Below are 72,089 nucleotides of genomic sequence, written 5' to 3' on the forward strand. Positions count from 1 at the left end.
ATGGATAAGAAATATCTTGCAATAAGTTCAGACATAATTTGATTCTTTATGTTTTATGAGGACTAGACCTTGTGCCTAGACATATTTATAGCAAAACCAGAAATATTTCTCTCTGCAAATGTATTTGCATGAATACATAATAATGTATTTGTTCTCTTGACCTTCCAACACATATAAGGAAGCTCAAATTTACTCTATTCTGGCCTTATACCATAAGACAGAAAATAGAGCTAGAACTATTTTTTACTATCTTTTGATTTACTAAATCATAAACTCAGTAACAAGAAACATTTAAATGTCATCAAAATTATGAAAATGGTATAGTAAGAACATGCATATATACACATTCATGCATGAATGCACACACACACATTGTTAGTTTCCTAGAAATATTACCTTTCAGGGTTAATTTAATAAGGAGCTTTTGAACACAACTAGAATTAAAATACAGAGAATAACACATCCAATTCTTGGAGATACTTTTATTTTGTCTCACCTTAAATTGCAGATTTTTTGACCTTAAATTGCAGATTTTTTGTATTGTTCTGGTTACAGACCCTGATTATGGATTCTTTTAAAAAATGTATCTGTAGCAAATGTGCTATTTCCAGTTTTCAGTTTTTGTCTTGAAGCTTTAAAGTTGTAAGTTATTTTTTAGCAACAAAAAAATTGTGCATGTCTTATCAACCTGATTATCACTAGACAAGAAAAGTGTGCTTCATAGTGCTTTTCATTCTCTCTTTGATACTGTTCTTTTGAAAGACTTGTTGTAGTATTTGTTATTATTTAAATAGTGTACTTATTTTGAAAGAAAGAATAAACACATATCTTGACCCAAACTTTCAGCATATTCCATACCAAGAGTTAGACACTCTGGAAACATACAGTTTGAAGTTTCTTCTCAAATCCTCTATATACTAACTGTGTTACCTTGAGAAAGTAATTTAAGCCCTTTCTGATTCTGTTTAGAAGATAAAAATGTATATTTAAAAAGGCTTTTGAGACTCTTAAAACATAAATATTTTAGCTTTTCACTGTAGAATGTAAAATGTACAACACAATTGATGTAACTACTATTATACTTACTGTAGATTTGATTAAAAAATAACCCTGATCTTTTATTTGACAGATGTCTTTGGAAAAGACTAAAGCTTTGGATTTCATGTTTATATCATGTACTATTTAAATGTGCGTCCCCATAGGTTCTCTGGTGATTAGATTTTTAAACTTACAGATCAGTACAGTAGAAAATTATAACACTGAACTAAGAGTCCATTTCTGAATTAAGTGTTTAGGAGTAAAAGATGAATAAAACTGGATGCTGATACTTGAGGAGCCTTTTAGGACTCAGTAGTGAAGGCATTCATTTTATCTCTTTGTACTGTGGAAAAAGAAAAAATGTGATGATTATCACTCGAATTATGTTTACATTTTGACAAATGGCATCTAAAATTGTTCTTTATTTGTTAAAGTGTTAGGAAATGAAAAATATTCTCTCTTTTTCCTCTTCAATACTCTATCATATGTGCAGGCAGTGAACGTCAGGGAAACAAGGTACCCACCAACATTCTATTATAAGTTCCCCAAGTATTTCTATGATTTTATTGCTTTTTCACGTGACTTGACATTTTCATGTGAGTAAAATATAGTCCCACATTCAAGCTGTTCTCAGTCATGTCTATAAAGAAAAAGTCATTCAATAAACATAAAAAAATGTAAAGGAAATTACTAGAAGTCAATCTACTGCTGATATATATTTGAGTATTCATTTTTCCTTTGATTAAATCTACATGTAATCTTGCTTCTCTGGAATATGGTACTGTTGTTTTGCCAAAATATGCAGTTAGAGAGCAGTCACAGTAACAATGGGTGCTGTCTTAGAAGAATAAATTTTCCAAGGAATCAAAATCTTCACTGAAGTGTATGCTAACAGATCAGAACGTAAAGGTATTTGGTTGCAACCATGTTCTTGGTAAAATAAATCCAAAACCTCATAGCACAATATAAACTGTAGAAGCTTTGGGGGATTGTTCTAATCCCAGAGATCCATGCTATGAGCATGAAATTTTTTTGTGGTTCTTTCTGAGATAAGGAAGGGCATAGTATACTTATTGCTTTGGTTTTAAATACCTCTTATGTCCCAAGAATCCCAGGACAGCATAGGAGCTAAACATGCAAGCAAATTCTTCACCTTTCTGTTCCTTTCCTTCCCCATTTTTGATGTTAGTTAAAAATATCTTTTTCATAAGATCAAACACTTTAATTTTATATATAAATATGCATGCATACATATCTATGCTTATTATACAGCAAGTGTTAGCTGGGTTTATCAACAGTACTTTCTCCCTTTTGTGGGTTACCTGAAAATTCTACCTGGATTTATGATCATTTAAAGCTAGTTTTGATCATTGAATAGTTAGGAATTGAGTATTCACATTGCGATTAAATTACAGTAAATATTCTAAGAAAGTAAGAGAAAAGGAAATAACAAGGTACATGGACAGTACTCATGTATTGTGAAACTCTGGTGTAGAGTTATTTCAGAAAGCAAAGTACAGTGAGATTCTACATATTTTAGAAATAGTTCTGAAATGATAGCTTTATCTCCATTTTCTTATTTTTCCTTTAAATGTTATCACTTAACTTTAGGAAAGTTACATCATTGCATGCTGTTGTTCATTCTTTAAAAATCCATAGCTAGATACTACTTGTAAAAGACCATAAAAATTTTTGTTGTTATATTCACACAAGTGGATTTCTTTACTGCTTCTGAACCTATATAAAAACATCTTTCTTTTAAAATGCAGTATAAGAAGCCTAAATATTAGGAGTTTTGTACTATATGAAAGGCTGTATATTTTCTTTTCCTTAAGTTTTGGAAATTGGATTATTTTTGCTTCATTTGCCAATTTCAGTTTCCTATACTCTCCATAATTCATTAATTTTATCCATTGATTAATGCTTCATTTGAAAATGCTGACAAGAATTTGATGTATTAATATATTTTGCCTATCATCAGTATATTGAACATAGTTCATCTTTCTACTTGCTATTTCATGGTGAAATTGTTGTATATTTCAATATGGGTGTGCAGAACCATCTCTTTTCATTTCAAAGCATATACAAAAGATTTATTTTAAAAAATCTGCACAGAAATCTTACCAGATAAATCAATAAGTTATGTGACTCATCCTTAAAATTGTATTTCTACAATAAGAACAACTTTGGCATTCAAATTATTTTTTAAGATATTCCATGAAATTCAGTGAGACTATACCTATTGTAACTGTCAGCTTGACAAAATTTGGAAGTACCTTGGAGAGAGATCTCTGGGCATGTCTGAAAGGGATAGCTTTGGTTGCATTAATTGAAACTGCAAGACATACCCATTGTTGGTGGCATCATTTTTGGCAGGGTCCTGTACTGTATAAGATAGAGTAATAGAACTGAACAGCAATATGAATTCACTCTATTCACTCTTACTTATTCTAATTGTGGATGCAATGTGATTTGTTCAAACTCCTTCTGATTTGACTTACCAACATGGTGAGCTGTGCCTTGAAATCTAAGCTAAAAATCAACCATTTCACCCTTAAGTTGCTTTGGTCAGAGTGTTTTATGATAGGAGCTAAAAAGAGAATCTAAGCCAGGACCCCATTATAATTATAGTTTACAGCTGTACTTAAACTAATTCTCATCTCACTTTTTAGAAGGAAAATATGATAGCACGAAGTTTCATAGAAAAAATATTACCTCTCCTCTGGCTTTCTTGAACAAAGTATATACCTGGTATGCTGAAAAAAAATTAAAACTGTCTTTTGCCTATATTTAGAAAGATACATCTGACATATATTAAAATCCCACCAAAAAGCAAGTAATAATGTTAATATTTTCTCAATTCTATGTTGGTAGTACCATTCCCAATATACAGAACTTACTTACTGCGCATTTGAATTTTTATGTATTGGAAATGAGGAAGTGTGTCAGAGTTACTTTCCCATGGGAGATTTGCTCTCAGCTCATTTGAGCAGTGACCTGTTTAACCTGCCAGAAAGTGTTAGTATTTCTGTAGAATCTTTAAAATAGAGATCCAGAGTGAAAAGACAGCATCTGAGAATTAGACCTTTTACTCCACAGCAAATGGAAAATATGAGGGAGTCCATTTTCTTTCATAGAAAAGGGTTTTCACAACTTTTGCCCTTTATCAGATCTTAATAGGCAAACTTTATCTGTGAAATTACTTTTTTCAGTAAAAATTGTTCTATGCAAATTAGGCATCTCGAATCCTAGAATTCTGGCTGGCAGCAGATTAAAAGTCTGTGAACATCTCAAGCCAAGTATAAAATACTTCTCTTCAGATATGGGGACTGATTTGAGTTCTTGAGTGAATAAAGTAGTGACTATAGGAACGGTTGGTTTGAGTACATTTGTAAATTGAATTTTTATATTTGGCTCCATAAATAGATTTTTAAACAGCATTCTGATTTTTATTTTTTTGATTTTCAAGACAGGATTTTTCAATAACTATGGAGCGAGTTCTGGAATTAGCTCTGTAGACCAGGCTGGCTTCGAGCTTATTGAGATTCACATATCTCTGCCTCCTGAGTGCTGGAATTAAATGTGTGTGAAACCACTGCCTGGCTTGATATTTTTAATAAAAAGAAGAAAAGGGGACTATGAGTGGGATAATGAATAATTGTTCTTTTGATACGCCTTTTAATTATTTTATCATTTTTACTTCCACAATAGTGTAATAGATCAACAGAGCATGATATCATCAGGAACAAGTATGGTACATTTATGACAGCAATACAAACTTTCATTCAAAATGCATTCCCTTGCTTAATAATACTATTTCTGTGGTCTTTGTAACTTCATCTGGAGAAGCCAGACTGTGTAACCATTTTTACTCTTTGAGAGCCTTTCACCCAGCTCCCAAATAAATACATTGAGACTTATTCTTACTGATGAATGCCAAGCCTTAGCTTGGCTTGTTTCTAGCCAGTTTTTCTAACTTAAACTATCATATATCTCTTTAACTATTTATGCCTCTGGAATTTTCTTAACCGTTCTTTGTCCTATATATCCCTCTTTCTTTCTTCCTCCATGGCTGGCTGTGTAGCAAGGTGGCAGGACCCTGGTATCCTTCTTTCCTTCTACTTTTCTCACTCCTCCTCTCTCTATTCTCAAGCTTAGAGTTCTAATCCTATTTATTCCCTCTACCTGGAAGTCCTGCCTATCCCTTTCATTTTTAGTTAGTGACTGATCACCATTTTATTAAACAAATCAGGTATTTTAGACAGGCAAAGTTACACATCTTTACAGAGCTAAAAAAGGTAACATAAAATATTGAAGCGCATATTTTCATAATGAAACAAATATTCCACAGCATAAATGAATGCAACACACCATAAATATTCTACAACATTTCACCTTTTCTGTCTAAGTAAAATTGAAATGTTCTAACTGTATACAACAAGACAGTTATCATGAAATACATTTACAATATTCAGTTCATCTTTATTTTGCAAATTCAGAGAAAATACTGCATTATCTATCTTATCTTAGTGATCTCAAATGTTTATAGCTAATTTTATTTCTATCCTAACTAAGGAAAACTATAAGACTAAATATTTAGTTTTTAACTCTATCAAAAACCCCAGAAGGATGCAATATTACCTAACAACACAGATATCTGGCTGTCTGTACAGTCACTCAAAGTTCCTCTGCGAAGTTGGACCTAGAATTTCTGTTATCTTTTTAGTGAAGCAGGAAATTTGAAGGACTCTCTTCCCTTGTATTGGTAAAGTCCAGCAGTTGCTTTTCTTTGTGTCCTGCAGAATATCTGGCAGATTCTTCTGTGAAGCAGGAATCTCAAAGGATTGTCTTGCCTTGTCTAGGCAAATTTCAATAGTTTTTTTTCCTGTATATAACTTGTCCAGACTGTATAGCATAGTGTTAGCTATCAAGGCAAAAGTAGTTTCTTGCCCAAATTCCCAGTCTTCCTACATTGAAAGCAAAATTGTTTCAACACCCATCATCCTTTTATGAAGTAAATTGGTAGTGCCAGGAGCAGACATGTGTTTTTGTCATGAAAAATCTTGGGTTATTAAACATCTTAAATGCCATATTCTTAGGTTTTGAAATGTTTGAGGATCATCTATCTGTCTAAAACATACCATTTTAACTTTGAAAATATGTCTAATGTGACCATTAGTGTCATTAGTATAGACTAACTAGAAACCTTATATCTTAATTATCACATTTTTAAATTGACTGCATAGGCACTAAATCTCAAACTAGTGTGGAAAAATACATCCACTGTAACAAAAATAACTTTAAATTTGTATCAATATACCAAAATCCATACCAATGAAAAATATCTGAGATAAATTGTCTGCTAAGCTATGCAGCTAGGACCTTCAACATGGCTTTGGTGCCTGACTCCTCCCACTTTTTCTATCCAAGAAAGCCAAGCCTAAATCCTGTAGGCACAGTTTGAAGTAGGTGCCAAGAGCTGCCTTAAATTGGCCAGATCAGGTCTGACAGTGTTCTACACTGTGATAGGTGTTTGTTTACTTAGTTTTTAATTTTTATCTAGGAAGAAAAATACTGTTTAAGTGCTCTGTTGTATGGTAGATTTTTTAAAGAAACAATCAATCTATCTATCTATCTATCTATCTATCTATCTCTAATATATATGTATATATATATATTCAGCTTTCTCAGGGTCTACATGGAAATACAGGTCAACACTGGAATGCACAATTGTATTATGATTTTTTTTAACTCTTAGGGAGTCTACTATCCAGCTGCTAAATATATACATGGAAACTTTTTCTTACTTATGAATGCCTGGCCTTAGCTTGGCTTCTTTCTAGCCAGCTTTTCCAACATAAATTATCCCATTTCTCTTTAACTATGTTTTACCACTGGGTAATTGGGGAGGGGTCAAGATAGGGTTTCTCTGTAGCTTTGGAGCCTGTCCTGGAACTAGCTCTTGTAGACCAGGCTGGCTTCGAACTTGCAGAGATCCACCTGCCTCTGCCTTCCCAGTACTGGGATTAAAGGCGTGTGCCACCACCAGCCAGCCCTTGCCTCTGGGTTTTTATCTTTCTTTATTTTCTATATATTGCTTCCCTTCTTACACCATGGCTGGCTGTGTGACAGTGTGGCAGGACCCTGACATTCTCCTCTTTTTTTCCTTTCCTCAGTCCTCCTTCTCCTTCCTTGAGCATAGATTTATTCTTTTTTTTATTCTCTCTGCCTGGCATCCACATCAGTCCTTCTCCTGCTTAGCTATTGCCTGTTCAGGTCTTTATTAGATCAACCAAATGTCTTAGACAGGTTTTACAAAAGGTTTTTAAAAAAGTAACACAGTTTTACAGAGTTAAATGCAACATAAAATGAAGCAACATATCTTTGCATTATTAAACAAATAACCCACAGCATAAACCAATGTAACACATTAAATATTCTACAACAAGAGTGTCTTTTGTCATTCTCCATCTCTTCTTGGTTAGTTAATATTCTTTTCTCAAATGTCTCAACTTAAAGGATACTCTTTCCAGGACCTCCCCCACTATGCTTCTGTGTCTTTCTATGATTTTCATATAATCTTTAAATTGCCAAATATATCATATATCACCTCATATTGTAATTACCTTGTTCATGTTCCTGGTAATGGCAATTTGTCTCTACTATAAAAATAATACCTGACATTTATGAAATATATGTTATGGGCAAGGCACTAATTGTACAAACTTTGAATATTTTGTAATATTTATACCTTATAGCAATGGTAACTCATAAATCCATTTCACAGATGACTCAACTGAGGCCAATAGATGTTTAAATATGCATACTAAAGCTAAATAACTGTTGATAAATAGAAAAATTGAATCTGCCTCTGGAGTACAGGCTATTTGCCATTATTTTATACTGCCTCTTTTATGTTATGTTTGTGTGTTCTTGCTTCACTTGCATTTATAGAGACTTAAACAGTGCTAGTAAATAAAAGGTACACAATAACATATTTGTAGAATGAACTGATGAATTTATTTTTATTAAGAAAATCATAAAATACTATGAATATCCTCTGATTCTATTGCAAACTAACAGGAAAAAACTGGCATTGATTGAAAACTTCATGAACTAAAATTGTATTCATCTAATTATTGGATTATGACACCAGTACATGTACCAGCCCAATTAAATCTACAAAGGAATACTATCTACTAGAAATATTTTTTATGTTTTGTTTTTCTAATTTAAAAAAGAACAATTTCAGGCAGTGGAGACAACACACATACAGCACAGTGTTTAGACAGAGCAAGTCTAGATCAGATGTCTTAGCATTAGTAAGAGAATACAGAACTAGAAGACTAATTGAGAGCGTTCCAGATGATGTTTTCTTTGAGGGATGATGAGGTGAATTCCCTTGAAATTAGAGTATAAAAAAAACACAAAAGCAAATAATTACATAAGTTCTAAACTACCATTTTCTAACAGTTTTCAAATTCATCTGACAAAAGTCTATTTTTAGGTAGACTTAGTCAATGGCAACACACATATACACACATTTGTACATATGCACATACATTTGTGTAAAATGAATATATTATGCTTGTGAAGATATAGTCTCAGAATACATCATAGTTAAATATTGAGCTTGGCATTTCTTTAAGGCTTGAAAAAACTGATTGATACATGAATACTAGTTATGCTAGTTCTGCATGACTAATTTTGAATTCTAATAAGACGTTGTATTGCATGGAATCTTGTGCAGTCTGCGGGTGCCCCAGAGAGACAAGATTATGAAGCAGACTATGTCATTGGATGGCATCTAAAAGAAAGATCAGAAATATCAGGAGATTTCTTCACGTAGAAATTGCCTTTAAACAAAGATATCAGTAATTTTGTTATATTAACATGATTTAATTTATGATCTTACCAGCTATTGCTCTGAAATCATTATGCATGCTAACAAAAATATAGGAATGATCAGATAGGGTAAGTTCCAACTTCTGTGACAGTATTTTAATTTTAGGAAAGCAGCAGAGTTATCCAAGGTATATATGCTTTATAAAAGATTGTGCTCAATTACTCCTAAAACTTAGACAGAGGTAACTAATTATAGAAAGAAAGAATAGAATAAATTCTTTCATAAGGAAGTATTGTTTAAAGGTTTGTGATCATGTTTCCCTGTTTTTGTTAGATATTCTAACTCAACAACATTGTTATATTTTGAAATCACTCTTATAAAAATCAATACAGATGATTCATGATGTTGAGTCATAAGTCAAGGCATAACAATGTCTGCTTTTCTTCTGGACCCTATTTAAATAAAAAGATGTAGGTATTCAATTATCAATGGTGTAACTTGATACAATTACTATTAAGCTAACTTTTGTAAACTGCAGAGTGCAGATACATCAAAAGTAAAACATATATGCATATGTGGGATCAGTCAGTGATTTGCGAATTTGTTTCAAAAATTTCCAAATCCATTCTTCAATGATACCTGAAAAACTGTCATTAAAAAACGGGATTTTATTCTACTGCATGGACTGACTTTGTGGGAGCCTGGTTTGTTTGGATGCTCACCTTTAAAGACCTGTATGGAGGAGGGCAGACTTTGGTTGTCCCATGGGGCAGGGAACCCTGACTGCTCTTAAGACTAGAGAGGGAGAGGGAGGTGGGGAGGGGGAGGGAAAAGGGAGGGGGGGAAGAGGTGGAAATTTTTAATAAATAAATTAATTAATTTTAAAAAAAGAAAAAAATGTCACTCAAGTGACCAACGCTATTCTCATTGTTTTACTTTCATTATTTTAATGAGTTTGAGTAACTAAACATGCAGTTGTTTCCTTTCTATATATTAATGAAAACTATGTCAGATACTCAGTATGGATTTAGGTACTTTTAAAATTGTTAAAAGCAGATAAACTAATGAGTATGAGTGGTATGTAAAAGACAAATTAATTCTTGCTTAGTTCTATCTATCTCATGTACTTTGGGAGTTTATACTTGCTAATAATATAGTATAAAACTGAAAATTACATAATTTCCTTCTGCAGCTTTATGATTCTCTTGGGTGTATGACTAAACCTTACTTTTAGCTTTATGTATGACTCGGAATTTGTATACATAGCAGATACATATGTTTAATTTGCTAACACTAATGGTAAATATTAATATCAACAATAACTACAATGTAAACCATAGAATAATACTTTCTTTTCCATTATATCACAAATTGAAAGCTAAAATAAGAATTATACTTAATCCATAAGCACTTTAACCCAATCCCTGGCAAACTGAAATTTCACATCAGGGCTACCAGTGATGTTTAGATGCCAGTCAGGTTAACTACCAGTAAGTCAATGTGCAGAATGTCAAAACAACCCATTTAATATTGCCAAGGAAACAGGAGAAACAGCCATTTAAAAGCTTCTAAAATATTCTGCTATATCCCTTTATAACACTTCAATAGTGTTTGGTTGTTATGGTACTTTCAATTCTGCCACAAATGGACATAATATGTATGTGAAAAGGAATGTGTTCTGATACATAGAAGAAAACATAACAATAATCATATTTGAATACAGATAACCAGAAATCCACTAGGTAGAATTCACCAAAGGAGTGGAAAATATTTTATTTTATTCTACAGGACGACATCCTGGTGTCTTATTGACAACTTTTAGATGTATAAATATGGAAAGAAGTTTTTTAATTTAGTGTAAACTGACTGAACAGCTTTGTGGATAATGAAAACTTACATGTTAAATGAAAGACAGTCTCAGTGGAAAACTTCAGAGAATATAATAGGTCTGCGCTAACTAGGACAATTCTAAAAGAAAAGATAAATCAATAAATCAGTTAGACATTGTCACTTTATAAACAACGTACAAGAGAGAGAAATTTACCTGACTTTTAAGTGCAAAATTTATATTAGCTAATTTTTTAGAAAAATCAAAGATGTAATAAAATTATTATGCCTGGACAACCTTGATAAGTAAATTGGTGATTTAATTGGTAGTTAGATTGTTAATTAAAACACACAAATTAGGAGGTTTTCATAAACCAATATTTGACACTGGTTCTTTCATAATTTATTATATAATTATTAGATCTGAAGAGTCAGAGTTGTCTTAAATTGGTCTTATAACCTATCATGAACATAAGTCTCAGATGATATTAATTCTAGTGTACAAGTGATGTTTACTTGGTTATGTTCCAGCTTTAATGTGGTACTCAACTTCTTAGGGTAAATAACAACTAGATGGAAAAAATAGATTCAGTAATTCAAAACATCCAGATAAAAGCAGAACAAAACTTATTGAATTAAAAGAATATATTACAAAATGAAAACAAGGTAAAATTCCACTATGACTAGCAGATTAAATTTTCTTTATCTCTGGGATGTTTATTTTGATTAGATCCCAAATATATATAAGAACCATAATTGATATTGATTTGCTTTTATAATAGTACATACAGTAACTAGTTAATTTTAAGTATATGAGCTGATTGTGCAAAGCAAATGATCTTAAAATAGAGTAGTATTATAAACATTAACATAGCACATTGTCTTTCTAGGGCTCATTTTGTTGAGTAGAATCCTATGACTACTTCTTTCTTCAAACAAAAGAAATTAATGGCTTATAGAGAAAATGAAATGGAAAGTACATAAGGGAAGAGGAATAATTATTCCTCAGTTATGGTGGTATCTGTCTTCTCCAAGAAGACTTCCTTCTCATATCATACCAGATGGACACCTTGTATCAACTGGAAGTTTCCCCAATTCCTACAACAATAATAAAATCAGGTTAAAGAAGAGGCCAGTAAGGTATGTGGGAGGAACAAGAAAGAAGGCAGAGGGTATGTGGGTTATTTTTTACTTTTAAAAAAGATCATTAAAATATTGATATGTTAAAAAGAACATCATCTATAGTTTTGAGATTCATTCACTACTATAATACATATTATCATTCCTTTTAAAGCTTTGAAAATGTGTTAGGTAGTTTTATGTGAAGTTAATGTAAGTTGGGGTTAACTGAAAGGAGGGAATCTCAATTGAAAAAAATGTGCCCATAAGTTCAGGCTGTAGAGAATTTTCTAAATCACTGATTGATAGAGGATAACCTAGTTAATTGTCAGTGGTACCATCCTTGGACTGATAGTTCTGGGTTCAACAACAACAACAACAACAACAAAAAACAGGCTGATCAAGTTGTGGGGGTGCAAACCAGTAAGCAGCTTCTGCCTCCAGATTCCAACCCTGTTGTGGTTCCTGTCCTGACTTTCTTCTATAATGAATGGTGATTTGGAAGTATAAGCCAAATATACCCTTTCATCCCCAATGTGCTTTTGGTCATAGTGTTTCATCACAATAATAGTAACACTAAGACAGAAAACAGTATTTGTTAATACTTTGTTATAATTCAATGATGTCTTTTAATAAGAATAGTAAGCAATTCCTTTTTACTGTATACTTGCTTTATATAGTTTAACCAAAACAAAATGAAATCCTAATCGTATACCCAAAGTTTTTTTTGAAGCAGTGCTGGATCTCCAAGGATAAAAATAATCTTGTGTCCTTATTATTAACTCAGAAACAAATCAACCACCAATAATGAAACGGAATTAGAAAATTAAAGTTGGCTGGAAATGATTTTCAATTTTTCTTGAGAAATCTCAGGGAAGCATTCTCTTTTCTCTCCCATCTTTGTCCTCTTCAGTTCTTTCTCCATTCTGGAGATAATGAGATTTTTCTTAAATATCCATCTTACCAAGTAGATAAAACATACCCTGACCATCATGGACATGCATGAATTCCTTAGAAGTTTCTGTCTCCAGCCTCAGAGCCTTCCCCAAAATGCTCTTTTTATCTGAATTCCTCCATGCTTGATATTAGCACAGTTTAAATGCATGTCTAAGAGTCACATTGTTGCTAAAAACCAATAATTATTTAACATGCATATCTTTATGTTACTTCTCCATTTTATAGTATTATTTATCATTCTCAGGCTTCAAAATCATTATTTCTAATGAATGTGTGGTATTTACTTGAACAGATGGCATCATAGGTTAGCAAGCATTTTTTGTCTGTATCTTTCAGTTTTTTATTGTTATAAATTTTATTATATTTGTAATTATAAATCAAATATACTGTATCTAGGTTGTAATCCAAAGCATTATGTCCAAGAGCAAAACTTTCAGAATCACAGCAACAAAATGTTTTATTAATTGTAGTACTTCTTTTAAAATCACTTTCTCAAAGTATTTGACAAAATTTGTTCACACTGACATTGTAAAAGGAAGCCTGTTTACACACAACTTTGCTGACATTAAGCATTTTCATATATTTTTCTTATATGTATTTATTTTTCATGTATATATATTCATATGCATTTTAATTAATTGCAAGCTTGGTAAAAGTGTAATAGTATTTCATGATTTTTCTCACTTTTTTGCCACAAGCACCTCAAACACTTCCCATTGATGGCTTTACAAAACTTATGTAAACTGCCATCCTATTTATTTTTTAATCTGCAGAATATATCTCTAGTTCATATTTACTAGGGACTTTTCCTATTTGTGACTAAATGGGCTTAATCCACACACAGTTTCGTGGACATCCACATACATAGACAGCAGTACTGTATTTAGTAATGCTGATTTGCACTAATGTAAGCAGACACTAAATTGAAAAAAAATATTTTACATTTTGTAAGCAAAAGCATTGATACTAAGCATGTGCTTGAAAAAAAAAACACTTGGAACATTTGAGCTGAAATTTTCAGTAGGGAAACACCATCTAGGTAAAAAAGAGGCCCTTTGGAATAATTTAATCTTGATGATTGCATTCTCAAAAGGAATCTGGGGAATGAATGTTTGTGAGTGACTAGAAAGGGAAGAAGAAAAAATAAAAAGAGAAGTGAATAATTGAACTATAGTCTTAACTGTTGCCAAAATCAAATCAGTGACTTAGCTAGAGGCTGAGCTGTTCATTTTATTCAAATTATGTCACAGGTCTCTGAGCTCTTTTTATATGTGTCATTGTCCTTTGCTATTAAAATTCATCACTTAGTATTTATTCAGCTTTTACAATTGACTGCTTAGTTTAGACTCTCTCCCTTCCTGAGTTAGCTGTGTGTCAGTGGCACATACTACAAAAATAGAGAGATAGAAAACAGCAGGGTAAAGGACTTTTAAGACACTTAATTGAATGTTTGACATGTATTCTAGGCATGTGACAGGTAATAATTAAGTCTGCTTAATTAGTTTTTGAATATTGGGATGAGAAATAGTAGCAAAATTGAATAGTACTAATGAAAGACTGAATTACTATAATCAAAACATTCCTTTCTTTACACCAGGTAAAAGACTTTCACATAATAAGTGTACTGCCTTTCTTTATAATAAGAGAAATAAAAGTTGAATTGCCACAGTGATTAAAACCAAAGTTCTAGCCTAATTCTTATAATTAAAAGTATTCTGTAATGTTACCAAGGAACTTAAGAAATTAGGGTTGAAGTTCTCACATGAATGAAAGATTGCTTAGTATGGCAAATACTATAGCAGATACAGTGCTGTGGAAATTTAATAATTTGACATATGGGGTTGACACTGTATATATGAGGTAAAAGAATAATATTTCTAAAAATTAATCCATACACAAACTATTATACATTACTTCTCCTTTTTGAAACTACCAATTGTTCATATTAAGACAAACACACCCCAATTTATTTATTGTCTCTTAAATACAGCCTTATTAAATCAAGCTCCTTGAATTCCACTAAATTAGATTATATAAATTTAATGTGACTGCATCTGATATACGCTGATCTGTGCATCTCTGATTCTATTGCCAATGTACTGTGTTGAGTTCATGTATGTTCAATGGAATTTCACAGCAATTAGAATGAACCAACAACTCCAATAAATTTCCCATTGTTTCGTTTCTTTATCAGTTGCTCAGTTGTGTGTGTAGTTTCCCTCTCCAAAGCCAAACAGCTGGGGCTTCCTTCACTATTTAGAAGTAGTAACCGCCAAACTTCAGTTTTCAAAATTGCAAAATAGACAGAATTCTCAAGGGGGGCTTTGTCCCAGAGCATGTGGAATATGAAAGGAAAAGCAGATGGAGTTCAGAAGAAAGACAGCTTGGTGATGATGGCTTTAATTATTAACTGAAAATCAAGTGAGACTCATTGAAAGGAGGAAATATTTGGGAAGCTATTAGAGGGTCACCAAGAGAGGAAAGTTTCTGTGCACTAGCCTAGCCTTGCTTATACATAAGCCATCAGCAAGGACCATAATGCTATAAGTACCCAGAAGTCCAAGGACAATAGATGTGTGGACCATTCTGATTAGTGATGGCAGGAGACACAGATGGCTGGTTAACCCGTTAGGTGATCAGAAAGGACAGCCACCAGGGAATACATGGCCTCTTCATGCAGCAGGACCCCAGACAGGTGGCAGACAGCTTGAGCTGGGTTCTTTGTGTTTGATTTCTGACCTTATTTAGAATGACAGTTTTAAGGTGCCTTATTAGGCTCTTATTTAAGCTTTTGTTGTTATTGTTGTCTTGTGCCTCTTTTAGCCCAATATTGGTAACTGGGAATACTATATCAGGAAGCATATTTTCACCTTGGTCTTTTTACTTATTTTTGATTTTTAAAATTCATTTATTTTTATTTAAAATTTTTCATCTAATATATTTTGATCATATTCCCTACCCCATCTCGTCCCTGGTATTACCCTCCTCCAGACCCATCCAACTTCTTGTTTTCACCTTTCTTTCCCTCTCTGTCTCTCTCTCTCTGTGTCTCTCTCTGTGTGTCTCTCTCTGTCTCTCTCTCTCTCTTTCTTTCTCTCTCTCTTAAAGACTATATAAAATAAAATGAACTTTTAAAAAGGCAGAAGTACAAAAAAGTGCACACACACACATACACACACACACACACAAACCATTGCCTCCCAAAACAATGGAGTCTATTTTGTGTTGACCAACTACTTCTGTGCATGGAGTCTTTTCCTGAGTATGATTGATTTATCTGATGACACTCTATTGAAAAAAAAACTGATTTTCCCTTTCCCAGCAGGTATTAATTGAAAACAGCTTCTTGGTTAGAGGTGAGACTTTGTATCTTCTTCCCCTTGTCAGTGTTGATTTTGTCTGCTTTGAACTTGTACAGGTCTTACGTATGCTGTCACAGTCTCTATGCATTCATATTTATAAGTCGTGTTGTTTCTGAAAGGTGTTGTTTCCTTGACCTCATATACCACCTTTGGCTCTTACAATCTTTCTCCCACCTATTCTTCATAGGTCCCTGAGCCTTTTTGGGGAGGGTTTGATAATGACATCCTATCTAGGGCTGAATGTTCCAAGCCTTTTCCCCCCTGCACATTATCCAACTGTGGGTCTTTGTGCTAATTTCTATCTACTGCAAGAAAAAGCTTCTTTGATGAGGGTCGAGTGGTGCTCTACTCTAAGAATATAGAAATATGCTATTAGGAGTCATTTTATTGTTATGTTCCTTTAGCAAAATAATTGTAGAAGGTTTTCTTCCAGGGCCTATTACCTCTCCAGTTCCAGGTTCTTGGTCAGGTTAGCAGTATCAGGTATCAGATCCATTTCATGGGACTAGTATCAAATCCAACCAAAAAGTGCCTGGCAAATCTCTTAACATTTGTTCCTTTATTTTACCAATATATCTTGGAGGCAAGTTTCAAGTGGAAGTCACAGGACTTACAACCATGTGGCACTGATGATTACTTTTCTTCTTCAGTAGCATGTAAAGTACTTTCCAACACCTTGAACACTGTTAAACAAAGTTCAAGCTTCTGGTTCAGCACTAGTTTGAGTTATCCACGTCCGAGGGCATACACGTTGTTTTCAGCAATAAAGTCTTACCATTAGTATAGGGAAAGTAAGCCTGTATCCTTAGCAATGACCTATATTGTATAGGGGACTCTATGAAACCTTGCACTGAAGGTTTTATTTCATGGAATAAGATGTCTAATTGGGTCATTGTCTCCCCAGTTAAATGGTGATTCCATTTAAGTACCTCACATACATGTATAAAGTTTAGAAGGATCCTAAGGTAGTAGGTTCCATATGGCTTTTCAAAAGGTCTTTACTATGAGTTGAAATTCCCTATATTGTCTCTCTTACCCTGCTTTTAATTGTCCTCTCCATTAAATCCTTTTATTCTAGCTTCCCTCTGTTAACACTATACTCTATTTTGTCCTCCTTGGAAAATGCTCTCATCCACATTCCCACCCCCACCCCAGTCACATACTACTCACCTAACCATTATGGCAATTGGGATTGAAAGAATATATATTGGTAAATGAGAATAATCTTTACATAAACATATTCTCATTTTTTTTGATATTTCAGGCACTACGTTTCTCGAGGCACTCAGAACTGTGGTCGTTCTCTAAAACAATGCAAAGGAAATTTTCTTTTGGTGATTCCTCCCTGGCAATCTTTCTTCAGATACACTGGCTGCTCATACAGAAATCCCATCCAAGTTCTTTTCATACGTAGCAGCATACGAGCTTGTTTCTGTAAATGTGTGAAACTGAAGGGCAGCTGTGTCAAAAGCAGATGTAATGGTGGGTGGATTTGGTAGGTGAAAACACCTGTTGTAGCATATGTTATATATTCTTTGAAATACATTAAAAGCTATAGGGAATATTATCCATCAAAGGCCAGCATTGGAAAGGTGATGTGAAAGATAAGTAGATAACCTATGCATTGCTCCAGGCATTTTTGGATTTGTGGTTAATCCATTTGCTCTGGCTGCTCAGTTTTGCATTTAAGCAAAAAAAAAAACCCCACAATTTTAAATGCTTTAAAATAAAACAGGGTTTGTTTTTGTTCTGCAGTTGTAAGAAACCAGATTTCCAATCTGAACTTGCTATTCATATCAAATGCTTTTGACACAATATTTAACTGGTTCAGAAAAATGTGTTGTAACCTTTGCTCTCCTTATAGTAGAGGAAAAGGTAGAAGGTGCTTGAGAGAGATGTCTTAGATTATAACAAAACAGGGTCAATTTCAGGCCAGGAATTTCATGAGGCTATTCTAAGATTCTTGTTCTTCTTGGATCAGAAAAATGTTAAGAAGTACCTCCAGGAAATAAGGGGGGAGCATAGTTGAACATGTGTTGCCTAGTTTCCCTCTCTGCTGCTGTATGCAGGTAAAATAGGTTTCACCTTAGTTCCTAGCACACAAATACCTTGAAAAATGCTGGATCAAACAGAATAGAAGCAGTTTCTTTGCTACAAATCTTCCCAGAAACTTTTAACTGCTTACATATATTCTGAAATGAAAATTTCAAGTGCAGTTCTTGCTAAAAGTCTTATATTATATTGAAGCCTCCTTTTTATTACAGAGCATTTCAGGTGTTAGTTGAGATAAGAGACATAGTTTCTCAGCTATGAGATGGAACTAAGAGCTGTCAGGCACAATTTTATGAAGATAAGGATACTGCCATAGATTTAATTTAATCTTTCTTCTTTAATATTTTATTTATTTTGTATTGTGTTATGAGTTTTTGTCTGAATATGTACGTGTGTACCACATGCATGCCTAGGACCAATAGAAATCAAAATTCGTCGGGACTGAAATTACAGATGGTTGTGAGTCATCATGTAAAAGCTGGGAGAATGAACCCCAGGTCTTCTACAAGAGCAGCAATTTCTCTTAACTTCTAAATAATCTTTTAACCCCTTAGTTTCTAACACAATATGTTCTAATGTGTTTTGTTGTGGGCTCTGATTGTGTTGATATTTTTATGTGTTGGGTAAGAATAGGCCCTGGTTCAACAAAATTTAAGTAGAGTTACCTTTAAAAGAACTTCTTGAAGTGATTTTTAAAGAAAACTCTTTTTGGGATGGGTCCTATACAAATTATATGCCTCTACATGAATTTGCCCATATCATCTCATCCAAGCTGCTATAGATAATGAAAATTATAGAAGACATGCTGAACATTATTTATCAGGTACTGTACTTGTAATAAGAATTCTGGGAGAATGTTAGATGCCGTTACCAGCATCTTAAGATGTGTATTTGGTTACACATCTTTTCGATTTGAGATCTTTCTATTCCTACTCTTATAGAAGTTTCGTTCTTCAACTGTTTGTGTTTCTATTTATGTGGATAACTGCTGCTTCCTTTAAATAGAATCATATACTTAAAGTAGATATAGTAAGTTCTTTTTAACTGGAAAGAGAAAAATTGTAATTGGTTGTTTTACTCTTTTGACCCTTTGCTATTTGAGGAGCCTGCCACCTAACTCCCAAATAAATATACATGGAGACTTATTGTTACTTATGAATATCCAGCCTTTGCTTGGCTTGTTTCTAGACAGCTTTTCTTAACTTAAATTACTCCATCTACCTTTTTGCCTCTGGGATTTTACTGTTCTTCTTTTTATATGCCTTTCCTTGTTTCTTACTCTGTGGCTTGCTGTGTAGCTGAGTGCTTTGCCCCTGGGGTCCTCCTTTCCTTCTCCTTTTCTGGCTCCTCTTTCTTCCTCCTATTTATTCTCTCTGCCTGATAGTCCTGTCCATCTCTCTCCTGCCTAGCTATTGCCCATTCAGCTCTTTATTAGACCAATCAGGTGTTTTAGACAGGCAAAGTGACACAGCTTCACAGAGTTGAGCAAATGCAGCATAAAAGAATACAGCACAGTTTTGCATCTTTAAGCAAATATTTCACAGCATAAGCAAATGTAGCACGTCTTATACTAATAGTCTACAGCAAACTGATACATTAACTGATACATTATTTTGAATGTTCTTGAAGGTAGTTGTAGCACAAAGTGTTCACAAACTTACTTGATTACTAAACACTTTTCTTTCAAAAGACCTTCTCTTTATTGCAGTGTTCTACCCCATGTGATTCGGGGAAGTACTTGTTTAAGGTAATTAATTTAACAGTGTTGTGAGTTTCCTACGGGCTACATGCTGAATATTGGATTTGAAGCACAATTTTAAAGGGTTATACTAGTTGCTTTATTATATGCTTATAAAATTAGGAATACTGAATAGTTTTATATACAATTAAATATGCATAAACGAAGCTTTGGTTCTCCATTTTAGTGTCTGTCTATGGAAAATAAATCAGGGCTTCCCTTAAAGGGTACAGAGTGATTGTGATTTGTACTCAGGGGCAGAACTACTCACATAGGGATATTATTCTCCAGACATAAGAAAAAAATAAAACTAAATATTATTATTTGAAATGATAAAATATATAACATTTTCTTTCAAACATCTGGAACATTATTGAAATGTAGGGAAGCACTGTGTTAAAATGTAGTAGAGTAACAGCAGATATTGATAAAAGCTAAACTCAGTCACTTGTTAGTTCTGTCACTTTGAATAAGATCCTTTACCTAAAACCTAATAATAGTCCCATCCAGTGGGGAAACCATTTTTTATCTAGTTTATTGGTTCAAATAATTGAAATGCTAAGCAAGGTAAGAAACACCATTCCTAAAGGTATTTCGACAGGCCAGACACTGCAGTAAGTGCTCTAAGAGCATTTCTTTATTTAATTTTGTAAACAGTTATTTTTTGTGGTGATTGCTACTCTTTTATTCCATTTGATAATGTGGAAATTTAGGTTCAAGAACACTAAAAAGTGTTGTGCTGAATAGAGAGATCAGGATACAAACCTTGAGTGTCTAAATCTAATGCCTGCATACTGTAAGCACCGAGCATTTAACCATTTTCTCCATAATGATCCCTCCGTCTCCTTCAACTAGTTATTGATAGAAAAATGTGCTGTTGATTCTACTTACATTGGAAAGAAAAAAATTAATGTGTGTAGCTGTGATTGGTGAATACATCTTTGGTTATTGATCAAGCTAGCCATCATTGAACAATGATTTCAGTGGGAGGAAAGAACATTAAAATATCAAAAAATGATGTAAAATGAATAACAATAACCCCACTACATGCTTCATATAAAGAGAGATGAAGTGGTATAAATTAAGAAGGAATAGTGAGGAAATGTCATCAGAGAAAAAGATTTTAACAATAAGGATGTAGATTTGTAGGAATCTGTCAGTTAATATATTAATCATAGTTAAGCAGAAATACCATATTCAAAGTATGTGTGGAAAAGATGTGCAAACTTCCTTATTTGGATAGAGGACAAATTTTAACTTAAAGTGTGTAAGAATAATAGGAATGGCTAGATAATGAACCAGAGATAAAATCCACTTTTTCACTCTCAATATTGGATTTAATATATTAAAGGTACTCTTTGGGTAACACTAACCTAATCAATTTACTTTTATAAATCATTCAGTACTGAAAAGACTATGAAGTTGGCACAATTGCTATTTTACCATTAAGAAAAGAAAGACACATGGGAGTTTAATAATTTCCTAGGATACTGAGAGATAAGGAATCACATTAATTAAGCTTCAGATTCTATGATCAGTAGTACTAATATGTAATGCTACCACATTGCAGGATAGTTTTATTTTATTTGTTACTTTTTTTTATAGATAGTTAAAATCATTTTTTTATTCTTTTATTATCAAATCAATGTACCTCTGCCTGACCCTGAAGGAGCTTTATCATCTTATATGGTTTGGGCATTTGTCCTTTCTTCAAAAATGGGCACCTTCCTGTAACAGTTAGAATAGAATGCTCCCCCACTTAGAATGCCCTTCCCCTGCCAATCCACAACTCTAGATTAAAATTGAAATCAATCTAGGTCAGGTGGTGTTGGCACATGCCTTTAATCTTGGTACTCGGGATGCAGAGGCAGGCAAATCTCTGATTTAAGGCCAACCTGGTCTACAAAAGCTAGTTCCAGTACAGCTAGAGCTGTTACACCGAGGTACCCTGTCTTGAGAGAAACATACAAAAATTAGATAAAAAATAAATTTAAAATGTAACTGCTGTTTCCAAGAAGCCATCTCTGAATTTTTTAATTTACTATTAATTCTAAATTATTACTTTTGCTCACAAAATTGTGTTTTCTAGTGAACGTTCTCGTTTGGTAAACTTACTCAGTAAGCAATATTGAGTCAATGTGTTACAAGACATGTTCATTACATAAATTGTCTACATAGAATGATATTGCTTGTATAAATTATCCATTTATTTAATGTTGTCCAGCATATAGAATTGCTAGTAAAATGAAAACAACAACAAAAACAATACTACAGGTTTCAATTGTCATTCATGTTTTTAAAAAGCAGATTCACTTCAAAAATTCCATCTTTTCTAATATAAAATGTCAGACGACTTTTGGTTTCTTAAAATACTGTAACCTCAGACTATTAATATTCTTCTTAACAGAAAGTATTCCTACCTTTCCATTTCTCTCCTGAAGAGGTAGCTGTTGCTGTGGCTCCTCTCCTGCCCCCCCTCTTTCTCTCTCTCCCTCTGCCTCTCTCTCTCTTTGTCCATCTCCTTCTTCTCCCTTTTCTCCTTACCTTACATAATCAACTAAATAAATTAAATAAACATCATAAATATCCAACTTACCTCTGCAAAGAAAATGTATCACTAATGTTGGAAAAGTTGAGACTCATTTTCTTGCTTGTGAAAATCAGATCATCAGTTCAAAAAACAACAGAACTCAGCTAGAAATAAAATTGTATTAATCATGCCTTTTTCAGCAATGATTTTAATTATACAGAGCCCTGCAGAGATTGTTTATTTCATAATTATTGAAAAATGGCAACTATCCCACATAATACCCTTTCCTTTTGAATATGGAAATGTACTTCCACAAGTGTAGATATTTGTTTGGCAACTAGACAATGGGGAAGATTTCCATTGGTACTTAGTGGAATGAAGTCAGTTGGTCCTCACTAATTCAGCCAAGGTTCACTCTGCTAATGGCAAAACATGTTTGTCCCTGTAGCTAAACAAATACTGGATTATTCATTTTTCCCTTTGGCAAAAGCCATTGTGAAATTGCTCACAGTTCTTGTTTATCATGAATTACTACTGGGGGACATCTTTTAATTGAAGGAAAATTATTCACAATAATACAGATACATTTAAACAGTTTAGAATGTGTGCTTACACATATTATCTCCAAGCATTCAGATGACTTTTGGTTGCTTCAAATACTGTTTTGGGTATAATCTGTCTTTTATGAGGTTCAACTAAGGGAACTAAAGTAAGTGACCTTGTGTCTAGGCTGGGGTCTGAGAGCACATGACTCTTTATTGAAACCTTAGAAAGACTGATCCTACTTTCCTCCCTTACAAATGCTTTTCTGAAGTTGGCAGGCAGTCTAGTTCTCTCCATGACTGTGCTAGATGTGAAGCATCTGGTTATGGACACTGTACAGGAAAGGGACAAGAGAGATGTTTGAGCTTCATCTGGACTTACAGACTTGTTAAAATAAAGTGCATAGCTTTTTTTTCTGTTCAATGGCCTTAGCTGATTAAATAAGATGCTGCTGAGAATGATGAACAAGGAGGGTTAAAATGAAGCAGGAATCTGAATACTTGAGTTCTCCTTCAGGGCTACAATCATGAGTTAAATGTACAAAAGCAATAACATTACTCTTCTCCCTCATAACATGCTGTAAATGTTGGTTAGAAGTGCAGGCCAAACCTATTTAGTAATATACTTGGCCACTTAGCCAAACAACATGGAAATGTGATATTTTGGACAAAGAAGATCACTAAATCAGAGAGTGTAGATGGCTCAATTATCTATTTCTATTGGACAGCATAAAATTTCAGAGATAATATTCTTGAAATGAAGGGATAGGTTCATCATTTTCATTCAGAAATTTCATTAAGGACAGCCCATTACTATGAGACAAGTGAATTAATCCCCCTAAAGCTTTTATTCAAGATAAAAGCAGAAATGTTGACTATAAACCTATAAATATTTTAAGACTGTGTTCAGTGCATAGGGAGCAAACAAACTGTTGTTGGCAGGCCTCTTGTTCATCCTGGCCGCCCAGAACCAAAATAAGCACACAGATACTGTATTAATTAAATCACTGCTTGACCCATTAGCCCTAACTTCTTATTGACTAACTCTTACATCTTAATTTAACCCATTTTAGTAATCTGTATATCACCACAAGGTCATGGCCTACCAGCAAAGTTTCAGCATGTCTATCTCTGGATGCAGATCCATGGAGTCTCCCTGACTCTGCTCTTCTTTCTCCCACCATTCAGTTCTGTCTTTCCATCTACCTAAATTCTTCCCTATCAACAGGCCAAGCAGTTTCTTTATTCATTAATGGTAATCACAGCACACAGAGGGGACTCCCACATCAGCAAACAAATGAACTGTAGAGTCTGGAGTCTTAAGAATAAGACTGCTAGGGTCAGGCTATCTTTAAGCTTCAAATCCCAGATGGTTCCTTAATTGGTATGTTAACTTCAATAATTATTTAACCTTGCTAATATTCAAATGTGTAGTCAGAAAAACAGAGGTGAAAGTACCTAGCCACAGAACAATTATGAATATGTATAAAAGAATATTTGGCACAAAAATATAATGCATATATTTCATATATTGAACAAATGCTTGAAAAACATTTACCATATATCTAGTCCTGTCCTTCTTTGTCAGGATAAAATGGTAAACCAAGACATAAAACAGTTATTGCCTTCACAGATCAAGTATTCTAGTAAGGAAGACAGACAACATACATACAGACAAGAACTGTCAGCTATAAGTGCTATGCAGAAACTAAAACAAAAAAAGATGAGGATAAATGGGAGGTGGTTGGGAAACACATGCTATTGAGCATAAGGTTCTTTAGGAAACCACTTGATCAGAAATTAGGAAGGTACAAAAGTAAAGTCATGAAAAGAAATAGATGAAACTACTTCAGGAAGGCAGGGCAAATGACAAATGTTTGAAATGAGGGAAGTATGCTTTAATAAAGAATTTGAGGGGTCCAAGAAAAAGATGAAAACAGAGAGGTAAGCAAGGCCAGATCATGTTGAGTTATGTGAAATAGCAACTATTACTGTTATTATTGTTAAGCTCCAGGGCTTTTGATTATTGAAGTAATATTTCATCTCATTTAGTTAATCTTTTTAAGATCACACAAAGCATAAATTCAGGACAATAATAATAATAATACCTATAATGGTTGACTTTATAATTTGACCATTCAAAGATTATTTTCACATAGATGCTCTTATTTTCTTCTTCCAACACTCTCTAAGTTAGATAATGACTAGTATCTTTCTTTATGAGAAGACAGGTACACAGAAGATTAAGCACCTGTGAATAGTCACATGGAAAGGTATATGGGAAATATACAAAATGACATCAGACTCTAGCTTTATTTCTGCTATGGCTCTCTGTCTTGTCTGGGTAACAAAAATGATCAATTAAAGAAGATGTAATTTAACAAAGAAATAGAGGTCAGTTGTACAGTTACAGATAGAATTTGGGATCTTAATTTCATTCCCCTAATATAATCAACACCTAAATTCACAGACCTCAGTTGCTACTGAAGAAATAATTATTTCTTCTTAGTAAGTGTGAATTTCATGAATAAAATTTAAGTACAAAACAGTATTTTTGAAGAGCCAATACAAATTCATATTTGATGTTGCTTCTCATATGATAAGATTCAGTGAGATGTGAGTGTTGCTTACTCTCACCCTCTGGTGTTTTCCATTAGTTCAAGGATAAAGTAGACTTAGGAGGGACAACATCTGAATTTGATTGAACAAACAGATAATCTCATTTAGGAAGAATGATACATTTCAAACAGAGAGATGCTGGATCTTGGCACCAAGCCATTCTATATATAAAATTTATTAAGATGTATCAGATGCTGACCAAGTCTATTGTGAAACAAAAGACACATCACCAGGCTGTTACTTTGTTTTTCACTTTAGTTATTTCAGAGGTTGCTCGCTGAGGCAAAAATGTCCGGTGATATATGTGTGTATCAAAACATCACAATGAATCCCTCAACTTTGTATAATTAATACAACAATTCAAAGTAAAACATTTGACAATTCAATAGTATACTGAATTTTAAATATAGCACAAATTAAAAACAAAAATATCCATGAACATCAACTAAGAGTTTGCTGTTTTATTTACCTCTTCTGCTGTTTGTTCCTATCATTTCAACAATAGCAAGTTTTGATGTGAATTTTAAGACCTCATGTAAGAGAATCTAATTTTCAGTCCTAGTCACATTAATACTCTGCTGATATTTACCAAGGATGCCCAATTAGTTATTGTGAACAACATTTCACTAAGGTAATAGGACTGTTTATATATTGGTTGTTTAATCTGGAACTGTTCACACACCACTTGCTTAACTGGGCAATAATATGTACATGATAAGTATTATAGAGTACAACATTATAAAATGCAGTTTTAGGTCTCTGATCCATTTGAACTTGAATTTTGTGCATGGTGATATATACAGATCTATTTTCATTCTTCTACATATTGAAATACAGTTATGTCAGCACTATTTGTTGAATACACTTTCTTTTTCCCATTTTATATTTTTTAAGTTCTTTGTCAAAAATCAGGTGTTTATAGGTGTGTGGACTGATATCTGGGTCTTCATTTTGATTCCAATGGTCCTTTTGTCTTTTTTATGCTGATACTAGGCTGATTCAGTACTGTGGCTCTGTAGTAGAGTTTGAAGTCAGGGATTGTGATGTCTTTGGAAGTTCCTTTAATGTACAGGATTGTTTTGGCTATCATGAGTTTCTTGCTTTTTTATATGAAGTTGAATACTGTTCTTTCTAGGTCTGTGAATGATTTTCCTGGGATTTTGAAGGGTGTTGCATTGAATCTGTAGATTGATTTTGGTAAGAATGCAATTTTTACTATGTAAATTCTACCTACCCAAGAGTAGGAGATCTTTCTATTTTCTATTGTCTACTTTAATTTCATCCTTCAAAGATTAAAAGTTCTTGTCATACAGCTCTTTCACTTGTTTGGTTTGAGTTGCTCCATGATATTTCATGTTATTTGTGGCTATTGTGAAGGGCAATGTATCCCTGATATCTTTCTCAGTCCATTTATCATTTGTATAAAGGAGAGCTACTGATTTTTTTGAGTTAATCTTGTATCCAGCTACATTAATGGAGGTTTTATGAATTGTTGGAATTCCTTGGTAGAAATTTTTGGCCACTCATAGAACAGAAAGTGATAAGTGCACTTGAACTCATTGGTACAGGGAAACACTTCCTAAATATAACCCTAGTAGCACAGAAACTGAGCACAAAAGTTAATAAATGGGGCCACCTGAAAGTGAAAAGTTTCTGTAAAGCAAAGGACACACTCAACATGGCAAAATGGCAGCCTACAAAAATTAGAAAAGATCTTAACCAGCCCTACATCTGACAGAGGGCTGATTTCAAAAATATATGAAGAACTCCAGAAACTGATCATCAAAAGAACAAATAATCAAAAAAACGGGGTACAGACCTAAACAGAGAACTCCAAATGAATGAATATAAAATGGCTGAAAGACAATTAAGGAAATGCTCAACACCCTTAGCCATCAGAAAAATACAAATCAAAACAACTCTGAGAATTCATCTTAACACCTGTCAGAATGACCAACATCAAAGACATTGATTACAGTTTATGATAGAGAGGATGTGGGGTAAAGAGAACACTCCTCCATTGCTGGTGGGGGTGCAAACTGGTACAGCCACTTTGGAAATCAGCATGGCAATTTCTCAGAAAATTAGAAAACTACCTACCTTAAGACCCAGCAGTACCACTTTTGGGTATATACCCTGAAGATGCTTAATCATACCAAAAGGGCATGTGTTCACCTATGTTCATAACAGCATTATTTGTCATAGCCATGACCTGGAAACAACATAAATGTCCATCAACAAAAGAGTGGATAAAATAATGAGGTACATTTTCATGGAATACTACACAGTGAAAAAAAATAAGGACATATTAAATATTACAGGAAGATAAATGGACCTAGAAAACATCATATTGAGTGAGGTAACCCAGACCTAGGAAAACAAATATCACATGTACTCACTCATAAGTGACTTTTAGTCATAAAACAAAGAAAAACTAGTCTAAAATTCACAATCCCCGAGTTCCTAGACAACAAAGAACACTCAAAGAGGGACATATATGGATCTAATCTATATGGGATGTAGAAAAAGACAAGATCTCCTTTGTCAGTTGGGAGTGTGAGCAATCATCGGGGAGGGTAGAAGGGGAGACATGAGAAAGAAAGGGGAGCAGAGAAAAATATATAGTCCAATAAAAACAGTAAAATATGAATAAATAAATAATATTAAGAGAAACTAAAAAAAATACAGTTTTAGTCCTCAAGACATTTGTTATTGAGATAGGGAAACCAGACAGCTATGAATAAAATTTTATTAATATACAAGAGATTTATGATGTATATCCTGTAATTTTGACCAAACTGTTAATCTTGTACACAAAATTTATTTTGGCTTTATTAAATTTCCTATTTCAAAACATCTCCATCTAAAAAATCCTGTATAAATAATAATAAAATAAGGACAATTACTACAATATAACACAAGTAAATTCTAAACGTTTTCTAGCATCCAAAATCAAATGTGTTGTTTCTCTTCTGAATCTTACCTGTAATACTGCAGCAGAGATGTAGACGTGAACTTTTGTAAGTGTAAAAATTTCACAAATTTGATACATTATTGTTGTCCAATGATATATGAAAGGATTCAAAATGCACTTATTTGACACAATAAGAAATCACAGCTAAACATCACTCAAATATAAATATGTCCTTGTATATATAGAGGGAAGGGGTATTTTTCATTGCTTTTCTTATTTGTAATTATACATTAAGTGAAAGCATTCTCATCACTTACTGCTTACCTTATGTTTCATTAATCTATAAAACACAGCTGTTATTTACATATTGGTTTTACTCCCTGTAACTTTGCTTCATCAATAGGGTCTTGTTGTCAAGTTCTGGAAGATAATCAAAATCAATGACAAAAGCCTTTTAAATTTATAGGTATATAAGTGTCTCACCAGTCAACAAAAATGCCTGCTGAAACTGAAAATCTTCTGTAAAGCAAAGGACACAGGCAAGAAGACAAAACGACAGTCTACAGAATGGGAAAAGATCTTCACTAACCCCAAATCACACAGAGGTCTGATCTCCAAAATATACAAAGAACTCAAGAAATTTGTCATCAAAAGAACAAATAATCCAGTAAAAAGTAGAGTACAGACCTAAATAGAGAATCCTCAACAGAGGAATCTAAAATGACTGAAAGACACTTAAGGAAAATTTCAAAATTCTTAGTCATCAGAGAAATGCAAATCAAAACAACTCTGAGATTCCATCTTACAGCTGTAAGAATGGCCAAGATCAAAACCACTGATGACAAATTATACTGGAGAGGTTGTGGGGTAAAGGGAACACTTCTGCACTGCTAGTGGAAATGCAAGCTTGTACAGCCCCTTTGGATGTCAGTGTGGTGATTTCTCAGAAAATTAGGAAACAACCTTCCTCAAGACCCAGCAATACCACTTTTGGGTATATATCGAAAGGGTGCTCAATCGTGCCACAAGGACATGTGCTCAGCTGTGTTCTTAGCAGCATTGTTTGTCATAACTAGAACTTGGAAATAACCTAAATGGCCCTTGACTGAAGAATGGATAAGAAAATTGTGGTACATTTACACAATGGAGTACTATACAGCAGAAAAAATAACAACATCTTAAGTTTTGCAGGAAAATGGATGAAGCTAGAAAACATCATTTTGAGTGAGGTAACCCAGACACAGAAAGACAATTGTCACATGTACTCAACCATAAGTGGTTTTTAAGCATAAAGCAAAGAAAACCAGCCTACAAATCAAAATTCCAGAAAACTTAGACAATAATGAGGACACTAAGACATACATAGATCTAATCTACATGTGAAGTAGAAAAAGACAAGATCTCCTGAGTAAATTGGGAACATGGGCACCTTGGGGGAGGGCTATAAGAGTGGGGAGAGGCAGGGAGAGGAGCAGATAAAAATGTAGAGCTCAATCAAACATCAATTTAAAAAAATGCCTGCATATTTATTGTGAAGGGAGTTTGGATTTTACCAAAGTTCTTTTTTACATTTAATGACATTATGATGCAGTTTCTGTTCTTGAGTCTACTGCATACTAGATTATTGTGGTGATTTCAATGAGGAGTTCTCCATAGACTTGTGTATTTAAATGCTTAGTCTCCAGTTGGCAGCATCATTTTGGAAAACAAGGACGTGTGGCCTTGTTATAATAAATGTGTCACTGGAGGCAAACTTTCAAATTTTTGAAATTTCAAAGTTTTTATATTGTTACATCATTCCAAGTGAGTTCTCTTTGGTGCCTGTTGTTCCAGCCACCATATCTACTGCACACTCTCTTCTCTGCACCATCATGAACTTTCACCCCCTGGAATCATGTACATAAATAAACCCTTCATTCTATAAGTTAGTTTCTCTTTGCCATGAAAATTTAACACAGCAATAGAAGATTCTTTAATAGAATGGTATTTATTGCTTTACATATGTCTAAATATCCATATATCTTTAGGATGAAAGTAACTTGATCATGTTGAATTATACTTTTTATGTGTTCTTTAACTTGGTTGGCAAGTATGTTATTTAAAAATTTGCATCTATGTTGATCAGAGAGATTGCCTATAATCAGTCTTTGTCTGGTTTTGGAATCAGGGAAATGCTGTTTTTATAAAAAAGAATTGGAAGCATTCCTTTCTTTTTAATTTTACTGAATAATTTAAGGATGATTTGTGTTAGTTTTTTGAAGATTTGGCAGAGTTCTACAGTGAATCCATCTGGCCCTGGCATTCTTTTAGCTGGAAGATTTTTGATTACTGATTCTAAGTTATTGTTATAAAACTATTTAAATTATTTGCTTTATTTTCATTTAACATTTATGGATTATATATGTTTCTATATAATACATATATCCATTTTAGATTTTCCAATTCAATGGACTACTAAATTTTATAATTTGTACTTTCAGTTCTTAGAAATTCTTTCATATCTACTGCAATGTCTCTGCTCTCTCTAAGTTTATTAATTTTGGTCTCTTAGTGGCTTAATGGTATACCTGAACAATACCACAAAGCAGTAGCTGCTTCTTGCACTCTATATGGCTACAAGTTAATAAAGAAGTATATCAACATCAATAACAACTACAGAAAGAGCTCATGCTCATGAAAACCAAAGGGCACACTACTAAATAATAATTGGGTCAAGGAAGAAATCAATAAGGAAAGTTAAATCTCCAAGAATTGAATGAAGATTATAAAAAACTTACTAAAATTTATGCAGAAAATGAAGACAGTCCTAAGAGAAAAGTTCATATCACTAAGTTCCTACATCAATAATTTTATTAGTGAGAGTTTTTATAAAGCTTTCAATTTAACTGGCTCAATTTTTTCATTTCAACTTTTATTTCAATTAGTCTATTCTTCAGAATTTCTATCTCTTCTTTAGTTCTCTTTTCATACCTTGAATTGTTTTTTATTCTATTTTATTATAATCCTTATTTTTGACATTTACTCATCTATTCTTTAAGTTCTTTGATCTTATGTATAATTGTTGTTTTGAAATAATTGACTTGTGTTTCATCTAAGTTGCTTCTCTTCTTGCCATTACTATGAGAATACTAAATTTTGGAGATGTATTACCTTGGTTATTCATGTTGTTTATGATTTTGAAATGGGACCTAGACAGCTAGAGTTGTGTCTTTGGTATAGATATCGTCACGTGGTTATCTGGACTTATCTTTATTGAGTAAGTGTTTCAGTCTCTGTCGGTATCAGAACGTTTTAGATTATGAATCACCTGAATGGTATTTGGAGTTCCAAATGCAGTGTCAAATGTGGGCCCAGCTCAGCCAGGGATTGGTGCAGACTTTTAGAGCAGGGGCAAAGCTTCTATAGTGTTTAAGTATCGACACTGATGGTCCTCAAAATCTGAGGAAAACTCATGAATTCTACAGTTAGTCCTTTCGTGGCAGGGACTGGGGTCACAGAGAGAATGGGTGGTATTAGACACATAGTCCTCAGTCAGTAGTGGTAGAACGGCAGCAGGAGAGGGTATTGAGTACATAGATGCAGGACATGGAATCCACACAGTCTTCAGGTTATCACCTGAAAGAAAATGGGTGGCAAGAAGAATGGGTGTTCACACCTGAAAGCAGAGTGCACTGAACTAACTGGATTAATTCTTAAGTTCAAAGACTGTTGTGAGTGCTATTCTCATCTTTGCAACCTGTCAGGATGTCTTGTTTCTACCTAGAGTCAGAGGTAAAGTCAAATTCCATTATTTAACCAGCAGAAAGTAGTTTTCCTTCAGTAAATCTGAAAAGAGCCCTAATTATTCGTGATTCATGGCCTCAAAGACTACTGTAATGTTCTTTCTGGAAGAACTGAAACCCTGAAATGATTTAGGAAATGAGCTACAATTGTGGAATAGATATAACCTAGTCTCACAATAAAAATATAGAAATGTTATTAATTTAAAATCTGTTCACCAGAAGGGTTTAGTATGTGACTTGAGTTTGGGTCACATCCTCATAAGTAGCCTCCAAGCACAGGTGTTCATTTAAGAGCAGAGATGATAAGACATAAGATTGCCCTCTGGCATTCCTGGCCTATTGCCAAGACAGAACCAAGACATTTCAACTTTTGGCCAAGGACAAGAATTATCAGTGTGTTCTTTTGGGATCTCTGAACATAAATCTGCATAACCTGTTTCTGTCTCCTGTCCTAATCATCATCAGTATGATAAAATTATATTATATAAATGACAATGTTATAATTATGCACATTGCTTAGTATAAGTAATACAAAGTAATAAAATAATTCTCAGAAATGCATTTTATAACTGATTTTGTTTTCTTCTTAGACTTGATGGTCATTTAAAAGTATATTGTTTAACTTGATGATGTTTGAGACTTTTCACGGGTTTTTTTTTGTGCTGATTTCTAGTTTGTATTTTGCTGAACTTGGGTAAGGTATTCTGAATAATATGTCAGTCTTTCAGACTTGATTAAGACTCATTTTGTAGTCAAGATAATCTGAAGAATACACTGTGTGCACTTGAGGGAAATGTATAGTCTTATGTTGTTAGACAAAATATTTTGTTAGATGAAATTGGCTTATCATCCTTTTGAAGTTCACTATTTCTTTTTTGAGTTTCTGTCCAAATGTGCTATTCATTATATTAAAGGAGGTATTGTGATTTGAGTGTTTTCTTGTGCTCCAAAATCATGTTAAAATTACTCTTCCATTCAACAGTAATAAAAAAAATTCCTTAGATATTGATTAGAGCATGATGGCATCCTCATGTGTATATAACTGCCATTGAAAAGGTTCAAGAAGGCTAACTTTACGCACTCATTTCCATTTCTTTTTTCATTTGAAAATTAAGCATTCATTGCCCTCTAGACAGTACAATAACATGGAACAATCATGTAATAGATACATATAGAGGGCAATTGCATGCAAAGAGCAACTTCTGCAGCTTTATAGGTCAATAGATAACAAGAGTCAATTCAAATTGCTAATAGAAATTTTGAATGACCCACAAAATAATGAAAAGTAAGTATTTGAGGTGGAAAACTTTTTTTCTTTGTTTTCATTGGTGGGTCAGTGAGGTGACTCAGCTGGTAATACCAAAAGTTTATTCTCTGGAAGCCACATAGTGGAAGGAGGTCTCTGACTCCTGAACATTATCCTCTGACCTCTACATGTTATGGCACACAAGCTCCCTCTGCCCCAATAAATAAATGTATATTAGGTATTGTGGTCTGATTACTATACTTTAGTGAAATATCACAGTGTATCCTTTACAAATGTATAACAATAAAAGCACCTTCTTGGAAGTAGAAGGAAATCATACCAGACAATGAATATATAGATGTATCTTGATTGATCTTGACCTTCTACACACACCAAATTATAAGAAATAAATTTATCAAGGTTAATTTGTTTACATACTTTGTGTAAAGGAGTGTTTTGTCTGCATGAACATCAGAAGAAGGCATCAGATATCTTTACAGATAGTTGTAAACTACCATATGGTTTCTGGGAATTAAACTCAGGACCTATAAAAAAGCAGAGTGACAGTGCTCTTAACTGCTCGACACATCTCTCCAGCACAATAAATACGTTTTTATTGTTTAAAAATACCAAGTATGGTATAAATATTACAAAAAGTAGAGAGATATGGTAGGGAAATACCCACAATCCCAGATACATTGGAGGATGAGTAGAAAATGTCTGAAATTTGAGTTTAGCTTGAGCTACATAGTGCATCCATGTATCAAAATAAAGTTTAAAAGTACTTAGGAATTTAACTTGATGATACATGAGCCTAGTTGGGGGGGGCAAAGTATTGGATTCAGTCCTGAGCATATTAAAAAAGCATGATGAATTAAAATATCAATGTATTTTATAAAGCCTTATTTTTTAATAGTCAGCTTTTGTTTTGTGCATATCCAGGGTTAATTTATAAGTTTAAAGGCATATATTTATACTTATTTGCTTCTTGATATATCGAACTTTTATCATTATATATATTATTTGTGACTTAAAATTACTCTTGCTTATAACCGATATATTTTTCTAATAATCATATATCTTTCTAGTATTCTTTTGGTCAATATTTCCATTGATTTCCTTTTAGTCTTTTGCTTTTAACTTGTTTTTCAAGTACATTTTTCATAGAGAGTATATAGATAAATATGTTGAGAAGAAAAACGTTGTTTTACTTTGCTTTGCTTTATTTATTTAATTAATTATTCTGATAAGATCTCAGGCTGATCTAGAACTTCCTGCACAAGCCAGGTTAGCCACAAACTCCACTCCAGGCTTGCTAAGTAATGGGTTGACAGATATGCATCACTATTCCTAGCCTAAATCCATTCTCTTAATCTTTATTTTCAAATTGTAGTATTTAATCCATTTGCAAGAAATAATAATTACTTTTAAAATCTGTTTTGTTGTCTTTATCTTTTACAAAATTATACCTAGTTCATCACCTTATCCTGCATTTAAGTGCAGGAGGAGCATTACTAATCCCCAAATCTGAAATCTGAAATCTGTAGTGTTTCTAATGCTGAAAATCATTTCACTGTTGCTTCTACTGGAAAATTCTATACTTGACTTCATTTGAGGCTTAGAGTAAAAAAAAAAAAAAAAAAAAAAAAAAAAAAAAAAAAAAAAAAAAAAAAAAAAACTATCACTGAGCATACCGTGTGAAATTACCTTCAGACCAAGAGTGTAGGGTGTTTAAAATGCCTAAGTGAATTTGTGGCATTATTAGATCATAATGCCATCCTCATGATCGAGATATATTAAGACATATTTGCAAATGTTTCAGAATCCAACATACGTTCAACAACTAAAACATTTATGGACCCAAAGCATTTTACTTAAGGATTATTTAACCAGTATAGTATACCTACCTTAGAACAGATTTGCACATTAATCAGTCAACAATGCCTCTGGAAGTTCCTTTATTGTACAGAAAAGTTTTGGGCATCCTGGGTTCTTTTGCTTTTCCATATGAAGTTGATTATTAATTATTCTTTCAAGGTCTGTGAAGAATTGTTTTGGGATTCTGATGGGGATTGCATTGAATCTATAGATTGCTTTTGATAGGATTGTCATTTTTACTCTGTTGATCCTTTCTATCCAAAAACATGGGAGATGCTCTGGTTAAATAGGTCTTTTACTTCCTTGGTTGGTGTTACCCCAAGATAGTGTATGCTATTTGTGGCTTTTGTGAAAGGTGACGTATCTCTGATTTCCCTCTCAGCTTCTTTATCATTTCTGTATAGGAGGGCTACTGATCTTTCTGAGTTATTCTTGTATCCTGCCACATCACTAAAGGTATATATCAGCTGTAGGAGTTCTCTGGTAGAGATTTTGGGGTCATTTATGTACACTGTCATATAATCTGCAAATAACAAAAGTTTGACGTCTTCCTTTCTAATTTAAGTCCCATTGATTTCCTTATGTTGTCTTATTGCTTTTGCTAAAACTTCAAGAACCTGTGCTGAAGAGATATGGAGAGACTGGACAACCATGTGTTTTTCCTGATTTTAGTGAAATCATTTTGAGTTTCTCTTGATTTAATATAATGTTAGCTGCTGGTTTGCTATATATTGCTTTTATTATATTTAGATATGATCCTCACATCCCTGATCTCTCCAAGACCTTTATCATAAAGGAGTGTTGGATTTTATCAAATGCTTTTTCAGTATCTAATGAAATGATCATATAGTTTTTCTTTCAGTTTATTTATATGAGAGATTACATTGATAGATTTTCCTATGTTGAACTAGCCCGGCATCTCTGGGATGAGGCCTACTTGATTATGATGGATGATTTTTTTGGGTATGTTTTCGGATTCGGTTTGCCAGTATTTTATTGAGAATTTTTGCATACATGTTCATGAGTAAGATTGGTCCCATCCCTGACATCAAGCTCTATTACAGAACTACAGTAATGAAATCAGCTTGGTATTAGCATAAAAACAGAGACGTTGACCAATGTAATCAAATTGAAGACATGAATATTAATCCATACACCTATGAACATCTGATTTTTGACAAAGAAGCTAAAATTATACAACGGAAAAAAGAAAGCATCTACAACAAATGGTGCTGGTATAATTGGTCAAACTGTAGAAGAATGAAAATACATCCATATCTATTGTCATGCATGAAAGTCAAGTCCAAATGGATAAAAGTTCTCAATATAAATCTGACCACACTGAACCTGATACAAGAGAGATTGGGCAGTTGTCTTCAATACATGGCACAGAAGACCACTTACAAATTATAACCCAAGTAACACAGACACTAAGATAAACAATAAATAAATGGGACCTCCATAAAATGAAAATCTTCTGTAAATCAAGGTACATATTCAATAAGACAAAAAGGCAGCCTACTGAATGGGAATAGATATTCATGAACCCCACATCAGGCAAAGGGCTGATCTCCAAAATATATAAAGAATACAAGAAATTAGACATTAAAATTCTAAATTAAAATGAAGTACTGAACTAAACAGAGAATTCTCAACTGAAGAATTTCAAATGGCCCAAAGATACTTAAGGACATGTTCAATTTCCTTAGGAATCAGGGAAATGCAAATAAAAACAACTCTGAGATACCATCTTCCACCTAGCAGAATGGCTAAGATCAAAAATACTAATGATTGCTTATGTTGAAGAGGATGAGGAGTAAAGGGAACATTCATCAAATACTGGTGGGAATGCAACCACTTTGGAAATCAGTATGGTGGTTTCTCAGAAAATTGGGAATCAACCTACATGTAGATCCAGTAATACCACTCTTGAGAAAATACCCAAAAGATGCCTAATCATACTATAAAGACATTTGTTCAACTATGTTCATAACAGCATTATTTGTAGTAGCGAGAACCTGGAAAAAAACTTGATGCCTCTCAACTGAGAAGTACATAAAGAGTGTGTGGCACATTTACACATTAGAGTGCGACTCAGCAGGTGAAAAAATGACATCTTGAATTTTGCATGCAAGTGGATAGATTAGAGGACACTATCCTCAGTGAGGTAACCTAGACCCCCAAAATGAATATGGGTATAGTAGTCTGGGCTTGCATCCTTGGTCTCTTAGTTTCTGCAGTACATCTATCCAAGACCTTCTAGCTTTCATGGTTTCCATTGAGAAGTCAGGTGTAATTCTGATAGGTTTCCCTTTATATGTTACTTGACCTTTTTCCCTTGCAGCTCTTAATATTTGGTTTTTTCTGTATGTTTTGTGTTTTGATTATTATATGGCGAGGGGATGGGTTTTTTCTGGTTTTTTTTGTTTGTTTGTTTTGTTTTGTTTTGTTTTGTTTTGATCCAGTCTAGCTGGTGTTCTGTATGCGTCTTGTATCTTCATAGGAATATCCTTCTTTCGATTGGGAAAGTTTTCTTCAATAATTTTGGTAAATATAATTTCTGGGTCTTTGAGCTGTAAATCTTCTCCTTCTTCTACACCTATTATTCTTAGGTTTGGTCTTTTCACAGTGTCCCAGATTTCCTTGATGTTTTGTGTTAAGAATTTGTTGGATTTGTTTTGTTCTTTAATCAGGGAGTTTATTTCCTCTACAGTATCTTCAGTGTCTGAGAGTCTTTCTTCTATATCTTGTATTCTGTTGGTAATACCTGTCTCTGCAGTTCCTATTCGTTTACCCAAATTTTCCATATACAGCCTTCCCTCAGTTTGTGTTTTCTTCATTACCTCCATTTCATTTTTCAAGTCTTGAACTGTTTCCTTTACCTGTTTGATTGCTTTTTCTTGTTTTTCTTGGGTATCTTTGAGAGATTTATTCATCTACCTTTTTTTGTTATCTCCATTTCTTTACTGCAGTTTTTCACCTCCTGTTTAAGTTCCTCTATTATTTTCATATAGTTCTGTTTAAGTCGATTTCTTCTATTTCTTCTGGAGTAGGGTGTTCAATTCTTCTTGTTTCATGATCCCTGGATTCTGGTGATGCCATGTTGCCTTTCGGGTTGTTGGAGGAATTCTTGCATTGGTGTCTACCCATCTCTTCCTTCAAATGCAGCCAGGAGAGTCTTGGTGTCTTGTTTCAGTCTTTGCTGTGACTGGCTTTGGGTGGATCTCCTCAGTGCACGAGCTGGAACTGTTCCCCGGTTGGCCGGTCTGAAAGGTTGTCCTCAGTAAAGGAACAGGACTCTTGGAGGTCTAAGAACCCAGCAGACAAAAGGGCGGACTCGTGGGGGAGGGGAGAGTTTTACAGAGCCAAAAAGCCCCTGCAGCAGTAGCTGGAGGTGCCATGCACTCTCCTCCAGCCAGGCGGGTACTCATGATCCTAGAGAGGCTAAATAAGAAGGTGAACCCAAAGAAAATCATATAGTTATCCTCCTGGATATTGGAAGTAGACAAGATTGCCAGGCAAAACTTGGGTGCATGGGAATATTAGGGGGTGGATGTAAGGGGAGATGGGTAGAGAGAAGAGAGAAGGGGAGGATTCAGGAGAGCTTGGGGGAATGGGATGGGTTTGCAAGAGACTTGCCTCTAGAGGGGTCCCCAGTTCCAAGGAGAGGTCCCAGATTGTTCCTTGGGCAGCAGAGGAGATGGTGCCTGAACTGGCCTTATCCTATGGCCACACTGATGAATATCTTGCATATCGCCATAGAACCTTCAACTGGTTATGGATGGAGATAGAGACAGAGACCCACATTGGAGCACTGGACTTAGTTCCCAAGGACAAAATGAGGAACAGAAGGAGGGTGAACATGAGCAAGGAAGTCAAGATCACGAGGGGTGTGTCCACCCACTGAGATGGTATGACTGATCTAATGGGAGCTCACCAAGGTCAGCTGGCCTGGGAGTGATGGAGCATTTGATCAAAATGGACACTCTGAACATGGCTGGCAATGAAGACTGACTGAGAAGCCAAGGACAATGGCACTGGGTTTTTATTCTACAGCATGGACTGACTTTGTGGGAGCCTGGTTTGTTTGGATGCTCACCTTTATAGACCTGGATGGAGCGGGGAGGACCTTGGACTTCCCACAGGACAGGGAACCCTGACTGCTCTTAGGACTAGAGAGGGAGGGGGAGGGAAAAGGGAGGTGTGGAGGAGGTAGAAATTTTTAATAAATAAATAAAAATAATTAAATAAATAAAATAAAAATAAATAAAAAATAAAATAAAAAAATGAATATGGTATGGTATGTACTCACTCATAGGTGGATACTAGCTATAAGCAAAGGACATTGATCCTATAGTTATAGTCCTAGAGAAGCTAAATAATAAGAGGAACCAGAGGAAAAAATATATAGACCCACCTGTAAACTGGAAACAAGCAAGATCACCTGACAAAATTGGGAACATTAAGGCAGGAGGTAGAAGGAAGGGGAGAAGAAAAAGAGTAGGGAAGAAGGGGTGGGCTGATGGGATAGTCGAGATGGAGGAAGGACAGAGATGAAAGCAAGGAAAGAGATGTCTTGACTGAGGGAAGGATGTGGGAATTTGGATTGTTATTTTTTTAAAAAAATCTAATAAAAAATTGAGAAAAAAATAGTCCACAACATCTCTGCTGCTCTCTCTAGAACCTATTCTAAAAACATCTGTTCTAACAGTTTCTAATAGAGACTCAGAAATATATTGCTGCCTGTTTTTATACCGTTTGCCAATGCCTTTCTCATTGCCTCCCCAAAAGTAAATTTCATATGTAATTTATATATTGTCATGTGTGAAGACTAATGTTTTATAGTGATTAATGAAAAGGATGGCAAACCCATTATGTAAAATATTGAGTTAAGTATTATGGTCAAATATATACAAGAGATTAATTTATAATAAAGACATTTAAAAATCAACAAAAATAGCTGGATTGTGGTGCCACCCACCTCTAATCTCAGCGCTCAGAAAGCAGAGACAGACCAATCTCTGTGAGTTTGAAGACAGTCTGTTCTACAAGTTATGTTCCAGAACAACCAGGACTGTTACACAGAGAAATTCTGTCTCAAAAAGCCAAATTAAAAAAAAAAAACATACTGCTTAATAAAAAGAATGTAAATTTTAGTATTCTTTGTAGGAGAAATAACTGGATTATAGCTCATAACTAATTCCAGTCTGGTAGCAAAACTAGATATATAAGATATTGGGTAAAGCTATACTAAACAGAGGAGTAGATAAACGTAAGCTAAAACAATTTCTAGTAGAAATGGCTTAGAAGCTAGTGTCTACTACTAGAGATAGAATTACTCACTGGATACACAATGATAAAAATACAATAAAACGTAATTAATATACAAAGACAAGTAGCAAAGTTCAGCTGCAATAGACTCATGACTTTTAACCACATATCGTAGGTGAAATACAGATAAAACAAGAAGACTTTATAATGGAATTCAGCCATTTCACTTGTCTTAGACTTCAGGAGACTCTAAGAATTTTTATTTACGCATGTATAAGTTGGAAGAGTAATTTATATTTAGTGTTTATGCTAGCTAGTTTTTTAAATTTATTTATTTATCTATTTAAAAATCTATATTTTCTTATTACACAAAACAATCTCAGTTCCTACTCTCTTCCTTCCTCCTGCTCCTTCCACCTATCCCCCATTCCACCCCCATTCACTCCTTAGAGAGGATAAGGCTTCCCATGGGGACTCAACAAAGCCTAGCACATTTCTTTGAGGCAGGATCAAAGCCCTCCCACTATGTCTAATCTGAGCAAGGTATCCCTTCAAACAAAATGTGTTCCAAAAAGTCAGTACAAGCAGTAGAGTTACAATCTGGCCCCACTGCCACTGGACCCACAGTCTGTCCCAGCCATGCAAATATCACCCACATTGAGCGGGCCTACTTTGGCCCTATGCTGGTTCCCTTGCTGTCAGGCTAGAGTTGGTGAACTCCCCTTAGCTCAGGTAAACTCTTTCAGTGAGTATCCCCATCATGGTCTTGATCTCTTTGCTCATATTCTCATGCCTTCTACTCTTTGAGTGGACGTTGGGAGCTCAGCCCAGTGCTCTGCTGAGGATCTCTGCTTCTGCTTCCATCAGTTGCTGGATGAAGGTTCTGTGATGACAATTCAGTTAGTCATCAATCTGACTACAGAGCAAGACCAGTTCAGGCACCCTCTTCATTATTGCTTAGAGTCTTAGCTGGGGTCATCCTTGTGGATTCCAGGGAATTTCTTTAGTGCCAGGTTTCTTGCTAGCCCCATAATGTCACCCTCTTTCCTTGGTCTCACTCAGTCCATTTCCTTCCCCCATCTTGACCATTCCATACCCTCAAGTTCTCCATGATCTCCTTCTCCCTTCCTCCTCCTCTTCTGTTCTCCCTTCGACACCCATTCCCATGTTCCCAATTTTCTCAGGAGATCTTGTTTATTTCCACCATCCCAGGGACAATTATATATGTTTCTCTTAGGGTTTTTCTTGTTACTTAGCTTCTCTGAGGTCATGTACGACAGGCTTGTATCTTTTGCTTTACAGCTAGTATCCACTTATGAATGAGTACGTACCATGTTCTTCTTTCTTGTGTTCGGTTACCTCACTCAGGATGTTTATTTTCTAGTTCCATCCATTTGCATGTAAATTTCAAGATGTCATTTTTTTTAACCACTGATTAGTATTCCTTTGTATACAGGTACCACATTTTCTTTATCAATTAATTCTTCAGTTGAGGGGCATCTAGGTTGGTTACAGTTTCTGGCTATTATAGATAATGCTTTTATGAACATAGTTGGACAAATTTCCTTGTAGTATTCTGGAGCATCATTTGGGTATATAACCCTAAGAGTGATATTACTGGCTCTTGAGGTAGATTAATTCCTAATTTTCTGAGAAACCATCATGATTTCCACAGTAGTTGTAAAAGTTTTCATTCCCACCAGCAATGGAGGCATGTTCCCCTTACTGCTCATAGACACTGAGAGCAACAATAAATAAGTGGGACCTAACAAAACTGGTAAGCTTCTATAAAGCAAAGGACATAGTCAATAAGACAAAAAGGAAGTTTACTGAATGGAAAAAAGATTTTCACCAACCCCACATCAGACAGAGGGCTGACCTCAAAAATATACAAAGAACTCAAGAAATTAAACATTAAAATACCAAATAACCCAATCAAAATGGGGTACATATCTAAACAGAAAATTTTCAACAGAAGAATTACAAATGGCTGGAAAACACTTAAGGACATGTTCAACATCCTTAACCATCAGGGAAATGCAAAACAAACTGACTCTGAGATACCATCTTACTCCAGTCAGAATGGCTAAGATCAAAAACATCAATGATAGCTTATGCTGGAGAGAGTGCTGGTTAGGCTTACATCAACAGGACATAAGCTAGAGAAGTGGAGAGAAGGAAATTCCAATATTAAAATAAACCCCACATGATGAAGTGTAGGCATATAAGCATGTAGGTCATTTACTTAATTAGTGATTGATGGAAAAGGGTCCAACCCATTGTGTTTGGGAATAGTCCTGAGTTGATGATCTTGAGTTCTATAACGAAATAAGATGAGCAAGTCATAAGGAGCAAAAGCCAACAAACAGCCTTCCTCCATGGCCTTTGCATCAGCTCCTGACTCTAGGTTTTCTCCCAGTTTGAGATCCTATGAAGACTTTCCTCAATAAAAAGTGATTTATGATATATTAGCCACACAACCTCCCAAGCTGATTTTGGTCAAGGATTTTCATCCCAGAAATAGTAACCCTACCTGAGGTTACATGGGTAAATAAAAATCACTCTTCTTCCAAACGTTGAGATGTGATTTGTTTGCCATCAAGTAAAGGCCTGGTCTCTGCAAGAGCCTTTTACCAATTTATAAGTTCAATATTAATCTCTACTAGTTTCAGCAAGAATAGACCTTGAGCAGAGAGTGAGAAGTATTGCTGTTGTAGTAGTGTACAACCTTGATCCCTGTGATCATAATTGTTCTGTCTATGTGTCTGAAAGTCTGACACAGAAGTAGCAACATACAGATACTATAGCTTCCCTAGATGACCAGTCCATCTTCTCCATCGTTCAGTGCCTGTCTTTTGTGCACATTTTTAAGAGGACATTACAAAAATGCATAGTCATATTTAAAGGTCCATTAGAATGTCTGTTCCCTAGATGATTTTTTCCATTGACTTTTGCTTCATTCACATCTATGAACAACAAAATATATAACATATTATTAATTATAATTATATGTCCAAGTCTACCTCCACTGAAAGTAAAAGTGGAAGAACTAGGAAGGTATGACCATTAGAATGATTTCATTAACCATTGTATGTACCATCATACAATTCTGTAGCATATCTACATTTTTTTTTATTTTGACTGACAAACTAACCTGAAACACCAATGAACAAGACCAAGAAAGTTTGGGATTCACATGTTATCATTTGGACAATATGAAATAAAGAGTGAACATTAGGATTATGGAGTTCACTTGTTTTCCCTTATAGTTTTTTTTTCAATTTCTGATTGATTGTACTTTTATGTTAAAGGAGATAACAATGATTTTCATTATGGAGTTTCCACAGGTATGTGTCATTGTTTTTGTAGTAAGTCATTTACCTTATCCCTGCCTTCCTTCTGTCTGGTTCCTTTCTCCTCCTTTATGTCACAAGTTTATATTCTTACTGCTTTGACAAAAAGAGAATGGCAGGCTCAGGTGAGCCATTTAACAACTCAAACCATATATGGAATACAGATAAGTACTATAATAGTTCCTAAGTATGCCATAAATATTACTACAATCTGAGAATAAAAATCTAATCCCTCAATCTCTGAGGTCAGATGCCCAGAATCAAGGCATTGGTGGGATTGAGTCTTTGGCAGGCTCCAGTAGTTGTACCATTTTGTACTTCTTTCCTAGCTTCTTGTGGCTGACATTTATTCTGTATTCTCTGATATATAAATGCATTCCTCTAATCTCTGCCTCTGTCTTCCTATAAACCTTATCTCTGGCTATCTCTGGTATGCATAATCATATCCAGGGGAAGATTTCTTCTTGAAATCTTCTAATAGCATCTACAAAAAAAATCTATTTCCAAATAAGGTAACATTTATAGGTATCAGGTATTAAGACACAGGTAAATTTATGGTTGTTAGACCTATTATTGCAGAAACTACAGAGATGTTTGTCCTTGACTATTATGGGGCTTAAGAAAATAAGATTTACAATAATCTTATTGGTAATAGAGATACAAATAACAGTGAATGTGGAGATTGACAGGGATATTCTTACTCAAAGGAGGCAGGGATATTCTTACTCAAAGAAGGCAACTGACAAAGGCCGTATCACAAAGGTTTGTGTAAATGTATTCTATGATGATCATGTAATATCAGAACTATGATTCTATGTAATTCTTGAAAATTATTCTCACTGTTTCTGAAATGCATGGCTGTTGTTGAAGTCTTCATCATTGATTGAGTGCAGTCTATCTAATTATTGATTTCTTTTGAAGTTTTACTTGACTGTGTCTTGACTGTTTAGCACTGCAAAGACTTTTCAAGTAGGTACTAGAATGACAGCTAAGTGGTTAAGAGCACTGACTTCTCTTCCAGAAGATCTAGGTTTGATTCCAAACATCCATACAGCAGCTGATAACTGTCTATAACTCCAGTTCCAGATGATTCTATGCTCTTTTCTGTCTTCCACTAACACTCAGAAAGTCACACAAAAATATCTGCAGGATATTTATTGAATTTATTTATTATTATTAAGAAAGGGGTATCTTTTAGTATTACTTATGAACTGGAACTAATTAAATCTTATTTCATGTACATTTTATATTTCACCTTTTTCTATATTGATGGAATATCTTGTTAATAGTCTTTATTACCTTAGTAGTTCCAATAGGTTTTAGCTTCTCTGGAGTTACTAAAGGAAAATGTTATATCAGCACATGAACTGTAATTAATGACAGTGTTTTCTTCCTTTCAGAATACTAAAAATAGTATTTATGTGGGATTTTGGTGTCTTTTTTGGATAGTTTCAATGTATACACTGTCAAACTTCTATGTTAAAATAGTCCTGCGGTTGAGCAAACCAATTAGTTGTCAAGGGCCGATGCTTAGCTCTTAAATCATATATAGATTAAGCATTAAATGGACTGAACAAGTTATGTTTAAGAATGAATATATAATGTAGAGAGAGAGTCTGAATTTGAAGAAGAATGGGAAGGGATATATGAAAGGTTTTTGAGGGAATAAAAGAAAAGGTGAAAGAAATGTAATCAAATCGTAATCTCAAAAATAATAAAAACATAAAAAGAAACTATGGAATCCGGACTTTTTATATTGTTTCTTGATTCAAAAGGGCTATTTCTCAGGTTTTATTAATGTTAAATAATTTTATATGTGGTCAGTTTAGTAATGGTTATTGTGAGATTTAAAAGGTTAAAAAATCTTCTTCTCCAAAGTTCTATTTTATCATGAAAGCATGTCCAAATTAATTAAATGTTTTTTAATACTAGTGAGATTTTGCTGCCTTGTTTTTCTTTACTTCTTCAAGATGGCAAGTTCTCAAATATTAAGCTATTCTTATCATTCCTGCATGTGAGCCAAATATGATCAGTTTTTAACACTTTACTGAGTTTTCTTTAAAGCATTTTACTATTTACAATTTTTTCTGTCTTTATGAGATTACATCGCCCTCTATAGAACTGTGATGCTAAACTTTAAGGGCAATGGAATCAAAACTCAATTGAAAAATTCTTTATTATTTATACTTCAAAGATTTTGTTTAAATTAAGGCTGATCTGTTTTTAAAAACATTTTATAGATTTTTTTTGCTATATAACACTGTTCTGGTGGTTTTATTCTCAGTTATTTTTAATATATTTTTTCTTACGTTATTGTTCTGTGACAACAAAATTGATCTACTCAAGATTAAAAGCCCTATGTAAATTTTCTGCTCTGTTAATTTGTGTTTGGTAGAAATGGCGTCTATATTTATTGGTACACATTTATTTATAATTGTCCTTTATAAGTTTGACATATCTGTTACAATGGAAGTGATGTTATATTTCCATCCACATTATTTTCTAATTATTACTTCACACTTTTATCTGCCCATCTTCACTATTGATCTTTGTACAGATTCAGTCTTTGGTAAGGTTGATCATCAATTTTATTTTATATTACACTAATATGTTATATTATTTGTTTTTTAAGCTGCTGTTAAATTTCATTTCCATTTTTATCAGTAACAAAATTTTAAGACAATCTTACTTCTTTTAAAATAATTATGTTTAGAGTTATACATGTCTTGCTTTAACTGCATAACACATTTTTCTCTGTATGTTTTCTAGTTTCATGATAATTTGCTTTTTGATTAATGGATGACTTATATAAAATCTAAATCTGTGAGGTTTTGCACCATTCTGTTATTGATTTGCTTTTTTATATATTGGTTATAAAAACATAAAAGTGGTTTGCTTCTTAATTCTTTAGTATTTGTTAAAAATACTTTATAGTCTAGAGGGTGTTCAATTTTTATAAATGTTCAACTTAAATCAAAGATCAAATAAACTTGTTTATTGTTCAATGCAGTTATAGACCTATCAGCTAAAGGAAACTTGTTTAGATTAATGCTCAGAATTGTATATCCTTATTGTCAATTTCCATAGACCATCAAACTTTTGAGAAAATGTTTTTAAAATCTTTTCTAAGCTTGAAGCAGAGACACTGTGAACTAATTCTTTTGATAGAAAATTATTAAGAATTATCTACAAGTGTTATTTGGTAATTAAATAATATCTAGAGAACATTGGTGTAGCAATATTAGAATTGCTTCATTTTCTACACTTTGATACACAACATTTCTGTACTATATATATATATATATATATATATATATATATGTTATGAGTGAAATTACTTTTATTTCAGCCTGAAAATCTCTTTACCATGAAAATTAAACATTTTGAATTTTTCTGTTAGTATAATTAGATGTGTTAATGATTTAGATTATGTTTTTATTTCTTTTCCAAAGTATTTTCTTCATGTACTTATATTTTTGGCATTGTATTTGTCATTTAGTGATTCCTCTTGTATTCTACTGTTGTGCAGGTCACCAACTCCTCTAGTATGTTTCATGTTTGTTTCATACATATACTTGATTTATACTATTAGTCAATGTTACAATATTTATGTACTTTCAAATATTTTACTTTATTTTCCTACTACTAGTTTTCCACATCTCTTTTATCTTGTATTTTATTTCCAACTTATTTTAAGTCCCAGTATTTTATTCAGTAAATAATTTTTATCTATTCTATTTCACTATTCATTATGAATGCCTTTTGCCTTGCATTTTTTCCTGAGGTCAGTTTTTCCTATGAATTCTTCCAATTAGAGCCCCATTCTGATAAAATAGAAAAGCCAGTTTCTAAATCCAGATTTATTATTATTATAATACCAAAAATCCAGATTTTGTTATTCTGCTGTTATTCTATAAACTTTGGCTATTTCTAATGCTTGTGTTTGATGCATCTTCAGTTTCTTCCTTGTTATGGGTCAAATCACCTTTAATTTAATCTTCTGATTAATTTCATCTTCTGATCTCAACTTTCTTGGTGATTATTATGCTAAAAATCGCAGTTGCACATGGTTGTATGCTATATAAAGTGACTTTTTCATATATTTTTGCAAAGGCTTGGGTTTTAACAGTCTTCTTGGTCTATGTCACACAAGTGTAGGTAGTACACATTCACTGTCCATACCTCATATGTCACTGGCCTCTAGCTTTCATATTAGTACCAGAATGTATTGATTGCTATTGTAACTGTAATGAAGTACCAAAGAATGGGTACATTAAACAGGAGAAATTTGCCATCTCATAATTATCATGACTACAAGTACAAAACAAGATGTTATCTTGTTTTTTTTTCTGTTTGTTTTGTTTGGTTAACCTAATGACTATGATGGAAAAATTTTTGTTTAGGCCTTTGTTAGATTATATATGGCTATTATCTCCCTACTGCTTCCAATATCTTCATCTCATCCTTGCTCAATGTGCGTATCTTGCTCAGATTTGTCTTTAATGAGGACAAGATTCATACTGGATTAGGGCCCATGCTAATGATCTCATTTTAACTTGATTGTCTCTTTAATGGACAAATCTCTAAATAGGATCCCCTTCTGAGATGCTAGAGGTTAGAACTGCTTAAACATAAACTGAAAGGGCTGCAATTCAATTCATAAAACATTTTTCTTATCACTCAGAATCCTAAGAGGAGACCAGACCTTCTTATTGTTATATTGTTAAATTTAAGGAATCTTATCCTGTTATTTGATTCTACTGTCATTCAGGGATCATGGAATATGCAGTTCACATGTGCGCATCTCTGCCTTAGTGAAGCCAGCAATCAAATAACATGTGCTAAAACAAAATTCCAAACACACACAGATTTTGGTTTCCTTTAAGGTGTACTTACCTAAGTGTTTTTATTATATTTATACTTAATTTCCATTATGTCTTGAGGTGTGAGAAAGAATTCTTTATTAGTTCATACTAGTAAACACTTGAAGATACCATTTCATTGGTACATATAAGGAACACATATTAGAGTCACATATGTATCAACTAATGCATGAGGTGTCAGTGTGACATTACTCTTCTGGTTGCTGGATAGTGACTTCACTAGTCAAAGATGTTACAGGCCTTATGTTTCATTAGTCTGACCCTATGTTCTTGTTTATTAGGAAAAGCCTCCTGTTTTTTCATAGCCTTCAAAACCCACTTCTGAACTAGAAAGATGTTGACCAATTCTTAGTCACAAACCCCAAATATTTATTTTAGATTACAGATTTTATATTGCATTCCTGGCCACAGCATCTGGTGTTTCCAGATTCTGTTCCCTAGTTGGAGGTATTCATCACCACCTCTTGATTGAGGAGATAATTTTATATTTTTCCCATAATGTAAAACATTCTTTTAGTGCCCTCCAGGAGATTTGTTTTCACAATGGTCTAGCTATGGTTAATTTTGCTAATGCTGTAGGTCCAGCCATCTGCACAATGGGTCTAAGAATCATTTCATTGAAGCACGGTGATCAGGCAAACTCAAAACTAAGAAATTCAATTTGAATGTAAATTAGGATCTTGAGTGAACAGATATACTCTAGATTTTCTGGCTTAGTGTCTCAGTATCTATTTTAGTTGCAACAATTCTGATTAAATCAGATGTTCTCTTCCTTTGCAATTTTCATTATAGAGTTAAATGACTTTTATAGTGAAACAGAGTGTTTCAAAGTATTTTAGAGGGCACAGATTTCTCTTGCAGCTAGGCTTTTCCTACAAGTTTCTCTACTAAGCCTTAATTTCTCCTTGACCTAAAATATGAACAGAATTTATTGCCATAAGTAAAGCATAAAATCATTCCAATTCATAGCAAAATAGCTACATGCTAACATCTACCCTGAGAGCTTTACTCATTCTTAAATTCTTACAAAGAGAAGTTAAGAAAAGCAATTTAGAAAAAAAAGAACAAACTCCCTTATCATCATATTAAACAGCTCTTAAGGGAAGAAAGTCAAATAAACTGAATCACATAATAAAAATGATTAATGTTTATCTTTACATTTTCTCAATCTACAGATAAATACTATTCCTAGGATTGTATATTCTTTTTTATCACTGCATATATTATGATTCCAAGTCATAAATATATGTATTCCCAGCCATGTACTGTTATCAATGTCAAAGCTTTCTACTGGAACCTTAGAGGTACATCCCACCAACAGAATTGTAATCAAATCATTACCTTAATTCTTCACCCAGGTATTAATATCATCTGTTTCTTAAGAGTTTTCTGAACATCTAAAACCTAGCTCTAAAGATTTCTTTTTTTTTTTTTTGCTCCTTGTATTTGATGTTCATTATCTACATCTTGTCATTTTGTGGTTTGGGTATATGGAAATACAAACAAAATCTGTTCCCAAAGACATCTTTTTCCTTGTTTCAAGAGGAGTTTCTGGGTAACTCATATAGGGATTTAATGTTATGCCTCTCAAAAGTTCCTTGGTTTGTATGATGAATTGTACGGTCACTATAAGAATAAAAGAGATTTGAATAGCTGCTGTGGGAGCACATTCTGTTCCTTCAGCCAATAGCCTTTAAGATACCAGCCCACTGTGGCATGGTCTCTTATACTTTTTTTTTCTTTTTTATCATTTATTATTATCATTTTTATTAAAAATTTCCACCACCTCCCCTCCTCTCATTTTCGTCCTCCTCCCCCCCACTCCTCCTCCTCCTCCATCTCCAGTCCTAAGAGTAATCAGGGTTCCCTGCCCTGTGGGAAGTCCAAGGTCCTCTCTGCTCCATCTAGGTCTAGGAAGGTAAGCATCCAAACAGACTGGGCTCCCTCAAAGTCAGAACATGCATTAGAATCAAAACCCAGTGCCATTGTCCTTGGTTTCTCAGTCAGCCCTTATTGTCAGCCACAATCAGAAAAGCCAGTTTGATCACATGTTCCATCAGTCAGTCCAGCTGGCCTTAGTGAGCTCCCTTTAGATCAGCTCCACCATTTCAGTGGGTGGGCACACATCTCGCAGTCGTTAACTTCCTTGCTCATGTTCTCCCTTCTTCTGCACCTCATTTGGACCTTGGGAGCTCAGTCCAGTGCTCCAATGTGGGTCTCTGTCTCTATCTCCATCTATCGCCAGGTGAAGGTTCTATGGTGATATGCAAGATATTAATCAGTGTGGCTCTAGGATATGGCCAGTGAAGGTGCCCTCTTCTCAGTAGCCCAATGAACAAGCTGGGGACATCTCCTTGGACACTGTGGAACCCCTCTAGAGTCAGGTCTCTTGCCAATCCTAAAGTGGCTCCCTTAATTAAGATATCTACTTCCCTGCTCCCATATTTACCCTTCCTCCATCCCAACCGTCCCATTCCCCCTTCTCTCTCCCCATCTTCCCCTTACCCCTACCTCAACCCCACCCCCAAGCTCTCAATATTTGCCTGGCAATCTTGTCTACTTCCAATATCGAGTAGTATAACTATATGTTTTTCTTTGGGTTCACCTTCTTACTTAGCTTCTTTAGGATCACTAATTATAGGCGCAATGTCCTTTATTTATGGCTAGAATCCACTTATGAGTGAGTACATATCATATTCATCTTTTTGGGTCTTGGTTACTTCACTCAGGATAGTGTTTTCTATTTCCCTCCATTGGCTTGCAAAATTCAAGATGGCATTTTTTTTCTTTTTTTTAACCCTAAAATGGCTCCCTAAGTTGAGATATAAACTTCCCTGCTCCCAAAACCATCCTTCCTCCCTCCTACCCTCCCATTCTCCCAAGCCATCCCCAATCCTCCCCATTTCCCCTCTCCCTAACCAACTTCCCCTACTTCCACCCCCTTACCCCCCATGCACCCGAGTTTGCCTGGCAATCTTGCCTAGTTCTAATATCCAGGAGGATAACTATAAGACTATCTTAAGGTTCACCGTCTTATTCAGCTTCTCTGTGATCACAAATTATAGACTCACAGACCTTTAACTATGGCTAGAATCCACTTATGAGTGAGTACATACCATATTCCTCTTTTTGGGTCTGGATTACCTTGCTCAGTAAAGGGTTTTCTATTTCCATCCATTTGCATGCAAATTTCAAGATGTCATTGTTTTTTGCTGCTGAGTAGAACTCTAATGTGTATATGTTCCACACCTTTTTTAACCATTCTTCTATTGAGGGGCACCTAGGTTGTTTCCAGGTTCTGGCTATTACAAATAGTGCTGCTATGAACATAGTTGAACAAATGCTTTTGTGGTATGATAGGGCATCTCTTGGGTATATTCCCAAGAGTGGAATTGCTGGGTCCTGAGGGAGGTTGACTCCCAGTTTCCTGAGAAACCGCCACACTGATTTCCACAGTGGCTGTACAAGATTGCATTCCCACCAACAATGGATGAGTGTTCCCCTCACCCCACATCCTCTCCAGCATAGGCTATCATTGGTGTTTTTGAGTTTAGCTATTCTGATAGGTGTTAGATGGTATCTCAAAGTGGTTTTGATTTGCATTTCCCTGATCGCTAAGGAGGTTGAGCATGACCTTAAGTGTCTTCTGGCCATTCGAAGTTCATCTGTTGTGAATTCTCTGTTCAGTTCAGTACCCCATTTTTTAATTGGATTGATTAGAGATTTAGTGTCTAGTTTGTTGAGTTCTTTGTATATTTTGGAGATCAGACCTTTGTCTGATGAGGGGTTGGTGAAGATCTTCTCCCGGTCCGAAGGTAGCCTTTTTGTCTTACTGACAGTGTTCTTTGCTTTACAGAAGCTTCTCAGTTTCAGGAGGTCCCACTTATTTATTGTTTCTCTTATTGTCTGTACTACTGGGGTTCTACTTAGGAAGTGGCATCCTGTACCTATATCTTGTAGACTACTTCCCACTTTCTCTTCTATCAGGTTCAAAGTGGACAGATTGATGTTGATGTCTTTAATCCATTTGGACTTGAGTTTTGTGCATGGTGATAAATATGGATCTACTTTCATTCTTCTACAGGTTGAGATCCAGTTATGCCGGAACCATTTGTTAAAGATGCTTTCCTTCTTCCATTGTATACCTTTAGCTCCCTTGTCGACTATTAGGTGTTCATAGGTTTGTGGGTTAATATCCGGGTCTTCTATTCGATTCCATAGGTCGACTTCTCTGTTCTTATGCCAATACCAAGCTGTTTTCAATACTGTAGCTCTGTAATAGAGTTTGAAGTCATGGATGGTAATGCCCCCAGAAGGTCCTTTATTGTATAAGATTGTTTTGGCTATGCTGGGTTTTTTGTTTTGCCATATAAACTTGATTATTGTTCTCTCAAGGTCTGTGAAGAAGTTTGATGGGATTTTGATGGGGATTGTATTGAATCTATAGATTGCTTTTGGTAGAATTGCCATTTTTACTATGTTGATTCTCCCAATCCAAGAGCAGGGGAGGTCTTTCCATTTTCTGGTATCCTCCTCAATTTCTTTCTTCAAAGACTTAAAGTTCTTGTCAAATAGGTCTTTCACTTCCTTGGTTAGAGTAACCCCAAGATATTTTATGCTATTTGTGGCTATCGTGAAAGGTGATGTTTCTCTGATTTCCCTCTCTGCTTCTTTATCCTTTGTGTATAGGAGGGCAACTGATTTTTTGGAGTTGATCTTGTATCCTGCCACATTACTAAAGGTGTTTATCAGCTGTAGGAGTCCTTTGGTAGAGTTTTTAGGGTCGCTTATGTACACTATCATATCGTCAGCAAATAACGACAGTTTAACTTCATCCTTTAAAATTCGAATCCCCTTGATCTCCTTACGTTGTCTTATTGCTATTGCTAAAACTTCAAGCCCTATATTGAAGAGGTATGGAGAGAGTGGACAGGCTTGTCGTGTTCCTGATTTTAGTGGAAAATGTTTTGAGTTTCTCTCCATTCAATTTGATGTTAGCTGTTGGCTTGCTGTATATTGCTTTTATTATATTTATGTATGATCCTTGTATCCCCAGTCTCTCCAACACCTTTATCATAAATGGGTGTTGAATCTTGTCAAATGTTTTTTCAGCATCCAATGAAATAATCATATGGTTTTTTCTTTCAGTTTATTTATATGATGGATTACATTGATAGATTTGCGTATGTTGAACCAGCCCTGCATCTCTGGGATGAAGCCTACTTGATCATAATGGATAATTTTTCTAATGTGTTCTTGGATTCGGTTTGCCAGTATTTTATTGAGAATTTTCACGTCGATGTTCATGAGTGAGATTGGCCTGTAATTCTCTTTCTTGGTTGTGTCTTTGTGTGGTTTTGGTATCAGGGTAACTGTAGCTTCATAAAAGGAGTTAGGCAATGACTCTTCTGTTTCTATATTGTGGAATACATTAAGGAGTATAGGTATTAGCTCTTCCTGGAAGTTATGGTAGAATTCTTTATTGAAACCATCTGGTCCTGGGCTTTTTTTGGTAGGGAGATTTTTGATAACAGCTTCTAATTCTTCACGACTAGAAGGTCTATTTAGATTGTTCACCTGTTCTTGATTCAACTTTGGTATATGGTACTTATCTAAAAAGATGTCCATTTCTTTTACATTTTCCAGCTTTGTGGCATATAAACTTTCGTAGTAAGATCTAATGATTCTCTGAATTTCCTCTGTGTCTGTGGTTATGTCCCCCTTTTCATTTCTGATCTTATTAATTTGCATGTTCTCTCTCTGCCGTTTGATTAGTTTGGATAGGGGTTTGTCAATCTTGTTGATTTTCTCCAAGAACTAGCTTTTTGTTTCATTAATTCTTTGGATTGTTTTCTGTGTTTCTATTTTGTTGATTTCAGCCCTCACTTTGATTATTTCCAGTCTTCTACTCCTCCTGGGAGAATCAGCTTCTTTTTTTTTCTAGAGCTTTCAATGTGCTGTTAAGTCTCCAATGTGTGCTTTCTCCGTTTTCTTTAATTGGGCACTTAGTGCTATAAACTTTCCTCTTAGCACTGCTTTCATAGTGTCCCATAGGTTTGAGTATGTTGTGTCTTTGTTTTCATTAAATTCAAGGAAGACTTTAATTTCTTTCTTTCTTTCTTCCTTGACCCAGGGGTGATTTAGTAGTTGAAAGTTCAACTTCCATGAGTTTGATGGCTTCCTGGAGGTAGCATTGTTGTTGAATACTAACTTTAATCTATGGTGATCTGACAAGACACAGGTGGTTACTAATATTTTTTTGTATCTGTGGAAGTTTGCTTTGTTACCAAGTATGTGTTCAATTTTTGAGAAGGTTCCATGGGCTGCAGAGAAGAAGGTGTATTCTTTCCTATTTGGGTGGAATGTTCTGTAGATATCTGTTAAGTCCATTTGATTCAATACCTCCAATAATTCTCTAATTTCTCTGTTATCCTCCGAACTTTTCTGTGGATTCCCAGGCCCGATTCAGGTGCATGCTTTCCCGAACTCGGATCCACGAGAATGGACGATTGTCCTAAGGGTTTAAACAGACACACACAAAGAGACCTGCTCACTTACCAAAGAGTAAATGGCCACTTTATTAAACGCAAGTCGGGTATTTATACTAGTGGGCAATGGGGTTCAAAAGGGCACAGCCCCCTCCCATCAGGAGCAGTGGTAGAGATGACATTTGCCCAGCTGGGGCAGCCAGGCATGGCAGACATATAGTGTAGGTACACAGGTTCCCCATTTTTCCGAGGCGCTATGCAGGGCTGTTCTATCCTGGTTCCACTGCATCAGCTTGAAGGTGTAGCATAGAACTGCCCTCTCTTGTTATGTTAATTTCACCTACGGCCCAAGGGTGTAGCTTAGAGAGAACTCTCCCTCTACTATCATGGTAATTCCACCTGCAGGCAAGGTTCCCGGGTCAGCTTTTCTCTGAGCCTGAACACGCCCACCTGGCTTCCTCTTTTCTCTGTTCAGCTGCTCTCTGACCTTGGGTGCGGCCCCCTGACTTTTCTCTTTCCTTGTTCCTGATGGGGGGCTGGTGTCTTTCTGCCCCACAGTATATATACCCGACTTATGCTTAATAACGCTGCCATTTGCCACTTGCTCCTTGGCAGATGAGCCCGGTCTCTTTGTGTGTGTGTCATGTGTTCAAACCCTTAGGACAGCCATCCGTTCTCGTGGGCTCGAGTCAGGAAAAGCGCGCGCCTGAATATAGGGCCCGTAGCTGTAACCTTGTTTACAGGTGGAATTACCATAACAAAAGAGAGCCAAGTTCTTTCTAAACTATACCCTCAAGCCAGTGCAGAGCAGAGAGGCCAGGGAGCCAGAGGTCAAATGGCCCTGCGAATCACCACAAAGAAAAGGGAAAAAGACCTGGGTACCTACATTTCTCTGTTGGGTTTCTGTCTGATTGATCTGTCCATTGGTGAGAGAGGTGTGTTGAAGTCTCTTACTATTAGTGTGTGTGGTTTGATGACTGCCTTGAGTTCTAGAAGTGTTTCTTTTACATAAGTGGGTGCCTTTATATTAGGGGCATAGATATTCAGGATTGAGACTTCCTCCTGATGAATTGTTCCTGTTATGCGTATGAAATGTTCATCTCTATCTCCTCTGAAAGATTTTAGTTTGAAGTCAACTTTGTTAGATATTAGAATGGCCACACCCACTTATTTCTTAGGTCCGTTTGCTTGGAAAACCTTTTCCCAACCCTTTACTCTGAGTAGATGTCTGTCTTTGTGGTTGAGGTGTGTTTCTTGTAAACAGCAGAATGTTGGATCCTGTTTTTGTATCCAATCTCTAAGTCTGTGCCTTTTTATAGGTGAATTGAGTCCATTGATATTAAGTGATATTAATGACCAGTGGTTGTTGACTCCAGTCATTTTTTTTAGGTAGTAGAGTGTATGTGTTTTCCTTCTTTGAGTTGTGCTTGTGAAGGGTCGCTAGATGTCTGAGTTATTGTAGGCAGTGTTGGGAATTTTGGATTCCTTGGGTTGTGATTTGCCTTCTAATACTTTCTGTAAGGCTGGATATGTAGCTACATATTGCTTAAATTTGTTTTTATCCTGTAATATTTTGTTTTCTCCGTTGGTAGTGAATGATAGCTTGGCTGGGTATAGTAGTCTGGGCTTGCATCCATGGTCTCTTAGTTTCTGCAGTACCTCTCTCCAGGACCTTCTGGCTTTCATGGTTTCCATAGAGAAGTCTGGTGTAAGTCTGATAGGTTTACCTTTATAAGTTACTTGATCTTTATCCTTTGCAGTTCTTAATATTCTTTCTTTAATCTGACTGTTTTGTGTTTTGATTATTATATGACGAGGTGATGTTTTTTTTTTTGATCCAGTCTATTCAGTGTTCTCTATTTCTTCTTGAAGAAGAAAGATATCGTTCTTTAGGTTGGGGAAGTTTTCTTCTATAATTTTGTTGAATATATTTTCTGGACCTTTGATCTGCAATTCTTCTCCTTCTTCAATTCCTATTATTCTTAGATTTGGGTTTTTTTATTGTGTCCCACAGTTCCGGAATGTTTTGTGATGAGAATTTGTTGGATTTGCTGTTTTCTTTGGTCAGAGCGTTTAATTTCTCTATGGTGTCCTAAGAGTCTGAGATTCTTTCTTCTATCTCTTGTATTCTGTTGTTTATGTTTGTTTCTGAAGTCTCTGTTCGTTTACCTAGATTTTCCATAGCCAGCCGTCCCTCGGTTTGTTATGTCTTCATTGACTCCATTTCAGTTTTCAAATCTTGAACTGTTTCCATTACCTGTTTGATTGTTTTTTCTTGGTTTCCCAGAATTTCATTTACAGATTTACTCATTTCTTCAAACTTTTTTCTTATATTTCTCTTCTATTTCTTTACTCATTTCCTCAATCTTTTTGTTATATTTATCTTCCATTTCTTTACAGCAGATTTTTACCTCCTGTTTAAGTTCCTCTATTATTTTCATAAAGATCCGCTTAGAGTCGATTTCTTCTATTTCTTCTGGAGTAGGGTGTTCAATTCTTCTAGTTTCGTGTTCCCTGGATTCTGGAGATGTCATATTGCCTTTCAGGTTGTTGGAGGAATTCTTGTATTTGCACCTGCCCATGTCCTCCTCTCTGGATGAAACTCCTCAGCACTTTCTGGATAGAACTCCTCAACACTCTCTGGGTAGGACTCCTCAGCACTCTCTGGATAGAGCTCCTCAGCACTCTCTGGGTAGAACTCCTCAGCAGTGCAACAGGGCTAGCTGGTCTTCCCAGGACCCAGGAGACAAAAGGGCAGTAGCAGTGGGGGCAGGGAGGGGTCCCCATGAAACACCGAAGACTCTGCCGCAGAAGCTGAGGGGGGGAGGGGCTGTGCTCTCTTCCCGGACAGGCTGGCCGCCCAGGCGAGCACCCACTCACCTCTCTGGGTAGAACTCCTCAGCAGTGCAACAGGGCTAGCTGGTCTTCCCAGGAGGTCTCTTATACTTTAAAAAGCACTGGGAACCCTGTGTGCTCTCTCTCTTGCTTCTGGCTCCCGTTCTGGCTCCCGTTCTGGCTGCTAGACTCTGTTCCTATTTGTGCTCAGAGGACTATTGTTTAGGACAGTGATTTGTAAGTTTTTTTTTCCCTTAAATAATAAAAAAAAACCTTTTATTATCCATTTTTTTTCTGAACTGGTGTGGGATTGTTTTAAGGCATCAAATAGCCCTGTATAACATGGAGTTATCTATAGTGTCTAATTTATCTTCTGTCTCTAGGCATTTGAGGGTCCTAGTAATAGAAGTATCTGGACATCAGTTATTATCCTGCTTTTATGTCTCACTTGGTATTAATTAAAGTGAAATCAGATTAACATGTTTAAATATTTTTTTCCAAGCTTTTATCTTGACATATGTGATGTTTACTGAAGAAGCATTCTGACAAATAAGAGAGTAGGCTCTAAGTGCTTGTCCATTTATTGACCTTTTCAAGAAGAAACAAGCTACGTGGAAAGACTTCAGCATAGTATTAACTGATGAGAACTTTTCCAGATAAATAGACATAAATGTTAATCCTAGCATTTGTGTCAATAATGTTACTTTGATAAGGAAAAAACAGCCCTAAAGTATGTGTAAAAGAAACGTTAATGACACAAATTGCATAGATGCTAAATAATCAAAGAAAAAGCTGCTTTATGTCTCTCATAATAATGCCCTGTGGAAGATCACATAAGGATTGAGGCCTGGTAGAAACCAAAATTGTGTTGATTTAGTGTTAAGTATTTATAGTAGAGAAACTTATTGAGAGACACAGGCAGCTTCAATGTGATTAGCGTGTGAGCAGGAGACTGAGTAGCTCCTTAAGCAGCCCCTTAATAGGAGAGAGCAGGGTGTCTGATACTGCAGATGTTAAAGGGTTTTGAGAAACAGTGCATAAGGTCCAGGTTAGCTTGATAAGTTCTGCAGAAGGTTATGTAAGTTGTTTCATTCTGGGCCTCCAGTGTGACCATGGCAGGTTTACCTCAAGGCCACTTAAAGATACATAACTATTCCCCCAAATCTGTAACACACTCATATCAGATAGTATATGACTGCATTTTCCTGCTGTGATTAAAAACTGCTAAAATAACTTTATATGAGGCATGGAACATTTTTCCTTTTTGTTTGTGTAATTATTTTTGGCAAACCACCTGCTTACACAATTTAGATATCTATTTTAATGTGGTTGGATTCAGTTCCTTTCCATGTAACAAAGGCTACTCTATATTGAAGCCTGTGTTAAAAAGCAGTTCATAACTCAGAAAGGAATTTTTTGGAAAGTGGCTTCACTTAATTTTTAAATAAAATACTTAATGCATCTATCACTGCTTCTCTTTCATATTTACATTCTATCTTAGTTAGGGTTCCTATTATGATGACGAAACATCATGACCAAAAGGTTGTTGGGACAGAAAGGGTTTTTTGTCTTACATTTCAGCATTGCTGTTCATTACTTAAGGAAGTCAGAACAGGAACTCAAGAAGGCCAGGATCCTGGAGGCAAGAACTGATGTAGCAGTCTTACTTACTGAATGCTTCCCCTGGCTTGCTCAGGCTACCTTCTTATAGAACACAGGACCAGCAACCCAGGGATAGCGCCACCCACCATGAGCCAGGCTTTACACCATTGATCACTAAATGAGAAATTGCCTTAGAGCTAGATCTCATGAAGCCATTTTCTTAACTGAGGCTCCTTCCTCTGATGGCTGTACCTTGTTTCAAGTTGACACCCCAAACCCTCCAGTACACATCCCTTTCTGAAATGTGTCAAATTATTAGGGTTATCTCCAGATCTCATCCTAATCTTCTTTCTTGTTTTATGTTTGGTTCATATTCCAGAAGACATGTGCGAATGGGGCTTATAAAACTCAGTGACGATATTTTTAGGGAAAATGGATGATCTAGTTGAAGCTAGAAGTCCATAATTCAGGCAAGATTCACACAGAGATTTTATGGAATAATAAATAAAACAAGCATACCTAGAGGTTCTGTGGAAGTGAAGAACTAAACACAGACACATAAAATGGTGGGTACATGGCTAATTTTGTTCTAGTAACCTTCCATGGGCTTATTTTTTAAATGATCAACTCAAAGAATCACACAAAACCTTAGAGAAATGAAATAATCTGTGAAGCATTTGTGAAATCTTATCCAGAGTACATAGTTTTTATTTAAACAGACAACAGAGCAAACCTCAAAAAATAAAAAAAGAAAATTGGAATAACCCCATGTGATGTGTATGTGTGTAGGGAGAGAGAGAGATTAGAATTCAACAGCAGCACTAAATTCAGAAAGTCCACAAACACATGGAAATTAATCAATGATCACCTGAATCACAAATAGGTCAAGGAAAAAATAAAGAGGTTAAAGACCTCCTAAAATTCAACAAAATTGACCATACAACATACCAAATTTATGGGACAAAATGAAAGCAGTGTTAAAAGGAAAGTTCATAGCACTAAATGCCTACCTAATGAAGCTGGAAAAATCCCACACTAAAGTGTTAACAGAACACCTGAAAACTCTAGAACAAAAAGAAGCAAACTCACCAAGGAGAACTAGATGGCAGGAAATAATCAAATTGAGAGCTGAAATCGACAAAATAGAGACAAAGAAAATACAAAGAATCAATGACAAAAATGTTGGTTCTTTGAGAAAAACAACAAAACAGACATAACTTTATCCAAACTAAAATAAAAGTCAGAGAGAGATTATCCAAATGAATGAAATCAGAAATAAAAATTGTAACATAACAACAGACATAGAGAAAATCCAGAGAATCACCAGGGCATACTTAAAAAACCTGTACTACACAAAATTGGAAATATTAATGTAAATGGAAAATTTTCTAGATAAATATCACTTATCAATATTAAATCCAGACCAGACAAGCAAATTAAATATACCTATAACCACTAAAGAAATAGTAACAGTCATCAAAAGTCTCCCATCCAACAAAAAGCCCAGGACCAAATGGTTTCAGCACAGAATTCTGCAAGATTTTCAAAGAAGAGATAATAGCAGTACTCCTCAAATTGTTCCACACAATAAAAACAGAAGGAACATTGACAAACTCTTTTTATGGGACTACATTTAGCCTGACACCCAAACTACACAAAGACATTACTAAGAAAGAGAATTACAGACCAATCTCATTCATGAACATTGATGCAAAAATGCTAAATAAAATACTGGTAAACCAAATCCAAGAACACATCAGAAAAATCATCCACCATGACTACGTAGGCCTCATGCCAGAAAAGCAAGGATAGCTCAACATATGAAAATCTGTCAATGTAATCCAATGTAATCCACCATATAAACAAACTGAAAGAAAAAAAAAACACACATGATCATCACAGTAGATGCTGAAAAGCCTTCAATGAAATACAACACCCCTTTCTGATAAAGGTCTTGGAGAGAGTAGGGATACAACGAACATACCTAAACAAACTAAAGGCAATAAATAGAAAGCCAAAAGCCAACATTAAATTAAATGGAGAGAAACTTAATGTAATTACACTGAAATCAGGAGAAAGACAAGGTTGTCTAATCCATATATACTCAGTTTAATTCTTGATGTCTTAGCTAGAGCAGTAAGACAACAAGAGGAGACCAATGGGACACAAATCAGAAAAGAAGAAGTTAAACTCTCACTATTTGCTGATGATATGATAGTTTACATAAGTAACCCGAAAATCGACCAAGTAACTCCTACAAATCATAAACACCTTCAGTAAATAGCAGGATACAAAATTAACTCAAAAATTCAATAATTCTCCTTTATATAGATGATGAATTGGCTGAGAAAGAAATCAGAGAAATATCACCCTTCACAATAGCCACAAATAACATAAAATATCTTGGAGTAACTTTAACCAAACAAATGGAAGTCATGTATGACAAAAACTTTAAATATTCGAGGAAAAAAATTGAAGAAGACACCAGAAAATGGAAAAATCCCCCATTCTCTTAGGTAGTTAGAATAAACATAATAAAAATGACATTCTTACCAAAAGCAATCTACAGATTCAGTGCAATGCCCAGCAAAATTCTTCACAGACCTTGAAAGAACAATACTCATCTTCATATGAAAAGCAAGAAACCCAGGATAGCCAAAACAATCCTGTACAATAAAAGGACGGCTGGAGGGTTCACAATTCCTGACTTCAAACTCTACTGCAGAGCCACAGTACTGAAAACAGCCTGGTATTGGCATAAAAATAGAAAGTAGGACTAATAAAAGCGAATTGAAGACCCAGATATCAATCCACATAGCTACAAACACCTGATTTTGACAAAGAAGAAAGAAATATAAAATGGGTAAAAGAAAGTGTACTCAACAAATGGTGCTGGTATAACTGGAGATCAGCATGTAGAAGATGGAAAAGAATTCCATATCTATCACCATGCACAAAATTCAAGTCCAAATGGATCAAAGACCTCAACATAAAATGAACCGTATTGAAATTTATATAACACCAATAGCAGAGACACTGATAGCAACAATTAATAAATGGGACCTCCTGAGACTGAGAAGCTTCTGAAAAGCAAAGCACACTGTCAACCAGACAAGGTGGCTGCCTACAGAATGATAAAATATCTTCATCAACCCCACATCGCACAGAGGGCTGATCTCCAAAATATATAAAGAACTCAAGAAATATGTCATCAAAAGAACGCATAATCCAATAAAAAAAAATGGAGTACAGACCTAAAGAATGAACTCTCAACAGAAGAATCTAAAATGGCTGAAGGATACTTAAGGAAACATTCAACATACTTAGTCATCAGAGAAATGCAAATCAAAACATCTCTGAGAATCCATTTTATGCCTGTAAGAATGACTAAGATCAAAAACACTGATGACAGTTTATGCTGGAGAGGATGTTGGGTAAAGGGAACACTCTATCATTGTTGGTCGTAGTGCAAACTGGTACAGGTGCTTTGGAAATCAGTATGGTGATTTCTCAGAAAATAAGGAAACAACCTTCCTCATGACACAGCAATAGCACTTTTGGGTATATAAGCAAAGGATTCTCAATCATACCACAAGAACATGTGCTCAGCTCTGTTCATAGTAGCATTGTTTGTCATAGCCAGAACCTGGAAACAACCTAAATGCCCCTCAAACAAAGAGGGATAAAGAAAATTGCTACACTTCCACAATGGAGTACTACATAGCAGAAAAAGATAACATCTTGAAATTTACAGGCAAATGAATGGATCTAGAAAACATCATATTGAGTGAGGTTACCCAGACCAAGAAAAATAAATATAATATGTACTCAATTATAAGTGACTTTTTGACTTAAACCAAAAAAAAAATCACAATCCCAGAGAAACTAGACGACAATGAGGACCCAAGGAGATACATACATGGATCCAAAATACATGGAAAGTTGAAAAAGACAAGACCTCCTGAGTAAATTGGGATCATGGGGATTATGGGAGAAGATAGAAGGGAAGTGGGCAGGAAGGGAGTGATGCAGAGAAAAATATATAGCTCAATAAAAACAATTTAAAAAAGAGAATTCAGTTCTAAAAAAATGATGTGAAATTCTAAACACCAGTATTTCCATGACCTTCTTCATATTCCAAGTCTGTTTAAAATTATGTTTTATTTCTAACAAAGTCAAGCCAGCATGGTCAACAATCCATCCTAATGATTTCACCTTCTAGCTCACTGATGAAAGGTGTGGAGGTGGGGGTTAAAATTATCCTGGAAAGACTGAAAGTTGACAATTTTTTGCCTTGGAAAATAGTCCAAACAAAGTATTATCACAACAATAGGATTGAGTGCATAGTTTTTGTGTTCATTAATTTTATCTACAAACAGAATTTCTCTCTAAGAATGATTTTATCAAATATTAACTGGAAAAAATTCAAAGGTAGTATTGTCCATCAATTTATCTGAAGATTTCTTTTTAAACCCTCTTTTAGAATATACATGTATAGAAGTATATACATGTGCTAATCCCTTATATAAAATAATAGAGTGTCTGATATACTTCACATTATCACTAGACTACATAGGATAAATAATGCAGTGCATATTCTAAATGAACAGTTGTGATTCTGCTTTGTTTGGGGAATTATAGTCTTAATTTAAAGATCAGTACATAGTCAACGCAAATGTGTTTTTCCTAATATATTGTTCCATGATTAGATCGAGTCTATGGATGGTCTTGAAGGGTGAACGTTTCACCATATAATAAAGATATCTCAGAGGCTTCTTAGGAATAATTTCCTTTAGGACTCTATGTGAGAGTATATGATGGTCCATCTTCAGTTTAGGACCCTGAGAAAATAAATTGAGGTTTCATAAAGAAGGAAATCTACCTTGGGCATATAACACAAAATTCCTGCCTGAGTTTCTGCCCTGTGATCAGACAATGGGCTCAAGAAAATCTCCAAAGGTTAGAGCCTGCTTCCCAGAAACTAAGCCTAGAGGAGCCAGCATTTATAGAGAAGGAAAGAAACATGCCAATATTATTTTTTGTGGAAAACACTGGGTCAGGAGAGTCTTGTTTGATTCTTTGGTCAGCACGGAGTTCTAAAATAATTTTTGTTTAGAATGCTTTGGGGAAGAATGTATAATTTCTAATCTCCTGGGTATCTTATATTCTTTATAGTCATTTGCTCACAAAATTATCCAAATATGAGACTCATCTCCTGTGACCTTCTGAGAGCTAAATATGAAGATTATAAAGCTAAAGTTTGTACTTCAGTGTTTGCAGAGATGAGATTGAAGCTCAGCTGCCTTCCATGGCACTGCTTTCCCCATTACACCCTGCTATTTTCTTGTCCATTCTTGATTAAACAGGCCCAAAAAGCTTATTTTCAACATTCTTTCTAGAAACTCTGTATCTTTCCAAAAGAATCACTACAGTTTTAAGATTTTTATCCTTTTAACTCAAGTTTAACAGTATTTGCCTCTGGCTTTCTTCATTATCGAGTATCAGAACAGATTTTAATTGTTGCCTACAGAGCAACGGGGGCATGAATCAGATTTGGAAGTTCAGAGACTCAGTGTATTTGAAATAGTTCTTGAGTGGAATTCAAGGAGGTTTAGCTAAACGTTTACTTTTAAGATATTTCAAGACGGGATCCTAATTATTTAATCCCATAGCTAGCTTACAGAGAATATCGTTGCTATATGCTTTCACATGTTTTTCTTACCTTGTATGGAATAGAATCAGAGTGCTAAAATTTTTCTAAACTGATATCTAACCTAATTCTTCTTGTTTTCAGAACTAAAACTTTGCGTCAAGCATTTATGTGAGTAGCCGGTAATGTACAGAAAACACACACATAAATCAGGGCTGTAATTCAAGCATCTTTCACCTAACCATTGATCTTTCCAACACAATGCATGTTTTAAATGCCCTGAGACTCATTTATACATCATAAATGTAAATTATTTATTTTCATATTCTTCAGGTAAATCTTGGGTAAGAACCCACAGCGACACGTTTAGTTTTCCTAAAAGTCATTGTTTTTTTTTTTTAATGTTTTAAATACAGACTTCAATCAATCTGCTCAACTCCCCTCACAGAGATGAAAAGTTTCTTTTCTCGATGAATAGAAAAAGCAAGCATGCACAAAAGAAAATCCTTCTGTTTTATGAAGTTGACTAGACTCCCTCTCAGATTAATGGCATTTGACATGACGCTGCAATTCACTCAATCACGAGGAAAATAGAAAAAAGACAACTTTTCTGAAAGGCAGACAATAGTCTATAGGTGTCTTTTTAATACATCTAAAATGAAATGCAGCATGTAGATGGAACTCCTGTTTAGGCATGTGGAAAATATTTTGAATTTGGCAACATTTAACCAGATGCCAAAATGCTCAGAGACAAGGACTATACTATTCTCATATAAGTCATTATTTCTATAAATCCTCCACACTGTAGTATCTCTGTCTTGCATTGTGTTCATCTTTCCCAAGCCATTCATTCTGTAATTCTATTCCTTTCTATTACTCAACAGTAAAATGCATAATGCTTCACTTGAACCCCCTTCCCATTCCTCCCATATCCCAATAACCCCAACACTTAATAAATCATAAGGAATGCTGAAGGTAAAGTGTGTGCATTTTCTCAGAGGATATACACAGTTTTCAAATTGTCTTCATGAATAAAATTAACCCAAATATACCACTAATTTTAGGGCAGTGAGGTTGATTTATAGCTAGCTTAACAAGAATACTTAATGTGTGAAATGTCAAGTTAGAAAAAAATGGTAGAATATTGTTATAATGTATTCCCTTTAATTTTTAATATACATTCATGCCCTCAACGGCCTCTAAATACAATGGTGCCAAACATTTTCTATTCACAATCCTCAATACTTGACATAAATTTGGTAGTCAATAAATGTTGAATTAAGAATAAGTGTTCAGGACCAGCATATTTAACACTATGCTGATCAAATCTACAGGATGAAGGACTAGAAAAATAAATAAATTAAAGCAAACTGAATGCATAATTGCAAGTGCAGGCATTTTTGCTGGTGCAGACAATGAATCGGAACCAATGACATGATGGCTACAAGTAAATCATACTTCTTTAAAAATAATAGAGTTGAAGTATGGTTTAATAAAAGTCTGTATTACACATATGATGAGTAAAGTTCTACAATAAAAATGACTCAAAATATTATGAGAGCATAATAGTGCTGCCAATTAAAATAATGTAATCTTAGGTTATACACGAAAAAAAAGGGTGTCTTGAGTTAGAGAATTTAACTCTGAGTTGAGTTTCTAGCAGAACATCCCTCTTGGCTAAAATCAGTTTTACTAATTATCTAATAATCCCATGTCAGTTTACCTAAGACAGAACTTCCACTTGCATGTTTAGCAGCCATTTTGGAAATCCAAAAATAAAATTATAATTATATTGAAATGGAAGCTAGGGAATTTAGACAAATACTCAAAGCACTTCGGAAGTAAATAAAGAAGAAAAGGCACCCATTAAGAAAATGTATTATCCACCATACATGATACATAACACACTTGAAAGATACTATTTAAAAATATTATGTTGTGTTAGAAATATACTTTTATGTAGCAGACATAAAACGTCTGAAGTTCTAAAAATAAAATAAAATAAAAGACAACATGCTTATGTGGCATCTTTCTTTCTAGTGCCACTTTTAAAAATTAGAACAGCACCCACATTCATCTCTATGCTTCCTCACTGTAACTTCCCTGGTGTAATGGAGGGTGTCATGAAGTTATGCTCCAAAATAAGATTTTCATTTATTGTATTCCTTTATCTGTTAGTTTGTTACAATAATGAGAAAATAACTAATACTAAAACTAGTACTAGGAAGTGGTGCATGTTGTCCATAGGCTTCTGGAATGAGTTTGTAAGATAATTGTATGATATGTGTTACAGAATGTAGTGTAGTTGGGAAAAATGTACAGGATAACTAAAGTAAACACAAACATGGAGGCCTTCCTCTAGTGTCAGAGCCACAGATAGAGAAAACCCTGTTTGGAAAGAATGATCCTCGAAAACCATAAATTAATTTGTACCTTGCAGCTGAGGAATGTGGTGTCTCAGTCTGGGAATTTTGGCAAAAGTAGATTTCCAAAAAGAAAGCCTTTGCGTGGAAAGGATAGAGTCTTTTGTAAAAAAAAAAAAATTGGAGACTTCCCCCTAAATTTAGTCATCTATAATCTTACACAGTAATGTACCCTTAATATTAGCCTACCAAGAAAGATGCGATCACTTCATACTACAATATGGACATGAAAGCTAAAGAAATAAACAACTGCTTTAAGATTGGATTGGAAACCTACTCTACATTATCATAGATTTTGTACATTGACATGGGATTCCATTCTGTACACGATGAATATATTTTATTACCATTGGTTAATAAAGGAGCTGCTTTGACTTGTGGCAGGGCAGAATATAGGTAGGCAAGAAAACAGAACAGAATGCAGGAAAAATGAAGGCAAAGTCAGATAGATGCCATGTAGCCACCCAAGAAGTAGCAAGTCATGAGCCTTGTGATCATATATAAAATAATATAAATGGGTTAATTTAAGATGTACAAGGTAGTTAGAAATATACCTGAGCCATCAGACAAACAGTAATTAATATAGTTTTCGTGTGATTATTTGAGTCTGGGTGACTGAGAAACGAAAAGGCAGTCTCCATTCATAATCAGTGCTTGAGGTTTTATTCCTGGTCAAAATCCCATGGATAGGAAGACCATATACCTTAAAGGGAATATTCAATGGTCACTTTGGAAAATGATTATGATACCAAATAATCCTTTAAATTATTCATATGTATAGATTAGTGTTACTCTCAACCTTGACCAAAAAAACTTTGTTTTGAAGGAAACAAGCAATTAATAGAAACCAAAATGCTGAAAAATATATGATGGTTGAGTGTCAGACAGAAAGATTTCTATATCAATTCTCCTAAGGCTCAAGGAACATTAAAGGAGAATGAGCAAAAAAGATATAAAAATAAAAGAATAGGAAATGATGCTTTGAACTCTGATCTATGGTTATGGCATGGCTATTGCACTCATGAAATCAAAGCAACTATGGTTACATATATAAAATCAAGTTATTCAATATCAATTATGGAGGATGGGCTGAAGAAGCCCATGTATAATTGGGGAGCTATTGGTTTTTAAAGTCTGTTGGAGTGTACTTTGTTTTCTTTCAGGATATGACTGTTGATAGATAGCTCATGCTTGAGTGAATGGTACTATGCCTACCCATGCACATACAAGCAGCAATTAATTGTATTCACTGAGAAACAGTTGAAGAGTGTATGTAATCTAGATTTAGACATGTTGGTAGTGATAGAGAATGAATATGTATTGCATATGTATATATGTGTTTCATATATATGAATATAAATATATAAAATGGTCAAAGAATGGATAAAAGTATTCTAAAAAATAAGTACAAAAGAATCAAAATAATTTCCTGTATCATATCAGACAGTGATACAACAAAATGAGACATCAATTGCAAAAAAGAAAATACACAAACATTTTCAAGATTTAAAGTTACACTTTTGACTGAACAGTGAGTCAACAAAGAAATCAGAGAAAAAAAATGAGAAATTTCTAGAATCAAATGGAAGCAGTAAAACAAATGTACGGAAACTCTGGAATACTGCTAACACAATTTTATGAAAAAAGTTTGTAGTTTTATATACTTCTTCACATTATAAATTGAGAGAAATCTACAGTAAAATCTGGATATGTAAAAAAATAGTTTTTGAAAAACAAGAAAAAAATTCCCTAAACAATAGGTAGAATTAAATAGCAAAATTTGGGGTGGAAACTAATGAAATAATGAAAAAAGTATAACATAGAATCAATGAGTTGAGATTTAGAAAAAAATATTGATGAACCATTACTGAAACTAACCAAACAGAGAATAAAAAAATCATATTAGAGAAATTAAATTCACGGAATCATCAAGGTGTATGTTAAAATCTTATATTAAAAATCTAGAATGTCAAGAAAATATGGATGAATTACTCTATATGTATATATGTAATCTATGAATATTAAAGATATAAATAGCAAAAACTGACCTATACCAATCAATGAAATAAAAGCAGTTATTAAAACTATTCCAAAATAGAACAGCCAGGACCAGATATATTCATTGCAGGCTTTAACAAACTTTTAAAGAAGTGTTGATACCATTATTACTCAAATGATTCCACAAAATACAGAGCAAAGAAACATGCCAGACAGAGGTAGAGCACACCTTTAAGCCAGAAACTGGGAGGCAGAGGCAGGCATATCTCTAGCAATTCAAAGCCAAACTGGTCTATAGAGGAATTCCAAGACAGCCTGTCTTCCAAAACCAAAATTAAAAATCCATATTCATTAGCTTCACTCAAAAAGGTAAACGACCTCCTAGTGAATTGTAAAACATTGAAGAAAACACTATAAAATCAAAGTCTTTCCTGACTCATGGATGGATAATTAATTTATGAAAATGCCTATATTTCAAAAGTCACTATAGTGCCCAATTATCCCCCTTAACATTTCAATGACATTCTTCTTCACAGAACTCTTAAAATTCATATAGAATCATAAAAGACTCAGACTAACCAAAACAGTCTTAAGACAAAAAAACAATTCAGAGGTAGCTCAAAACCTGATCTCAAATTATGCTACTAAAACATAGTAAAAAACACTTTATGGTCCTTGTATAATATCAGACAAGTACATCTGTGGAATAAAATAGAGGACTCTGGAATAAAGTTACCCATATACAGCTACCTAATTTTTGACAAAGGTGTCAAGTTATACGTTGGATAAGAAGACAGCCTCTTCAACAAATGGTGCTTGAAAAAATACAGATCCATCGGTAGAAGATATCAATTGTACACATAGCTCTCACTTTTCACAAAAATCGATTAAAATGGATCAAACAGTGTTGGAAAGCATTAGAACAAAATACAGACAAAGAACTTCAAGACAACCTATATGCAAGAACATTCAACAACACAAAAAATAACTCTAAATGTTGATAAATAAGACTGCATAAAATTAAAAAACTTCTGCACAGCACAAGAAACAATCAACAAACTGAAGAAATAATCTATAGAATAGGAGAAAAATTCCCAACTATACATCAGAGAGAAAGTTAATGTATTTTGTCTATTTTATATTTGAGTCAGGGTTTCTCTGTGTAGCCTTGGAGCCTATTCTAGGGCTAGCTCAGGTTGGCTCTAAACTCACAGATATTAGCCTGTTTCTCCCTCCTGAGTGCTGGGATTAAAGGCATGCACCCCAACTACCTGGCTCTGAAAGTAAATATTTATCCTATACCAGGAATTTCAATAAGTCCAGGCCAATCTGGGTGGTTCTTGCTGCATTCTGAGCCATGGTGATATCCAGATTTTGGCTGCTGCTAAGGACCATATTAGGTCCATGGTCTCACTGCAGTTTGGATCTGTGTTGACATTCATGGGCCACATTGCCACTAGGGCCCACATAGAGGCCCAAAGTTCAAAGCCAAAGCTGTGGTTGAGGACCATGTCTGATCCATGGTCCTATCATGCCTCGGAACTGTGCTGAAGTTCTGGGCCCGTGTTGCCACCAAAGGGCAAACTGAAGCCTGAGGTTGGGATTACAACCTGAGGCCTTGGTGGTATCCAGGGGCCATGCTGACCCAAGAGCCATCCTCTTCTGAGTGATCATTGCTTTCACCCAGAGCCAAGATCTTGTTCAAGTACAAGCTACTGCTGAGGGCCAAGTCTGGGTCAGTGGCCCAGCTGTGCTGGGGTCTGTGTTGATGCCCTTTACCTGTGTCACCTCAGGGGCCATCACAACCACGCATTATGAAATCAGAGGGCCATACTGAGCCAGCCCCACCATTCGCTGATGCTGAGAAAGTTGGCCGTGGCTCTCACTGGATACTGGAACTCATGAAAGGACTAGTCCTGTGGAAGGATACTGGCAGGATCTCCATGATTTGGGACAACTGGAGGTTATCCCAAAGGAGTTTCAATGAGGATCCAGTGATGATGATGGTGTACCAGAAACTAGTGGCCGTGAACCAGACCGGTGACTCATTACAATAAACATTTGTTTGTAAATCTGATTAGACAAAAGAGTATACTATGTGACATACCACTCCCAATGCCACCAGGACTAAAGAAG

This window comes from Myodes glareolus, chromosome X (assembly GCF_982192425.1).
Source record: "Myodes glareolus chromosome X, mMyoGla1.1, whole genome shotgun sequence".
Lineage (NCBI taxonomy): Eukaryota > Metazoa > Chordata > Mammalia > Rodentia > Cricetidae > Myodes > Myodes glareolus.